The sequence below is a fragment of the Propithecus coquereli genome, unplaced genomic scaffold (genome assembly GCF_000956105.1).
Source record: "Propithecus coquereli isolate 6110/MARCELLA unplaced genomic scaffold, Pcoq_1.0 Scaffold882, whole genome shotgun sequence".
NCBI classification, from domain to species: Eukaryota; Metazoa; Chordata; class Mammalia; order Primates; family Indriidae; genus Propithecus; species Propithecus coquereli.
Window position 1 is genome coordinate 109,872 of NW_012155085.1, and position 72,089 is coordinate 181,960.

The following is a 72,089-nucleotide window of genomic DNA, read 5'->3' on the forward strand; positions in this document are numbered from 1 at the left end:
ACTTCAGCCTGGGGGACAGAGTGAGACCCTGTCTCTTAAAAAAAAAAAAAAGAAAGAAAGAAAGAAAAAATCACTATATAATCTCATTTCCTCCATTACACAGAAAGATGGTGTATTGTTTATACTCTGTACATCTTGTTTTCATGAAAGCATATAATCTTTAGAAATTTCCACATGATACAGAAAGAAATTCCTTATTCTTTATACAGATGAATAGTATTTCATTTGTTGGTGCTCCATTTATTTAACAAACTACTATAGATGAAAAATCACATTTTATAATGTTATACATTCTGTTTCATTCTTCTCCCCAGTTTAGTTGAAGTCAAGTCCTTTTCATTTAAAAGCTAACAGCTTTCACATGAGTTAGGAAACAAAGTATGGGCAACTAGAATTGCACATGATTCTTCTATAGAGAAATGGAGAAGTGATAAGTAGTGTTTTTCAGTGTAGTGTATTAGTTTCTATCATATATTCCTATAGCTAACATATTAAACTGTTTGTATAACTACTTGTGGCTAATTGTGTGTATTATCAAAAATCTGAAATTTCCTCAAGAGTATTTTTTATTGTGTCTTGAAGTTAAATTATTTCCAAGAGAAATACATATGGATTTTAGAGTGATGTTAAGGAAAATATAGTAGAATTAACTTTGAAGTAAAATTAACTTCCCAAGTAAATATATATTCCATAAAATGATGTAAGCATATACTATAATATTCTGAGTTCATAAGTATCTTAAATGCCTTTTCATATGTTGAAACAACATGTTTGGATAATTCCATTACATCAGGACTTAAAAAGATTTAAAATATGAACAGATCAGGCTTTTAAAGGATGTATTTCTAATGGAGTGAGTTTTTATATCTGAAACTTAACATTGGCTGTTTGGTTTGTTTTGTGCTTGTTTTTTTATAGCTTCTCAAAAATTCTCATTTTTCTCAACAACTGATAAAAATACTAAGAAACAGAAGTTATTACATATGCTGTAGAGAAAATGTACTACTTAGAATGCAATGATGCTTAACATGATTAAAATGACAGTTTACCAAACTAACTCCCCTTGTTTTCTGATACTGTGCTGATTCTCTTATCTAGGATGTACATTTCCTCATTAGTTGAGAAATAATATTTGACTTAACTAATAGATAATGGCATGTAAACCTTGGCTGCTTCTATAACTATTTCAGTCCTTCCTGGCTAGAAGTCCTTAGTTGTCTCCCTTTCACATTTTTAAATTTCCCTCATTCTCTCCTCTTTTTTTCTATCCTGGCTCGTTTTATGCAACCCACGAAGTTGCTCTCTCCTTTGCACTCCTTTCAGGTTCCCTGGACCAGCATCCTCCCCTTCTTATCAGTATCCACCCCTTCTTATCCTCTTAAAAATTCTAGTTTGAAAGAGCAAAAGTGGTCATAGTTCTACAGCTGAGCAACGTGTAAGAAATTTCAATTCAAATCCAATTAAATAACCATATTGGTTCTTGAGGATAGCCCAGAACTCATTTGAGCACTGTGCAGGACAGTGGATACTACATCAGGAATGGCTGAGAATCTTGCAACCAAATCTGCCTAGAGCTGTAGATAGAGCCCTGAAGACTCTGTATCACTATAATTTTGATTAAATCAGGATTCTAGGAGTATCAAGTCTCTTTCTATATTTTATATTTGGAAATAACTCCTATTTTCTATATCTGATGATACTTTTCCTTTAAAAAACATAATTATAATTTATAGTGGATGATTGTTTCATATTTTTTTACAAAAGACAAAAATTATCTCTGAGGAGATTTTAAAATAAAGGTCTATCTAAAGTCAAAGTTATTATAAAATATGAAATATTTTCTGTGGAGAAATTTTGAAATACAAAATATATACCAGTATACCTTTGTCATTGGTTAAATGTTGAGCTAGTAATTGAGGGTAAGAAGACTCTCTGTAGAGGGAGATGGAGGGTAGAAAAAAGTGTTCTAGGCAGAGGGAACAAGGTGACGCAAAGCCCATCCAAGATATGCTCAAAAACCAGTAGTTTTCCAGTTTTTCTGAATTACAGAGTTACTTCAAGGAGGTACAGGAGTGGGAGATGGTAGGTGGAAGCCAGATTGAGAGAGCCTTGAACACTTTTGGAATGACTTTGATCTTTGTTTGGTAGGAGAATATTAGCTTTAAAAGGAGATTTTTCTGGAGTTTAACCCATTTCATACATACACAAGGAAAGTGAAGCCCAAGGCGCTCAAGTACTCGTAGTGATTTTTCTATTTTTTAATCACATTGAAAATTTTAAAAATAAAACCAACTGTGAACAAAGATTGTTGTGGATTACATGTAGTTTTATAGACACTTAGACTTGGAGCCCTGAGACCCATTTTGGGCATCTGCAAACAACAGCAACAACAAAAATGTGATGGAAAGAGAAAAAGGAAAAACAAAATTTGAGAACATAAATACTCAGAAGGCAAAATTCGATGCTAAAACTCTGGATTGGGCCAAGAAATGGTGACCAAAGAGAAGGAAAAATAAAAATCTAGATGCAGATACAGAGTGTCCCAAGAAACATGCTTTATCTTCATAATAATTATCAGAAATCTCTTCATCTCAATGTGTCCACATTTTTAGGTACTGCTGTCTTAAGCAGTGTAAATAGTCTCACTGTCCTTGACTCCTCATCCTTTTTAGTACTTTCCATAAAAAGGAGAATAGGGAGAAGAGCATAGACTGTAAATCACTGTGATTTTTAGGTAACTTTGAGCCCACCTGCTGCCAACTGTGCAGTGATGAAAGCACTTTTTCTCGATGGATACCTGCATTGGAATCACCTGGGTTATTTAATTTAAAAAATTAAGCTCACTGTTAACATAGCTAGTTTGAAGTGCAATTTTCTGGGTCCCACTCCAGACCTACTGAATCAGTTTCTGAGGCAGGGCTTGGGAATTTGAATTTAATTTAACTAGCGTATCAGTGGTTCTCAGACATAAGGTAACTATATAATTTATTGTCCCATCTGGGACCTGTTTGAGAATGAAAGGGTGTGCTGTCAATAATTACACCTAGGCAACAGGCATCAACCAGGAGGTATGGTCCCCCTACTAATGACTTTTGCAATAGGTAGTATTTTAAAAATACTGAGGAGATAGAAGATGAGACAGAAAATAAAAAAGAATACAATGTTCTCTCATGAAAGCTAAGGCAGAACATATATGAAAAAGGCTGTTGGAAACTTAGGAGTAGCCACTTAGACCAGGGTAAATCCCAATAACAGATCTATTGCATTAGGTAAGAAAGGGTGGGACAGTATGTTTACAAAAACAAAACAAAGGGACCCCCCTCCCCCAAATTAAACCCATTGTTAACATAGCTAGTTACCTAAGATGAACCTATTAAGTGAATGGTTTACCAAACAAGATGGAGCACCGGAGTGGTATTGGGACTGATGGAGTAGGGTATTAGATCTTATATTATAGAGGAAAGTGGGAAGATAGGGTACTGGATCAGAAGCTTGCAGAGATAGGGCAGAGGGTGAGCCATTTTAAGCTGGTAGCTAGGATGAATGGAGGACCAGACATTGTGCCAAATAGTTTCATAAATTACTACATTTAATCCACATAATTTGTTGGCTGTGGAGTCAGAACCTTCTTACCATTGCATGGTGCCAAAGACAAACTGCTACAGGTGACCTTGCTGTCATATTCAGCAGTTGCCTCAAGATCATTGACTAAGGGTATAGGGATGGGGGTAGTGGTGGCCTCCCATCACCACCACTGCTTTCTGCGAATTCAGTATAGAAGGGTATGTAGTCAGGGATCTATAAGCCCAAAACTTGCCAGTGATTAAGTTATTCGGAGAGACTTGATTTATTTAAACATTTAAAACAATGAAGAGCAAGCCAACATCTGCGCCTGTTATTGCCGCTTTTCTCTGGTGGATGTTGATTATTGCTTCTGACCCTTGTGGTAGCGCTGCCAGGGCAGAGTAAAGATAACCGAACAATTTGTATCCTCCAGATATTATAATATCAGACCCAGGGTACCTTTTTTTGCTTTGAAAGCCTTCCATCTTCAGAGAGACATAACCAGGGCTCGGAGGAGGAGCAGCTCTGAATATGCCTGTGCCTAGATTCCCGGCCCCATATCATTCGTCCCAGGGGCCTGGTTGCGTTTGAAGGCATTAGTTAGGGATAAATTGATGAATCTCTCTGAAGGCTCCAGGGAAAGATCCTTACATCTGGAAGTTCTGAGGACCAAGGTCCTAGGGAACATAGTGCCGGGCACGATACGGTGAAAGCGGTAGGTGTCTTCATTGGGGGGTAGAGAAGTCAGCCCAGATTGAGTGGCTGCAGGACACGATGACCATTTCTGCCTAAGACTTTCTGGGAAGGCTTTTGAACTTGCGAACGTCAGCCATGCGTTGGGCACAAACTAACCACTGAGATGATGAGTCCTCCAAATTTCCTAGAGAGGCGACAGAGGAGCTGGCAGAAGTGCATTCGAGCATTGTGACATACTTCCGGTATCTGATGTGAGTTGTGGACCGAGTATTCCCTTTTTCCTGGACAGGTGTCGAGTTCTTGGAACGTCCCCGCCCCCCCTACCCCTCCCCGACTCTGAGTGGGTGTAGACGGGTTCCTGACTTCCTCTACCCGTGCAAGATGCTCTATACCTCCGGAGAGATCACGGTACTTGGAGGTGGGGCTCTTGCCTCCTTTTCCCAGGCCTGGTTCGGGATCCCTGCCTTTACGTAGATCTCTCAGGATCCGGATTTCCTTTTCGGTGTCTGCGTCTCCAGACATTTCGGAGATACAGAATACTGAGCACAAGCGCTGTGCAGAGCGTGGTCCGTGCGGACAACCCATTTCTCAGACAAGAACGCAAATGTGCCAGCGGGGAGGCCTCCCCGGAGTCCATTGGCTGACCAGTCCTAATGGCTAAAAGCTGGTTTCCTTACCTATACTTTTCCTGAATCCTACGGCCATTTTACCTGAACAGTTTTTCTGTTTTCATAAAAATCTCTTGTAGTAATTGTCTTCATTTGCCTATCTGTACTGTAAAGGCTTAGCACTTTCAAAAAGTACATGTTCCTCACAATTTTGCCAAACAACAGGAAGTGGCACATGACTTCCTATGGGTAAGAAAAGTGATTCAGAAGTTAGCACATTCAAGCAAATATTTATTGAGTGCCAAATATGTGCCAGGCTGTTCGTAAAACTAAGAATAAACCAGATAAAAGAGGCGTTCTATATAGTGTATTAGGGAAGACTGATTGCCTTGAGGAAAACAAACGTCGTATATAGGAACTTTGGAGGTAGGGAGTTAGAAATAGCTCCTTGCATAGACCATAGCAGAGCTGTCTCTGTAGACTATTAGGAGCTGTATAGCAAAAAGGAAATGGACCTTGGGGGATAGATACAGTATATGACAGTTCAGAAAACTATAAGTAAATGAAGGTAGGTGTGGTGGAGCTGAGGCAAAAAGGAAAAGTAGAGAATATCTGAAATAGGCCAAGGAATTTAGACTTTATAGGGCAGTGTACTTTTCTACCTTTTTAATGTCATGACACGTAAAGAAAATTTGTATTCATACTGCTAAGCAGAAGAGACTAGGCTAAGGGCTTCAGCCTTCTTGGCCACTCCAGTATCAAATGCCAGCACTCCTATAAACCATTTGAGGCACCAAGTAAACTGTGGCATTGCACAGTAGATGGGCAGGTATATGCTACAGACTGAGTATTCTCTGTCTGGATTTAAGCAGGGAAGTAACAATCTTACTAGCCTTCTAGAAATATTCTAGAAGCTGTGTGATAAATGAATTGGAAGGGGGCAAAACTGAAAGCAAGAGAGACAAGACTTGTTGTCAAAGAAAGAACAAAACCATGAGTTCTGGTGGATGTGAGTCTATGGCTATGGAAATGAACAGAGCCTGGAATGGAGCTATCTTAAAGATTAAAGATTTAACTAGACTTGATAACTAATTAGACGGATGAAAGTGAGGAAGAAAAAGTGCTGAGAGTACTGCCTGTCAAATAGTAAGTGCTACAAGAGTGTTTTTTAAGTAAAATAAATGTAGCCAGGGATAAGTAGGCAGTTTTGGGGGTTGGATGATTAGGTGAATGCAGTGCCATTTTTTAAAAGATGGATAATATTGGAAGAGAAATTAGTTATGAGAAGAAAATGATGAGTTAATTTTTGATGGTGATGAGTTGAAGATGCTCATGAGACATACAGTGGAATGATCTAATAAGCCATTGGATTATAAAGTTCTGGAGCTCCAAAGAAAGATTGGGATGAGAGAATCAGATTTAGGAGTTCTCAGGTGTTGGCTGATGCCGTAGAATGGATGAGATCGCCAAGGATGAATGTAGGATGAGAAGGCTGGATCTCAACTTAGGATAATTAGACATTTCTTGGCAGTCAAAAGAGCCATGAAGTAGACTTAAGAAACAGCCATTAGAAACATACATATTTAACAAGCACTTAACAGTCATGTGCTGTATAACAATGTTTTGGTCAATGCTGGACTGCTTCATATACAATGGTTGTCCCATAAGATTATCTTACCATATTTTTACTGTACCTTTTCTATGTTTAGATATGTTTAGATACACAAGTATTTACCATTTTGTTACAATCATCTGCAGTACTCAGTACAGTAACATACTATACAGGTTTGTAGCCTAGGAGCAATAGACTATACCATATAGCCTAAGTGTATAGTAGGCTATATCACCTAGGTTTGTGTAACTATACTCTGTGTTTGCACAACAATGACCCATTTCTAGTGACACATTTCTCATAATGTATCCCCATCATTAAGTGATGCGTGACTCTACTTTCTGAGTGCCAAGCATCGGTCTAAATACTTTATAAAACCCAATTCATGGAAAAACAACCAGAAGAGTGTAGTGTTTCTTAGAAGATTGGGAGTGGTTAGCAGTGTCAGGAGTTGTAGGGGCATCTGATAAGAAAGGGACTGAAAGATACCTACTGGATTTGTGTACCAAAGGGGTCTTAATTACTTGACTTGGGACCCTTAACTCAAATGTGGGACCCCCTGACTGACATGCATGCTATTTTCTAAAACCAAAAAGTATGTTTGAAAATATCTAGCACAATTCTTGGCACAGAGAAGTTGACTTATACAGACATGTCTCTAGTTTGCCCTTTCTTTTATTTTGCTTAACAGATAATGTATTTTTTTTAATTGAAGATTTGTGGCAACTCTTCATCGAGTAAGTCTATCAGTGAAATTTTCATAAACATGCTCACTGGGTGTCTCTGTGTCACATTTTGGTAATCCTTGCAATATTTCAAACTTTTTCATTATTATACATGTTATGGTGATCCATCATAAATGATCTTTGATGTTACTATTATAATTGTTTCAGGGCACCATGAACCACACCCATATAAGACAACAAAACTGATAAATGATGTATGTGTGTTCTGACTGCTCCACTGACTGGCTGTTGCCCCATCTCTCTCCTTCTCCTCGGGCCTCCCTCCTTCTCCTTGGGCCTCCCTATGCCCTGAGACACAGCAATATTGAAATGAGGTCAGTTAATAGCCCTACAGTGGCCTCTAAGCATTCAAGTAAAAGGAAGATGCTCATGACTCTCATTTTAAGTCAAAAGCTAGAAATTATTAAAATTAGTAAAGAAAGCAAGTCAAAAGCTGAGATAGCTGAAAGATAAGCCTCTTGCACCAGTTAGCCAAGTTGTGAATGCAAAGGGAAAGTTCTTGAAGGAAATTAAAAGTTCTACTGTAGTGAACACATAAATATTAATAATAAGAAAGCAAAACAGCCTTATTGCTGATATGGAGAAAGTTTGAGTGGTCTGGATAGGAGATCAAACAGGCCACAACATTGCCTTAAGAAAAAGCCTAATCCAGAGCAAGGCCCTAACTCTCTTTAATTCTATGAGGACTGAGAGGTGAGGAAGGTGCAGAAGAAAAGTTTGAAGTTAGCTCAGGTTGGTTCATGAAGTTTAAGGAAGATGTCTCCAAAATATAAAAATGGAAGGTGAAGCAGGAATTGCTGATGTAAAAGCTGCAGCTAGTTATCCAGAAGCTCTAGCTTTTAGTAAGCCTATAGATTCCATAGATCTTAATTCCTCTGATGGCTCTGGGCAAAGTCAACTGAAAACCTTCTGGAAAGGATTCACCATTCTAGGTACCATTAAGAACATTCATGATTCATGGGAGGAGACCAAAATATCAACATTATCAGGCGTTTGGAAGAAGTTGATTCCAGCCCTCATGGAAGACTTTGAGGGTTCAAGACTTTCATGGAGGAAATAACTGCAGATGTAGCAGAAATAGCAAGAGAACTAGAATTAGAAGTGGAGCCTGAAGTTGTGACTGAATTGCTTCAATCTCATGATAAGACTTCAGTGAATGAAGAGTTGCTTCTTATGGATAAGCAAAAACAAACAAACAAAAAAAACCAGTTTCTTGAGATGGAATCTGTTTCTGTTAAAGATGCTGTGAACATTGTTGAAATGACACCAGAGGACTTAGAATATTACACAAACTTACTTGATAAAACACCAGCAGAGTTTGAGAGATTTGACTCCAGTTTTGAAAGAAGTTCTACCATGAGTTAAAAGCTACCAAATACCATCATATGTTACAGAGAAATCTTTCATGAAATGAAGAGCCAATCAATGCAGCAAACTTCATTGTTGTCTCATTTTAAGAAATTGTCACAGCCACCCCAACCTTCAGCAACCACCATCCTGATCAATCAGCAGCCATCAACATCAAGGGAAGGCTCTCCACTAGCACAAAGATTATGACTCACTGAGGACTCCAGTGATTGTTAGAATTTTTCATCAAGAAAATATATTTAAATTAAGGTATATACATTTTTACACATAATGCAATTGCACACTTAATAGGCTACAGTATAGTGTAAATATAACTTTTATATTCACTGTGAGACCACAAAGTTTATGTGACTCACTTTAGTGTGATATTTGCTTTATTGTAATGGTCTCAAACCAAACCTGCAATATCTCTGAGGTTTTCCTGTAAGTGTTAATTGACTAAATTTCTGACATGCAATATAAGCAGGCAAAACTGCATTGCTTTTTGCCACTGTTGTTTTTTTTTCATCATCTGAATAATTCACCAAAGTTTCTAGGTCAAAAGGTAATAGAGTCTTATTTAATCCTGAAGTAGCTAAAATATCTTTCAGTTAATTTGTATGCCATTTTTCACTTGTTTGTTTTATCTTTTGCAGAGTTTCTCTACCTTCAAATCTTTGCCTTGATCACCCATAGTTTGGAGTTGATCTCTGTTAATAATGGATGTGTTATGTCTTAGCATCAGCCTAAAGCACACCTACTGCTGTAGTGAGCCAGTCTTTTGAGCTGTTTCACTCAGGAATGGATTAAGTCCAGCCCTTCTAGACTGCTGAAGAACCAAAGAAATGTCAAATAGTTAAAGAATCTAGTCTGCACAGAAAGGGAGCTTCTGGCCAGGAGTTCTTTAGACAAAACTTCAGGCAGTTCTGCTGTGGTTAGTCACTTGTGCCTCATGAGTCCAGCCCCAGGCTCTTTGCCATCAGTGGCTGAGACCAGAGATACACAGCATCCTTGCTTGGAACTACTGATACTGGAACAGTTCCTGATCATCCTATTCAAGAACTCAAAGCCTGGGTGCAGGAGTAGCTGAAGGTATAGGAAGGAGGCTCTCACTGTACTGAAGAACTTGGAGAGGAAGCTGGATGATCCAGGAGGAAAGGTAAGGTAAAGAAGAAATGGTCTATTATCAAACAGCAGATATTATCTCCAGAGAGAGATAAGAGAGCTGAGATCTACTCTCTAGTATAATCAGAGGAAGAAGGCTAACATGTATTGGCCTCACTTATTTATTTTTGTTTTTATTTTGTTTTGTTTTTTAACTTATTGGCCCTATGTATTTTCTTCTCTCTATCCTTTTATCCCCTGTGCTTGCAGACTAGGGAAATACTGCTTTCTGCCATCCCATCCTGTGTTCCACAGTAATATTGGGATCATAAGCTCTCAGCAAATATCACCCAGGCCAAATTGTATCAATCATCCCTGGGTCTCTGCCATCCTACAAGGACAGGAAATGCCCCAAGGACAAATAGTGTATCTGGCAGCAGCAGAGGACTCTCCTGGGATCCATCTCCAGCCAGTAAAGGTCAGCTCAGCTCTGAATCTTGAGAGCCACACTCTATTCAGGAGAAAGTTAAGGAGGAGATCACATTAGGAGAAAGTTAGGAAATATCAGTGTCTTTTGCATTTTTCCAAATGAGCCTCATCACTAAAATCTTTGCCTACCTTTCATTTGATCTCTGAGACCTATTCCACTTTAAACCTGTTCCTCTAAGCATATTGTTTTAACCTTGATTATGTTTCTTTTCCCTCTTCACTTCTTTGCATTAAAATTGTTGAAAAATTCTGCTAGTCTCTTATCTCACATTGCATGGTTAAGTTTCTCTGTTCTAACTTAATACTACCAACTCCCCTGACCTAGACTTCTTATCCCAAAGGCAGAACAGTTTTCTATTTTGAAGCCAATAGAAAACTATTGAAAGGCTACATGCAATAGAGAAATTTTAAAATGTACATTTTTAAAAAATGAGTTTAGGAAACATGAAAGATTTATTGGTAGGTGCATGCTTATTAGAAAAGCACATATATATACCAAAATGTAATTATATTGTACATTTTATTTACCACTTGTTTTAAAATTTACTACTATATTATGGATATCTTTTCAAGTCAGTTACATGTGGGTTTTTTTTTTTTTCCTTGTTTGTTATTGTTGAGACAGAGTCTCATTTGCCACCCTGGGTAGAGTATAGTGGAGCCATTGTCGCTGCAACCTCCAACTCTTGGGCTCTAAGAGATCTTTTGTCTCGGACTCCTGGGTAGCTGGGACTACAGGCACGTGCCACAATGCCAGGCTGGGCTTTTTTTTTTTTTCTTGTCTTTTTGGTAAAGACGGGGGTCTCTTGCTGACAGTAGTCTCAAACTCCTGAAATCAAGTGATCCTCCCGCCTCAGCCTCCGAGAATGCTAGAATTACAGGCATGAGCCACTGTGCCTGGCCCAAGTCGGTTACATGTAATATAATACATACATATAGCTGACATACATTTCATTGTATTGGTATCAAACTATTTTTAAATAGCCCTAGAGGGTTTAAAAAATTTTTTTTTAGAGACAGAGTTTCATTCTGTCACACAGGCTGGGACGCAGTGGCATGATCGTAGCTCACTATAACCGTGAACTCCTGGGCTCAAGCAGTCCTCTCACGTCAGCCTCTCAAGTAGCTGGGACTACAGGCACGTGCCACCATGCCCGGCTAATTTTTTAATTTTTTTGTAGAGATGGTATCTTGCTATGTTGCCCATATGTTGATGATATTTTGAAAGAAATTCTTTTTTATTTCCTCCGTCCTATTTCCTTTCTTCCCTATAGGTAACCTTTCCTTGCTTTTTACTTTTATGGAATATGCTCTCATTATTTGTTGTTTAAATACAAGCATATATATGCATACACGTAGACACACACAACTCTCCATTTTTTAAATGGTAGCACACTATAATTTAAATCATAAACTCAATACACATCTGTTTTATGTGAAACATTTTCTTCTGTCTCTTGCTTCCAGCATCTTGTCTCAATAAGTGCATATTTAATGAGCAAGTGATTAAGTAAAGTATGTGTGGATGAGTGAATTATGCTAAAATTGTCAGTCTTTTCTTTCAGATGATTTAATCAAAATGGAAAAGAAGAAAGTGTTTCCAGAGCAGAATAAATCTGAAGAAATAACAAGCCAACAGGAGAACTCTGTCAGATTTGAAGGCAGTATTCCTCAGAACTTTGATTGTGCAGAATTCCAAATGTATGAGGGAAGACTAGAAAAATATCCAGAAAATACCACAGTGCTGAATATGGAATGACTTTCAGTCAGAATTCTGTTCTTAGCATCAAAGATTCACCCTGGTGAGAAATTCTACGAATATAATAAGCGTGGAAGAGCCTTTACTTAAGCACAGGCTTCATGAAAATAAGAGAATTTGCACTGGAGTTAGACCCACAAATGTGAAGAATATATGGGAAAGCTTTAAGTGCAAACACTGGACTCATCCTCATAAGAGAATCCATACTGGACACAGACCATGTTTATATCTGACATGTGTGACAAAGCCTTTGATCAGCGGTCAGCCCTTAACCAACACCAGAGTCTTCACACCAGAGAGAAATGTTATAGTGTAACAAGTATGGTAAAGCTTATAGTCAAAACACAAAGCTTTTTCATCATATCCACATTGGAGAGAAACCCTTTCAGTGTAATCAGTGTAGCAAAATTTTCCTTCAACTTTTATTCTTTATTAAACACCAGAGAATTTACTCAAAAGAGAACTTAGGAAATTGATAAATATGGATGGAAAAGGCTTTGAACAACAGCACCTCATCTGACGTTGAAATCTCTTAAGTATCTAGCATCTGAAATTGGCAAGGCAGAATTTCTGTATACCAGACTGCACAGTAGGCTTTGATAAGAACTGGCCCTTCAAAATGTACCCCCAAAATTCTGTCAAATTTAACAGAACAAACATTCACTGTTTCCCTAACAGCTTGATCAAATAAAATATATTATTTTAGTGATTCAAGGGGTGGCCTGTGGACCACCAGTTTAGGTTTCCAGAGGTTTTACTAGTTGTTCCAAAATACAATTTTCACAAAAGTTTAGACTGTTGTTTAATAATATTTTTTAATGAAACCATAAATTGTACATAAAATACAAATAGGAATATTAGATGGTTAATGTATTTTAAATGTTGCTACAGTGATGATGATTTGTCAAGTCAAAAAAACTTGTTCAGCATCTTTTTAGTGACAGCACAGTGAATCCTTTGGCCTTCTATTTCTACTTAAGTTCTGATATATAACACATAGCTCCCAGCCAAGACTCCAAAAAGAAAGATGAATCTTTTTTTTTTTAATAGAGGTGTATTAATTTGCATTAGGAAAACATTAGAGATACCCAAGCAAGCTAGTCTTCAGAGGAAGGAAATAAGCAAACTCAGATTTTGCCTATCGGCAGGCAAGTAATATAAATGAGCAAAGCAGTTTTGGAGTCAAAAACAAGGGAAAACAACAAAAAACATTTTTTACATTTCATTAAGCGTTCAGGAAAATTGCCAAGATTATCTTTTTCGATCTTGAGTTGTACTGCATGAGAAAGATGATCAGGTTAATTATTCATTTTGACCCCCATAACATAATGACCTTTTCATACTTTTAAGTATAGTATATTTTAAGGAAAAACTTAATAAGCTTTATTGCTGAATTACTTAAATCATCAACTAATAGTTTTGGAACCATCATTAATTTTCATACCGGTCATTAAATTATGACTTATGTAATCATACAACCAGTGTTTCACAACTTAAAGCCAATTCTATCACAAGGGATCTTTAAAACAAATAGGTTTTATTATCAGTTTAAGAATAGGAATCATGATGTAAGTAAAAAAGTGCATTGGCTATGAGACTGATTTTCCCTTAGCAAATCTAGCCAAAAATCATATTCTTATCAAAAGCAGGCCTCCTTTGAAAGGAAACTCATATTTCTAATACTAGATATTCTTCCTAACAGGGCAAAAACTATCTAAAGGGACCGTTCCTTAGATCTGCTGGATTATATATTATGTGGGAGTACATGTCCAATGTTGCCATGTCTTCCAATTTTGCTTTTTTTTTTTTTTTTTTGAGACAGAGTCTGGCTCTTTCACCTCAAGTAGAGTGCAGTGACATCATCATAGCTCACTGCAGCCTCCAATTCCCAGGCTCAAGTGATCCTCCCGCCTCAGCCTCCCAAGTAGCTGGGACTACTGGCATGCATCATTATGCCCAGCAAATTTTTATTTTTTTTAAATATTTTGGAGAGATGGGGTCTCTCTATTGTGCAGGCTGGTCTCAAACTCCTGGGCTCATGCGATCCTCCTGCCTTGGCCTCCCAAAGTGCTAGTATTATAGGCATAAGCCACTGTGCCCGGCCAAAAACGACTTAAATGTCCATTCTGTCAAAGAAATCCTGTCATATGCTACACCATAGAAGAATCTTGAGGACATTATGCTAAGTGAAATAAGCCAGTCACAAAAAAGACAAATATTACATGATTCCACTTATTTGAGGTATCTAAAGTAGTCAAACTTTTAGAAAGAAAAAGTAGAATGGTGCTTGCCAGGGCTTGGGAGAAGGGGGAAAGGAAGGTTGTTGTTGAATGGGTATGGAGTTTCAGTTTTGCAAGACAAAAAAGTTCTAGATATTTGTTGCACAACAGTGTGCATATGTTTAATACTAAAATACTGTACACATAAACATGGTTAACTTGGTAAATTTTATGTTAGTGGTTTTTACCACAACAAATTTTTAAAAAATCAAAATAATAAGTTTTAAAAAAACACTCATGTCCATCCCTGACAATCCTAAACTATCACTGGACTCTCTCGCCAGATAGTTTGAGATTATGAGCACCTTACCTGGCTTCTTTGTACCTCTGTTTCTTCATCTTGAAAACGGAGATAATAATAGTACCATTTTTGTAGGTTTGTGATAACAGTTAAGTGCACATAAAACACTTAGAATAGTGCATGGCACATAGTAAGCACTATATAATCATTAGGCACAAATGAACAAATATATTTAAAGGCTTTTAATTTTTTTAGCAAAAAATGACTTTTAAACTAGATTAAAAACATACATTTTTTTTACTTCCTTAGGAGCTTTTTAAGGGGCAGCACTGTATGACAGGTGACCAGACCCTTGACCCAGAGAGCTTAAATTCAAATCCTGGCTCTATTGCCTTCTAGTCTTTTAACCTTGAGTAAGTTACCTAACCTTTCTGTACCTCATTTTCTTTTTTATTTTTCCTTTCTTCTATATTTTTTTGTTTGTTTGTTTTTTAAGAGCCTGGGATTCACCATGTTTCCCAGGCTGAACTCTCTTGGGCCCAAAGGAATCCTCCTGCCTTGACCTCCCAAGTATAATAGCTGGAATTACAGGCACCATGGCACCTGGTTTCATTTTTCTCATCTTTTAAATTGAGGAATGTAATAATACCTTTCTCAGGGGTTTGTAATGAAGAATGAGTAAGTAAATAATGAACTTAGAACAGTATACATGGCACATAACAAGCACTAAAAAAGTTTTTACTAAACAAGTAGTATACATATTCTATTTCATACTCTTAAAATTAATATTTCAGGACCATATTTTCATAACAAGACATAGAGCTATTTCCTTCTTTTAAATAACTGTATAAATGTTCATTTGGATAGATATACTCTAATTTATTTAAATGATTCTGTATGATGAACATAAAAGGTGTTTTCAAGCTTTTCTTTATTATAATCAATGATGTAATATACATCCTCATTCATATTATTTTGCAATTATGCGAGTATAATAATAGCTAATATTTATTAAGCCCTAAACATTTGACAGCAACTATGTTAAACGTGTTTTTTCTTTGAGACAGAGTCTCACTGTGTTGCCCGGGCTAGAGTGCCGTGGCGTCATCCTAGCTCACAGCAACCTCAAACTCCTGGGCTCAAGCGATCCTTCTGCCTCAGCCTCCCAAGTAGCTGGGACTACAGGCATGCACCACCATGCCCGGCTAATTTTTTCTATATATTTTTAGTTGTCCAATTAATTTCTTTCTATTTTTAGTAGAGACGGGGTCTCACTCTTGCTCAGGCTGGTTTCGAACTCCTGCGCTCAAACAATCCACCCGCCTCGGCCTCCCAGAGAACTAGGATTACAGGCGTGAGCCACCGCGCCCGGCCTTAAACGTGTTTTAATAACATTTTATTGAATCCTCACAACAACACTGTATAGTAGGTTCTGCTAATAGTCCCATTTTAAAGACAAGGCTCAAGAGGCATAGAGAGTTAATTAACTTGCCCATTATCATACCACCAGTAAATGGTGGAGGAAATGTTTGTGCCTCAGGATATGTCTGACTCCAGAGTCTATGATTTTAACCATTGCCATACTACCTATAAATTTTTAGAAGGCTTCTGGGTAAAAGAGTATATGATGTTTAAATTTTGAAAAATATTGTCAAACCTCTTCCCAAAAGGTTGCAGCATGAGCCTATTTCCTACACTCTCTCCAATCCTGGGTGAAAAAAAATTACTAGCCGACAGAGAGGGACATTATGTAATGATAAAAAGGTCAACCCATCAAGAAGACATGGCAATCCCATGCACTAAACAACAGAGCTGCAAAATATATGAAACAAAGACTAATAAAACCTAAAGGAGAAAGAGACAAATCCATTCTAATTATTGTTGGGTACTTCAACAACCCTCTATCAAAACTGATAGAGCAATTAGACAAAATCATCAAGGATATAAAGAACTCAATAACATCATTAACCAACAGTGTCTAGTCAACATTCATAAAACACTCCACCCAACAACAGCAGAATATACATTCTTTTTTTTTTTTTTTTTTGAGACAGGGTCTCACTCTGTTGCCAGGGCTAGAGTGCCGTGGCGTCAGCCTAGCTCACAGCAACCTCAAACTCCTGGGCTCAAGCGATCCTTCTGCCTCAGCCTCCCAAGTAGCTGGGACTACAGGCATGCACCACCATGCCCGGCTAATTTTTTCTATATATTTTTAGTTGTCCAATTAATTTCTTTCTATTTTTAGTAGAGACGGGGTCTCACTCTTGCTCAGGCTGATCTCGAACTCCTGAGCTCAAACAATCCACCCGCCTCGGCCTCCCAGAGTGCTCGGATTACAGGCGTGAGCCACCGCGCCCGGCCAGAATATACATTCTTTTCAAGTGCCAACAGAACATATACCAAGATGGACCACACCCAGATTTAGAAAGCAAACCTGAACAAATTTTAAAAGATTGAAATCATACAAAGTGTGTTCTCTAACAATAATAGAATCAAACTAGAAATTGATCACAGAGAGATAATAGAAACTAAATACACACTTCTAAGTAATGCATGCGTCAAGGAGAAGTCTCAAAGTTTTGTAAAAATTCATTGAACCAGAAATAAACCCACATAAAAATAGTCAACTGATCTTTAACAAAGGAGCGAAGTCAATACAATGTAGCAAAATAGTCTCTTAAACAGTGCTAGAGCAAGTGGACATCCACATGCAAAAAATTAAAAATAAAAATGAATCTAGACACAGACCTTACATCCTACACAAAAATTAACTCAAAATGGATCACAGACCTAAATGTAGAATACTATTATCAAACTCCTAGAAGATAGCATAGGAGAAAACCTATATGACCTTGGGTATAGTGATGACTTTTTTATTTTTTTAATTTTTTTCTTTCTTTCTATGCAACTACCATGTGGTGATGACTTTTTTAGATACAACACCAAAGGCACAATCCATTAAAGAGATAAATGATAAGCTTCATTAAAATTCATTAAAATTACAAATTTCTACTCCGCAAAAGACAATGTCAAGAGAATGAGAAGACAAGCCCATATAGATAGGAAGAAAATATTTGCAAAAGATACATCTGATAAAGGACTGATATCCAAACTATACAAAGAACTTTAAAAACTCAACAATAAGAAAACAAGGCCAGGTGCCGTGGTTCATGCCTGTAATCCTAGCACTCTGGGAGGCTGAGGTAGATGGATTGCTTTAGGCCAGGAGTTTGAGACCAGTCTGAGCAGCGCAAGACCCCATCTCTGTAGTCCCAGCTACTCAGGAGGCTGAGGCAGGAGGCTCGCTTGACCCTAGGAGTTTGAGGTTGCCATGAGCTATGATGATGCCACTGCACTCTAGCCCAAGTGACAGACTGAGACTCTCCTAAAAAAAGAAAAAGAGAGAGAAAGAAAGAAAGAAAGAGAAGAGAAGAGAAGAGAAAGAAAAACAAACAACCCACATTAGAAAATGAGCAAAAGACCTAAATAGACACATCACCAAAAATATATACAGATGGCAGGTAAGCATATGAAAAGATGTTCGACATCATGTGTCATTAGGAATTTGAAAATTAAAATAAGACACCACTACACATCTACTAGAATGGCCCAAATCCAAAACATTGATAACACCAAATGTTGGTGAAGATGTGGAGCAACAGGGATTCTCATTCATTGTTGGTAAGAACGCAAAATTGTACAGCCACTTTTGGAAGGCAGTTTGGAAGTTTCTTAGAAAGCTAAACACACTCTTGCCATATGATCCAATAATTGCGTTCCTTGGTATTTACCCAAATGAATTGAAAACTTATATCCACCCCAAAACTTGCACATGGATGTTTATAGCAGCTTTATTCATAATTGCCAAAATTTGGAAACAACCAAAATGTCCTTCAGTGGGTGAATGGATAAATAAACTGTTGTACATCCAAATAATGGAATATTGTTCAGTACTAAAAAGGAATGAGCTATCAAGCCATGAAAAACATGGAGGAAACTTAAATGCATATCATGAAGTGAAAGAAGCCAATGTGAAAAGGCTACCTATTGTATGATTCAAACTATGACATTTTGTAAAAGGCAAAACTGTGGAAATGGTAAAAAGATCAGTGGTTGCCAGGAGTTCAGAGTTGGGGAGGGATAAATAGGTGAAGCACAAAAGACTTTTAGGTAAGTGAAACTATTCTGTATAATAATACTACAATGGTGGATATAGGTCATTATACATTTGTCCAAACCCATAGAATGTACAACACAAGGAGTGAACCCTAATGTAAACTATGGACTTTGGTCCATAGTTTAAGAGTAACTATTATAACTACAGTAATCAGGAGACTGTGGTATTGATAAAGGATAGATGCATAGATCAATGAAAGAGACTACAGAACTGAGAAATAGATCCACACAAATATTCCCAACTGATTTTAGGCAACGATGCAAAAGCAGTTCAATAGGAGAGATACCCTTTTCAATAAATGGTGTTAGTTAGAGCAACTGGACATCCCTAGATCCTCCACCCACCCCCAATAAATGAACCTTGATCTAAGAGTCACTCATTAAAAAGAATTAACTCGAAATGGATCACAGACTAAAATGTAAAACATATAACTGTAAAACTTTTAGAATAGAACATAGGATTATATCCTTAGGATCTAAAGCCAAGGAATTCTTAAACTTGACACCAAAAGCATGATCCATAAGGGAAAAATTGGTAAACTGGACATCATCAAAATTAAATGCTTTTGCTCAGTGAAAAACCTTATTAAGAGGATGAAGACTCATGCTACAGAGGGGGAGAAAATATTTACAAACCACATATATGACAAAGGACTAGTATGTAGAATGTATAAAGAACTTTCAAACCTGAACAATACAAAAAGCAAATAATTCAATTAAAACTTGGGCAAAGGACACAAAGAGACATTTTGCTGAAAATATATTGATGGCAAGTGAACATACAAAAAAGATGTTTTTTCTGTGAAGCATGTTTCAGGAAAAAAAAGGTGTTTAACATCATTTGCTGTTAGGAAAATGCAAATTAAAACCATGATAAAATACCACTACACACCTATCAAAAAGTTAAAAAAAATTGTGACAACATTAAATGGTGGTGAAGATACAGAGAAATTGGATCATTTGTGCATTGCTGGTGGGAATGTAAAATGGTACAGCCATTATGGAAAATAGTTTGGTAGTTTATTAGAAAAAATAAGCATGCAACTATCATATAACTCAACAATTGCACTCCAAGGCATTTATCCCAGAGAAATGAAGAGTTGTGTTCACACAAAAACCTGAACACTAATGTTTATAGCAGCTTCATTTGTATTAGTCCCAAACTGAAAACAACTCAGACATCCTTCAATGGGTGAGTGGTTAAATAAACAATACAGTGGAACACAATGCACAATAAAAAGTAATGAACCACTGATACACAGAACAATATGAATGATTCTCCAGAAAATTATGCTGAGTGGAAAAAGCCAATCCAAAAAAGTTACATACTGTATGATTCCATTTATATAACATTCTTGAAATGACAAAATTATAGAAGTAGAGAACAGGAATAGTAGTTGCCAGGGGTTAATGAGAAGATGAGAGTAAGAGAGAAGTGGATATGTTTATAAAAGGGATTCTTGTAGTGATGGAAATGTTCTGTATCTTGACTGTATCAATGTAAATATTCTGGTTGTGATACTGTATTATAATTCTGCAAGATGTTACTAATTGTGGTAACTTGGTAAAGAGTAAATGGGATCTTTCTGCATTATTTCTTACAACCTCCTGTGAATCTATAATTATCTCAAATTAAATTTAATTAAAAATCAAAAGAAGCATAATATTTTGTGACATGAGAAATTATATTGAATTCAAATTTTAGTGTTCAAAAATCAAGTTTTTTGTTTAGAACAAAAAACGTTGGTTCTGAATTAAAGAAACTTAGCTTAAGGTCAGTTGATGAGCAACCTTAATTCCCCCTTGCCATGTAACATATGTTCACTGGTTCAGGGGATTAGGATGTGGACATCTTGGGAGGTAATTATTCTGCCTAGCACAGGTAGTATACTAAATTGATGTCAATGACTCCATTGCAGTATACTTAGATATTAATATTTCTCATTTATTTTTATAGCTGCCTAGTACTCTACAGGGTAGATATACCGTAGTTCATTCAGTCAGTCTCCCTGTGATGGACATTGGTTTGTTTCCAATCTTTAGCTTGAATGCCTAAATGAATAACCTTGTCTGTAAGTCACTTCATATTTTTGTCAATGTATCTTTGAGATAGATTTCTAGAAGTGGCACTGCAGGAACAAAGGGTAAATTTACATATGTAATTTTGCTATATATTATTTTTCCTACATACGGGTTGTGACATTTTGCATTTTCATTAGGAATGTTTGAGAGTTTCTCTTTCCTGGTGAAATGAATATGCTGTCAAACTTCTGGATCATTGACATGTGTAGATGCATTTTTTACATTTAGATCTCAGGTCCATTTGGAATTTGTCTCCACTGTGATGAGTGGTGGGACATACAAACCCAATTTTACCCAGTCATCCCAGTACAACTTCTTTGTAAGTCTTTCATTTCCCTATTGATAATGTGCTGCCACCTTCATCATTTATTAAATATCCTAATATACCTGGGTCTATTTCCAGTCTATTCTGTCTGTTCACACACCAGTATCATAGTATGTTCTAGTATCTGATAAGGCTGTCCCTCACCATTGTTCTTTTTCAGACGTTTCCTGGATATTCTTATTTCCCCTTTTGAACTTTATAATTGGTTTGTCTACCTGAAACAGTATTTGTTGGTATTTTTTTATTGGGATATTACAGTTGCATTTATACTTAGGGAGGCTTGACCTCTTTGAGTCAAAGAACAGGATATTGCTTTCTATTTGTTTAAGTTCACACTTAACCTTTGAGGAGTGTTTTAAAGTTTTCTCCATATACACGTGACTCATTTCTTGTGTATTCCTAAGTAGTTTCTCTTTTTTGTTGCTATTGTAAATATGGTCTTCTCTTCCATTATATCTTGTAACTGGTTCTCACTGGTTATTCGTATATATGAAGGCTATTGACTTTAGTATGTTAATTTTATATCCTGCTTATTTCCTAAATTATCTTTTTTATATAGTTTTTCCATGAACTCTGTGGGTTTTCAGATGTATAATCATATCTCAATGCATAAAAGAGAACATCAAGAGAATCGTTGACGGTTAAAAAGCCTGCAGAAAACAGCAGGTTGGCCCGTGAGATGCCTGCATAGCAGAGGTCCCTTCACCGTCGTGAAGCGTTGCTGAGTCGGAAGGTAGGCGAGAGAACATCCGTTTGAGGAACCGCGAACCTCAGAGATACAGAAACCCGAAATGAGAGTGGAGAAGCACGGGATTTCCCAATCTTCAGAGCAGCTCTACAAGCCTCGACCACCCGTTGGGTCAGGGAAAGTGGGGACAGCGGCCCAGTAAGGAGGAGAAAGATAAACAATTCTGTTTACCCTTAGGCTGCGAATCCTCACCCTTCTCTCGCGTGGGCGCGCGGAAAAACTACCGAGTTGAAAGCTCCTCCCTCCCTCTTCCTAGAGTAGCCGCGGAAGCGAGCCCCGCGCGGGCCCGGATAGCCGGTCCTTTGCCCAGTGCGGCCACTTCCGGCTTTTGTGGGTTGCCCTCGGTGGGTTCCGGGTCTCGAAGGGGTTCGAGGCCTCAGCCTTTCGCACCTGAGGTGGAAGTCTTCTGCTGTCCTTCGGGGGCTGCGGGTGAGCAAGCCTGTGCCCCGGACGCGGCGGGCGGGCTGGCGGCCTGGGCCCTTGGGGCCCGGGCTGGTGTGGGACCGGTCCCGGTCCTCCCCTGCCCAGGCGGATCCGCGGAAAGTTCTGCTCTCCCAGAGGCCATTTCCTGGCCCCCTTGCTGAGTGCGTCGGAGCCCTGGGGTGAGGGGCCCGCTCCCAGTCTCTGCAGAGGGTTCGGGCTGCTAGCCCAATAACTCCTGGGTTTGTCTTCGGCCTCGGGCGGTGGTTGTATCTTTCTCCCATTCAGCGCCTCCGGACATTTCTGGACATTCCTGGATCACGGACGCTGGCGGCGTCCCTTTCCTGGGCCTGCCTTGCTCTAGATTTATAATCACAGAACTCGAGGCTAGAAGAAAGCCTTAAAGAGTAACCTCTTCAGCCTTTTCATGTTATAAATGAAGAATGAGGAGCAGAGACATTAAATCCCAAAGAAATAAATTAATGTGACTTTGCTGCTTTTATGATTTCACGGTTTCTACCAGACATCTGAGCATTAAAAAAAAAAAAAAGGCAACTAATCAAGGATATCCCAACCTTTTATTGTTATTATCCTCTTGTTCTAAATGTTAGTTTTATTCCATTTACTTGTTCTTTATTTTAGGACTAAATAGAAATATTTCCTACCACATCTTACTCTTCCTTCTTAAAAGTTCTGAAGTAACTTGGCATCTTTTCTCTTTAAATTAGTTTATTCTTAAATCTTTTCTAGCAAAGCATTTCTCTTAGTATACTAAATTAACCTGGGGGCAGACTTTCAAAAGTCACACTTAAGTTCTTAGAATTTGCAATTTTTATTTATGGTGTAATTTGTATTAATAATGATGGCTTATTCCTCAGGTACGCCCAGGAAGAAACTTTCCAGGGAGATCTTACTTGAAGCACTGATAAAGGTTTTGCACAGCTATGATGGCATCTACTTGGGATATACAGGCCCACGAGGACCAGGATGAACTTTTGGAAATAAAGATAGAGGAGGAAGAGGAAGAGAAGTATACCACCAGACAGGATCAGAACCTGCAAAAGAACAACACCCATAGCAGAGAGATCTTCCGACGGTACTTCAGACAATTCTGCTACCAGGAAACATCTGGACCCCGTGAGGCTTTAAGCCGACTTCGGGAACTTTGCCACCAGTGGCTTAGGCCAGAGACCCACACCAAAGAACAGATTCTGGAGCTGCTGGTGCTGGAGCAGTTCCTTACCATCCTACCGGAGGAGCTCCAGTCCTGGGTGCAGGAGCAGCATCCAGAGAGTGGGGAGGAGGTGGTAACTGTGCTGGAGGATTTAGAGAGAGAGCTGGATGAGCCAGGAGATCAGGTGAGAAAAAAGATGTGATTTCTGTTTGAGAAAAGATAAATTATAGATTTCTAGGCCAGAGGGAAGTACAGCATTATTTCACTAAGCATAGTCTTGACAGTTTGGTGCATCAGAAAGGGGCCTGAGTTTCATGGAAAATTGGTTAATATGGTGTTAACTTTTGTGCAGAGGGATAGTGTATTTCTGTACTACACTACAAAATTCTGTTTGATGAACATGCTGCCTAGCTTAGAAACAGAAGACTTCTAGGACAGAGAGAAGATGTTAAAGACAAAGGTAGCAGGATGGGAAGCAGCTCTTTGAAAGGGGCATCACTTCTGTTGCACAATATAAATAAGAAATAAGTTTCCCTGACTCTCCATTAATATACTTAAAGATGGAGAAATGAAAGTCACCTTCTCAGGGGAATGAGAGGTAGGAACATAATGGAAAGATAGTGGGGAGAAGCAGAGCAGGATTCCATGTTTCTTTGAGAAGTAGAAAGCCTAGTTAGGTGGAAAGGTGAGTTTTGAGAAGAAAAGTTGAGATAGAGAGTCCAGGACCTTGAATCCCAACCTCTGGAGTTTAGATTTTATTCTGTAGGACAGAGGCTCTGAACCTTTTCTGCTTGAGTCTAAATGAGGTTTCCTAATCCTAAAACGTAAAAGAGAATCAAATTATGTAGAACTGTTTTGTTTTAATAGTGATGTAGGACAGTGGTTCTCAACCAGTGGCAGTTTTATGCCCCAGAAGGCATTTGGCAATGTCTTGGGACATTTTTGTTTGTTGTAAGTGAGGGATATACTCCTAGCATCTGGTGGGCAGAGAGGGCGAGGATGGTGCTAAACACCTTGGAACACACAGAACAGTCTCAGAGGACAAAGAATTATCTGACTCAACATATCAATAAAGTCTAGGAAATGTTGGTATAAAGAGTATGAAACCTAGTGAAATAATAAAACAGGAAGTGTAATTTAACGTTGGGATACAAAATAGAGTGGAGAGAGAAGGAGCATGTGTCAAAAAGATATAAGTTTGAAATAGGATTGTGAAAGTGTGATTGCAAGGGATGAGGCATGTCTTAGGTGAGAATTAATTGGAAATGATGACAGATTAGATTTATAAAGGAAGAATCAATGGAGGAGAACTCTACAGAGCAGTCTGTTCTAGGCTAAGCACTAGGGATGTGGAGCTTGAAAGACTAGTGTAGTGGAAACTCTCCTAACAGTTAAGGAGTGTAGGAAATCAGTAAGCAGATAGGTACTCTTTTAGGCACTTGAATGCAACAGTGAACAAAGCATAGAAAGTTGCTGGTCTTGTGTATTAATAGATTCTAGTCTACTGAGAGGAGACAGACAGTAAATTATAAAAAAAATCAACAAACATATAAAATGTCAGTGATGATAAATCCTGTTAAAAAAACAGTAGCAACAATAAAAGCAGAGAAAAGGAATAGTGAAGGAAATGGCGATTTTGCTATCTTTGGTAGACTTGTCAGAGAAGGCTTTTCAAATAGGGTGATATTTAGAGCAGAAATCTGAAGAGCAGGCCATACAGCTATCAAGGATAAGAGCATTCAGGCAGAGGGAATAGTAAATAGATAGGTCTTAGAGGGAGAATGTGCTTCTCATGGTAGAGATGTGTTTGTCAAGGAGGAGATAAAATAGTTATAAGGAGACCATATTATGTAGGGACTTGTGAGTCATTATAAAAATTTTGCATTTGGTTCTGAGATGGAAAGTCATGGGAGAGTTTGGGCAGAAAAGAGATATAATCTGACCTAAATTTTAAAATAATCACTATGACTACTGTGTTAAGAAAGTTCTACAGTGGGCCTGGCATGAGGGTTGGGGAGGCATAGGGGTCAAAGGTTGCAGAAAGGAAACCATTTTAGGAGGCCATAGATGTAAGCAATAATCTAGGTAAGCAATACTGGTGACTTCAACTAGGATAATAGCAGTGAAAGTGGTAAAATGTGATTGGATTCTGGATATATTTTGAAGGTAGAGCTTGATAGGTTTTTTTTTATATAGAATTACAGAATGTGGGATGTGAGAGAAAGTAAGTTAAGGATTATGCCAGAGTTTTTAGTGTGAACATCAGGTAGAATGGATTCATCATTCACAGAGATGGTGAAGACTGGGAAAGAAGTATGTTTGGGGTGGAGGGACAGGAATCCAAAGTTAGGTGTTAGACATGTTAATTTTGAGATTCCTGTTAGAATCCAAGTAGAAAAGTTGAGCAAGCAACTGGATATAAATAGTTGGAATTAAATGGAAGGCTTCTGTGCTAGAAATATAAAATTGGGATTTTCAGAGTGTGCATGATATTTAAAGCCACGAGACTGAATGAGATTGTCAAGGGAGTAACCAGCAGTGGAAACGGAAGGAGTGGCCAGGGAGGTAGGAAAAGAACCAGAAGAAAGAATAGGACTTTTAGGTGCAGGCAAAAGTAATTTGGTTTTAAACATGTTGAGTTTGTATTGCCAACTAGTCCTTTCTCTGAAAGCATGCTGGGGGCAGCTAATGGAGCTTTACAGCTTGATTTTTCAGACCTAAGAGATCCAGGGATAGAAGGCACAGCTCAATGTACTGGCTTTTTGTTTTTTCTTTCTTTTCTCAGATTTGAGGTATGAAAAAAATCTTTTTCTGTACTTTTGATATTCTGTACATTCTGCTGATTCTGGCTCTTATTCTGGAGACAGAGGCTACAAAATGAAACTGTATCAGAGAAATAGAGGCAGTGTATAGTGATTTCTTATTTACAAAATTTAGCCTTTGAAGGGAATGGGGGAGTAATCTGAGGGCCTGTTGTAGATGCTTAGGTCCTGTGCTAGATGCTTTATATACATGATATGTGTAATCTCAGGGAGAGTAACTAAGTAAAGGTCACAGAACTACTAAACTAAGAGATGAGTAAGTAATTGATGTGATTCTAAATCCTTGCTTTTAAATGCAAGAGGAAATGGGCCTATAGAGGAATGGGAGCCATAGAGTGGCTGAAATTGCTGAATAATGAGTTAGTTTATTGAGGAAGCAAGGGTCAGAGGGAAGCAGAAAGGGATGGGATTGAAGGCAAAAGTAGAGAGACATGTGAGCCTTGAAAAAGAGAAGACATCTTCCTCTAAGATAGAAGGGCAGGAAAAGAGTATGAGGATGGAGATAAAGTGAAGGGTAGATGATTTTTGAGATGATTGTGATCTTAGTTAAGTAGAAAATAAGATCATCTTCTTAGAAAGAAGTGGGATGGGCACCTCAGAAGGGCAGAGACTATTGGAAATAGCTTTTGTAATAAATATGAGGAGTTTCTGTCCTTTCCCTTTTTTCCATTTCTTTCTCCTTCCTTCTCCCACCCTCTTTCTTTTCTTCCTCTTTTTCCTTTGTTTCCTTTTCCCTTTCTTTGCTATCATTTCTCTGCATTATTTCCCTTTACTTATCCCCTTTCCTTTTCCTCTTTCTCTCATGTTTTATTTTCCCCTAAGTTCTATCTTTTTTATTCTTCTGCCTCTTTTACCGTCTTTTTCTTTTCTCCTGCATTTTGTCTTTCTCACTTTCCCTTCTCCACTTCTTTGAACATGAGACAAAGTATTAATAGTAACCAACATACTTTAGCTGTTAACAACAGGGGAAATTACTTTTGGCTAGGGAAGGGAAGGTTCCCCGTAGGAGGCAACATTTACATGGGCCTTGAAGATTGGGTAGGGTTATGGCAGGCTGATATCTGGGAAGAAGGTTATTTTGGCAAGCTGGGTGCCACTGCTATGAATAGTATACTTTTTTGTTTTCTGTTATCAGAGTGAGTCTGTCAGCTATATCTCATTTTCTTCAGGTCTCAGTCCATATTGGGGAACAGGAAGTATTCTTGCAGGAGATGGTACTTATAGGAACAGAACGAGAACACAGTATGTCCCTCCAGTCCATAAAAGCCCAGCTAAAGTGTGAATCTCCGGAACTTGGAGTCGAGCAGGAACAAGGTAAAGAAGAAAGTACCATCTTGGAAGGAAGAGGAATACAGGGCAAACTAACACAGAACATTGGTGCTCTTTTGTACTTAGTACTGTTTCTGCTCATTAAATTCAGAAAGGCCTCTCTAGGAATCTGATGGCTCATGCATAGACTATTGGACAGCCTGGTTTGTCACTCTTCAATTCTTTCCTTTTTTTTAATATTCATGTTTTTCTAAATTCTAAATTCTAAATTTTATTTTAGATCACTTAATTTAGTACTTCTGATACTGACCTCTGTGTTGTTTCTAACCTTTGTTCTACCAGGCAATACCACTATCTTCCACTTGGACTATATCCTTTCTCCTTCAGTAAATAAGCCTTTGCCCCATAATGTCTGCAACTAACTCTCAGATGGTCAAGACAAAAAAAAAAAAAAAAAAGTTTACACTAATAAAGAGAAGGAATAATAATGCAAATGTGGCCAAATGTTAAAAGTTGGGGAATGCGTGAAAGACCCTCTACCTTCCTTATCTCTACTTTCTCTATATTTTTTTCTGTTTTGCTTAATTTTTTTAAATAGGTAAAAATTAGCATGGTTCAAAAACAGAAATTTTAAAAGTTATTCAATGAAAAGTTTCCATTCTACTTAATTCCCCCAGTGCTCTAATCTCTTCTCCCTACTCTGAAATAAGTTGTCACTGTTATTAATTTACTGTGTGTCCTTCCAGAGATTTTTTTGATGAATAGACATTTTTCATATTGAAACAAATATATTTTTCTCCCCTTATCACTAAGATACTAGAATCTTGCATTTTTTATTTCTTTTTTTTTTTTTTTTGACTCAGTGTGGATTTGTCTCACATCTGGACATTTTTTATTTCTTAACAGCTGCTTAATATTAAAATGGTTGGGTGTACTATACAATCAACTTAGCCAGTCCCCTGCTGATGATATTTGTCTTTAGTATTTTACTGTAACAAATAGTGCTGCAATAAATAACCATGTGTATGAGTATGTCTGTAGCATAAATTCCTATATGTGGAACCACTAGGTCAAAGGTTTGATAGATATTGTGGAATTGCCCTCTATAAAGGATTGGATCAATTCATACTCCCACCAGAAATGTATGTTATCCATTTTGTGAACACAGTGTTGTAGCAAACTGATTAGGCAAATTGGATGGGTAAAAAATTATATCTCAATTTGTTTAAATTTGCATTTCCTTGATTGTGAGGTGGAGCATCTTTTCCTATGCTTAAGGGCATTTCCTTTCCTGGAAACCATCAATTTTAACTTTGCCCAGTTTTTTTTTTTTTTTGAGACAGAGTCTCGCCCTGTCACCCTGGGTAGAGTGCTGTGGCATCATCATAGCTCACTGCAGCCTCAAACTCCTGGACTCAAGTGATCCTCCTGCCTCAGCCACCTGAGTAGCTGGGACTACAGGCTCATGCCACCATGCCCAGCTAATTTTTCTATTTTTAATAGAGACAGGGGTCTCACTCTTGCTCAGGCTGGTCTCAAACTCCTAAACTCAAGTAATCCTCCTGCCTCAGCCTCCCAGAGTGCTAGGATTACAGCTTTGAGCTACTGCACTCGGCCTCTTTGCCCAGGTTTATATTGGGTTATTGCTTTCTTCCTTAACAATTTTTGAAGTACTTTATATGTTAGGTCCATCTTATATTCTAATGCCATTTTACAGTCATGAAGAAACTCTAGGTTCTTATGTGTGTTTCATTTGAATAATTTTATATTGCCTAATGAAGTTACTGTTTGCTATTGTTGGATGCTAGGTAACATTTGTGATCCCTTTTTAGTTTCAGATGTTGAGACTGGAAATGAGTACAGTAATTTAACTCTAAAGCAAGAAGTTTCTGAAGAAATGGAACCATATGGGAATACATCTAGCAGATTTGAAAATGACATACCTCGGTCTACTAGGTGTGGAGAGACTCATGAACCTGAAGAAAAAACGGAAGAGCCTTCTGGATACTCCAGGGAAGATAAACAACCTACATGTGATGAAAATGGAGCAAGTCTGACTGAGAACTCAGACCATACTGAACACCAGGGAATCTGTCCAGGAGAAAAATCTTATGAATGTGATGACTGTGGAAAAGCATTCAGTCAAAAATCAAGCCTCTTAGAACATCAGAGGATCCATACCGGAGACAGGCCCTACAAATGCGAAGAATGTGGAAAAGCTTTCCGAGGAAGAACTGTGCTTATTCGACACAAAATAGTACACACTGGAGAGAAACCATACAAATGTAATGAGTGTGGCAAAGCCTTTGGCCGGTGGTCAGCTCTTAATCAACATCAGAGACTCCACACAGGAGAGAAACACTACCACTGTAATGAATGTGGCAAAGCCTTTAGTCAGAAAGCAGGCCTCTTTCACCATCTCAAGATCCACACAAGAGATAAACCTTACCAGTGTACTCAGTGTAATAGAAGTTTCAGTCGGCGTTCCGTACTTACTCAGCATCAAGGAGTTCACACTGGTGCAAAGCCCTATGAGTGCAATGAGTGTGGAAAAGCCTTTGTTTATAATTCATCCCTTGTTTCCCATCAGGAAATCCACCACAAAGAAAAGTGCTACCAGTGTAAGGATTGTGGGAAATCCTTCAGTCAGAGTGGCCTTATTCAGCATCAAAGAATTCACACTGGAGAAAAACCCTACAAATGTGATGTATGTGAAAAATCCTTTATTCAAAAGGCAAGTCTTACAGAACATCAGCGAATTCACACTGGAGAGAGACCCTATAAATGTAATAAGTGCGGGAAGGCTTTTACCCAAAGATCAGTCCTCACGGAACATCAGAGAATCCACACTGGAGAGAGGCCCTACAAGTGCGATGAGTGTGGGAATGCCTTCCGAGGAATCACCAGCCTCATTCAGCATCACAGAATCCACACTGGGGAGAAACCTTACCAATGTGATGATTGTGGAAAAGCCTTCAGACAGAGGTCAGATCTTAGTAAACACCAGAGAATCCATAATAGAATTAGTCCCTATATATGTAAAGAATGTGGGAAATCATTCAGGCAGAATTCAGCTCTTACTCAACATCAGTCTATCCACAAAGGAGAAAAATCTGTTTCTGTGTGATGACTACAGGGAAGCTATCTTACAGACTTCTGGTGAGAAATACTAGCTTTCTAATGATTTGGGGCAAAACTTCAGTCACTATTTCTATAAGTAAACCTCATATATTTAATAAGAACCCACTGTGTGCTGCCCATTGTATTAGGTGTTGCAGAGAACAAGAAAATCTAGGGTTTTAAGATGGCCTTTCCATCCCTTCAAATTTAAGTGTTTCAAAAAAGAGACCTACATTCCAAGGTTTACTAAGGTCTTCTGAGTGTCAGGCCTTATGTGTTTGTTTATTTAGGGGAGGGGTGCTGGTATTTCTTTGTGTTTTACCTTCAACCTTCCTTTGTTTCCCGGCTCTATCATTATTGTATTCTGAGTTTTCTAATAATTGCTCTTGATAACGGATTTATAATTTTTTGGTTTGTATACCTTCTTGAGCTCATAAAAGGCCCAAAGATTACAGATACTGTCCCTTGGGCTTCTGAAAAATAACCAACAACTGGTTGATTTTACCCTTGTATTGCTGAGTTAAAAATTCTGTTTTGGATAAGAGCTTATGATGATTATTTTAATGGACAACAGACAAGCCACATAGAAGTATACATGGTTCCTTATCTGTTTGTCTTTTTATATGGGAATCAATCTCTACTGAGATGTCCTATTATTTCTTTCCTTTTTTACCTTGCCATAACAAATTCCACACCACAATTTCTGGGTCTATCTTCCCACTCCACCCCAAGATAACTGCAGTCCCTCTTCTTCCCTCACTTATAGCAGTCAATGGGTTTGAAGTGGTGACACAGTGACAATAGGAGAAGGGAAGCAAGAAAAAAGTAATTTCCATTCTTCTTTAGTAAGTCCCACTCCTGATTACATTTCTACACAGCTCTGTATCTTCGTCCCATCTTCTTCCCATTCCTATGATATATTCTACCCCTATTTCCCTAATGTCCCTGTCTCTTGCCCCACTATTCATAACCTCTATACAGAATATCATCACAGGGTTGGAACTAGGGGAGTCCTTAGTCCTATAGTGTGTTTCTAGCTTTCTAAGTTGTAAATGTGAACACATTTTCCCATAGAAATGATAATGGTATAAATAGTATAATTTAGGCATATTACATGTCAAATTGGCTTTTGGGATTGGGACTTAATATGACTTTCTGTATGGAAAAACATTCTTGAGTTCACAATAGAGAAAAACAAATGAACAGGTGAAAAACAACCACTGCTTATTTAGGCTTTTTCATAACACCAGCATTGGAGTTGCACACATAAAGCACTGAGGCAACTGGGATTAGAAACCTAGTTTTTTACCTGAAGGAAACAAACAAGGATGCCAAATCTATACCTGAGAGCTCTATAGCTGTAAGTATATGAGGACTGTTCCCTAGCTAAGCTTACTCTGCTTGCCATTTCTCACTCACATGCAAACTCTTCTCATTGGAGGGGACTTTACTTAGTAATGTGAACCTCTATGACAATGCCCTCCTTACCAGACCAATGCTATCCATATTCCTTATCTAGTCTGATTTTATAGACTTTGTTATCCAAACTGAAATTGCTCTGCATACTAATTTCAGAGCCTCTGTCTTCAATCTGACTGCTCACTGGAATGCAATCCGTTTTTTAAACTTACTTTGTACTTCTTTCAGTGTCTTTTTTTGGGGTCTTTCCAGTTCATTTTCTGCTTAACATGTTTCTGTCAATGCACACATGTTCCTCCACTTGCCTTTCTGCACACTACTTAATCTAAGTTTCTTATGTACCAAATATTATAGAGGGACTGTAAACAAAGACCAAGAACAATGGAATATGCCTATCATATAATAGGAAACAGTTCATACTTGTTTAAAAATAAATGCGGGTATTTTGTTCTGCTTGTTTGTTATGCTTAAATACAGTTGTAGTACCAAAAAAAGGAGTGGCATGGAATTTCCAGGTACACATCATAGATCAAACCTAGTTATCCAGGATAAGGAGAAAATATAGTAGAATAAAGTTACTACTTGAAGCTAAATTGACAATACAGAAAAATCGAGGCTTTGAGTGGCAAATAGAGGATGTGACAGATATTAGATATGGAACAGGAGTGCTGCATTGGGGAGTGCAGTGAACAGAGAATGCCTGTGATGAGGTCAAGAACACATCTTTATGGATAAAAGATAGATGTGGTGTGACAGGATCTAGGAAATCAGGGAACTTTGAGGCATCTATGTAGATTTTGAAATAATCAACAATAACAGGAGGCAGAATGGAAAGGACAAATGTGAAAGTGAAGCGGGTCCAAGGTAGAAGGAATGGTAGTAACAACCACAACAGCCAGGTAAAAGTACCTGGTATAAACTCAAATGAATTAATCATAAAACAGCAGCTTACAGATTACATTAAGGATGAGAATAAGATTGCCTGGCTTCTCTTTTCTAATTGATTCAAGCTAAACAAGACATTGATTATTTAAGGCAAAAAGCACAGAGAGATTGGGGGAGAGTCATGTTTGTAAAGCAATGAAAAGTGAAGTGAGTGTAAACATAGCTGTGGATGAAAAAGTAACCTGACAAATCAAATGGATTCTAAAGAGTACAGTGGGAAGGGACTCCAAAGGGAAAAAAGATGGATCTCTCCCCCCCAAAATAAATTGTATGTAGTGGTTGCTGGAATTTGAGGTATGAGATAAAGCTCGTGAGAAAGGAGAATGGGATTGAGCAGGGCTCTGAATTGAGAAATCTCAACTATATGGTGAGGTTGGAGATGGAGAGCACTAAGATACAAGAACTTAGACAAGCTCTGTACTCCTATACTCCATACAGAAGTAGCATCTTTTGTTAATATACAAAAAATAGATTATTATAGAGTTGTTATAGTCAAAACAAAGCTATTATTGACCAACTTTTGGAATTGAGAAAACTATTAATAATAATACTGTACACTTACTAATTTCTTACTAAGGGACAGGCATTACTAAATGCTTTACTTACATTATTTCATTTTTAGCTGGGGAAACTGAAAGTTTCCCCAAACTAACAAAGTTATTATATAGTGGGGCCAGGATTTAAACCCAAGCAGCCCAATTCCAGAGCCCATATGTTTAAACTCTGTGATACTCTTCCTCTGTTTTATTTCAGTTGAATGAACCTTATTTTACAATAATAATTTAGTGTCTCGAATAATTATCTGTAGAAACTTTTCAACTCCCGTTACTATTCTGGAAAAAACTTAGTCCTGGGGTCCAGACACCTCAGGTAATAACATCACCACCCTCTCTGCATACCAAATAGTGGGTGAGGTTTGGCCAGCATAAACATAACCCTGATTCTCATAGCCCTTCTGCACAGTAAGGATGTCGCAGGAGACATTCCACTTTAAAAATGGGTTCTTTATATGAAAGGATCACCCTGCTAGCTTAGAACCATAATTCACATTCTGCTTTTTTCTTTAAGGTAGATCATAAAGATTTAAAGAGACGCCCTCAAGTGTTAGTAACCCATTATGGATTTATCTTTGATGAGAGTTTTTAAAAGTGGTTTTATATTTGGAGCCAGTACCACTTCTTGGATTAAAAAACATAACTATATATTTTATGAAATATTGATTTTGTTTGCTTAAAATTGACCTCTCACTCTTTTGCCGGGACTAGAGTGCCATGGTGTCAGCCTAGCTCACAGCAACCTCAAACTCCTGGGTTCAAGCAATCCTTCTGCCTCAGCCTCCCAAGTAGCTGGGACTACAGGCATGCGCCACCATGCCCAGCTAATTTTTTCTATATATATTTTTAGTTGTACAGCTAATTTCTTTCTTTCTCCTTTTTTTTTTTTTAGTAGAGACGGTGTCTCGCTCAGGCTGGTCTCAAACTCCTGAGCTCAAACAATCCACCGCCTCGGCCTACCAGAGTGTTAGGATTACAGGTGTGAGCCACCGCGCCCGGCCTACAATTGACCTCTTATGGTTCAAATGGTACCCCCGTTGACTCCACAAGGCCAGAGTTTGAGCAACAAGTGCTTGTTCAACCTGGGGATAATCATGTGGATAGCCTTTAATTGAATCTCTTCCCAGCTTTTATTCTTTCACACCAAAAAGTTCTTATACCACAGCCCCTCCAGCAGCTCATTTTATTAGAATGTCTTTGGATTCTTGTTCCTTTCAAATGTTACTGGGTGTACTTGGTAAGGAGTCCTAGCACATTTTTTGTACATATACAGTATTTCTACATATATAAATATATAAAAAGTATATGTGTATGAATATATTTTTATATATTGTATATAATTTTTATTATATATATAAGTTAATTTGATGTACATAAATGGATTTCTACAAAGCCAACCAGGATTAGTGTTTTAAATTCCTCAGTTGATTAGCTCCCCAGCTTACATTGTAAGACTGTCATTGAGAGCCAGCAGTTTTTCCCTTGTTGTTACGGAAACAGTTTATTTTCTTCACACACATTAAAAAAAAAAAAATTTTAGCATCTGAAACCCATGAATCAAGGCTCCCAGAGCTTTCACCTATCATAATTCAAGATGATCTTTGGGGTATATGTTTGCTCCTACCAGTCATCTTCTTAAGCCCAAATGGCCTGCTGCTAGTTGTCCCAAGAAGGCCTCCTAAGTGGAGGCTATTTGTAATCTCAGGTTTATGGTTAGATCTTCATTATCCCTCTTCAAGCGTGGTCCTGCGTATCTTACTTTTTAAATCTAGTGCCTTAGTTCTGCCTACTTCAGTGAGGAATTTAGGAGTGTCTTTCCATTTCATCCGTGTTAAAGTATGAGGCAGTTTAGAGATTCTACAGCTTCCTGTAGCCAATTTCCTTACTCCTGAGGCAGGATTTAAGAACATGGTTTCTAGAGACAGATTACCAGGATTCAAGTTTCAGCTTACTAGCTGAGTGACTTTGGGCAAGTGATTTAACGTCTCTTGTGACTCAGTTTCCTCATATGTAAAATTGTGATAATAATAGTATTACCTAATTGGGCAATTATTTGGATTAACAGAGTTACATATTATATAAAGCACTTAGAGTAGTGCTTGGCATATATTTAGTGCTTTAGAACTGTTTGCTATAGTTTTGATTAACTGTGAGCTCTGAAATGCGTTGGCTCTAGATGCCCTAGCCCAGGTCAGAATTTACCTTTAACCATTCTGCAAGTTTCCCAGGACTGCTTCACAGTCCTCCTAGCCCTGAGATTAAAGCTCCCACCCAGGTCGGCTTTCACTTTCTTGCCTTGGGAACTGATGAACAGTAGCCAGTAGAGGACACATACCATCCAACCTGGAGAGATTTCCCTGTCTTTTATCTCTGCCCCTGTTAGTTATCAGAGAGAACTAGCAGCCCATAGTTTCCGCTGTTTGCCTTGGGGGCTGATATTCTGAAGTTCTGCATCCGGAAGGCCAGCCCCTGGCGGGGCCAGACGCCCCCCGCTTGGCAGCCTGAGCCCTTGGGGTTACCTGACCGCACAGCCGGAACCGGCCCTGCTAAGCGGGGGCGGGGTGCCGCCAGGCAACCACAGAGAGGAAAAAGCCTCCAGAATCCTAGAGAAGCTGAATGTTGAGGCAGCTGGTGATGGCGGCCATACCTAGAGCTGCGGTCCTTCCTGGCCTTTGTGACGTGCCTTTGGCAGCAGCGGTGGTCTCAGGGTCTTGGGCTTCGGGTTCAGAATTCGGTGACTCTGATGAGGTTGGGCCTGGTGGTAAGGGCTGCCGGAGAAAGTTAAGGATGACTTCCAAGTTGTGAGGTATCAGGATAACTGGGGCTGTTGAGAAAAAGAGGAAGGTCTGTGTTCTTGGTTTGGTAAAAGGGAAAGTTGCGTTCGTTGGGGGACATGATGTGATTCATGACTCTCCCAAGAGTAGATAGGTCTATGCTTGAGTACAAGGAAAGAGAAACCATTTACCGGTTGTGTGAGTTTGAACAAATTAATCTCTTTGCCGCAGTGTCATTCATCTGCCAGTGGACTTATTATCTACTTAAGTTACTACATTCATAGTACATTTTAAATAAATGTTAGCTGTTATTTCTCATTCCTGATGCTCTTTTCTCTGCCATTTGTGTGGGATGCACTGAGGGGGAAAACCATTGGGAAGGGGGTCATATCTTTCTCTCAAGCTTTATTAACATAAACATGTAGGAAGTAAAAGATGAGTAGATGGAGTTGGTGAATAATTTGCAAAGTAACTCTCGCTCTCCTGATTTATGTAGCTTCCTGACACAGGGTTCCATTTTCTTTCAGTGCATCGTCCAGGTAAGTGAGTTCTTGTATTAAAGAGCTAAACAAAATTTAGTTTCTGTTAACATTGTTATTTTATGCCTCAGGAAGAAGACTAGCTACAAGGAAATACTTCTGAAAAATCAGTGTGAACCCCAAGCTGGAGTGAATCTTCTCTTGAGCTCTCTCATTCCTGAATGGCAGTCTTGTTGCAGCAAAGATCTCTAAAATTGACTGATGGTAGAGGAAGCGTTCTGTGTCTGGGACCAAGAATCAAGCTGGCAAAGAAATCACAGATCTTTCCTCAAACTTTAAGTTGTTACTACCAGGAGATAGATACCTGTACCTCACAGGACTGTCAGGAGACTCAGGGAGCACTGTCCACAGTTCCTGAGGCCAGAAATACATATTAAGGAGTAGGTGCTGGAACAGGTCCTTGACCCCTGCCTGGGAAGCTACAGACATAGGTAGGATAATATCATCCAAAATGTGGAGAAGAGGCATTGATCATGCTGGAAAAGTTGAAGAGACACCAGGAATGAAGGACAAGCCACAGGTGGGAAGGGTCAAGAGGATTACTTATAGCTTGACTAGTAAAAGGCTTTGGGAATAGCACAGAAAGCAACAAAACTCAACTTCAGAATCCACCAGATGTCTCTGGAGACATAACCCAGCATTTCCCTCTTGGACTTTAGTTCTCCCTGCTATTTATGTGCACCTTTGGAACCTTTTTTTTTTTTTCCTATATTGGGGGTTTTTGTTTGTTTAGGCATTTTTGCTGAGGACTGAGCTTCAAATTCAATTTTCCAAGACCAACTTCATCCTATTGCCTTTAGGTCTGAGGCTAAAGGATAGAACAGGATATGCTTATGGCAAAGATAGCACCTTGAAATCAAAGGTTTCAGAGATAACCTAAGACCCTATCTTAGTCTAGCTCTCAGCATTGTTGCCTTTTGCTATGGAAAGCTGATGATAAAGGATCTCTGGAGAGAAAGATAGGAGAGCCTTGCAGGGGAAGCTCTTTACAACTTTTAGTAATGTCTTCCCCCTTGAAACCTTGCCTTTACTCATCTCCTTGTTATCTACCTGATCTTTAAGTAGAAACTCTCAACCATATTTGTGGGGGTTTTGGTCTATTTAACTCCTTTGGCTACAAAGTGTTGCTTTATTATGTTTTAGATCTGAACATTACCTGGAAAAGTTATTTCCCCACTGTAAATTTTCCACTTTACTGATTTCCCACATCAAATTAGTATGGTGTATTTTGAAACTGGTTTAGCTATTGTTTCAAGTTAACTTTTATTATATCACATGTTTATTGATCCACTCAACAAATATTTATTGAGCATTTCATAGGTCTTTAGTAGTGGCCTAGGCACATATCAGTAGATAGAAATAGTCCTTTTAACTATCCTTAGCAAATTAAACTTTCTCTTGATTTCATGATATTCCTTACTTCTCAGCTCTGGATTCAAATTGATCTCTTGACTTTTTTGATAATACCTTCCTGATTCTTTGATTGTCGCATTTTGAAGGAACAGTCTTCCATGCTCTTCCAGTCCCTTTCTGCCTAGCTCAATCTTCTCACTCAAACAGCACCCTCTTCCCCAACCACCACCCCTGCCATGCTCCATGTGCCTCTTGGGCACTTCTCAAAATTGAGATGCCAGTTTAGAGATTTAAAAAGGCATGCACTTTAGGTAAAACTGAGTTTTACTTTTATCACTGTTCCTTATCATAAGTCTCATCTCAGAAGAGACAACTGACATTTGAATTGTCTGTGTATTTTTTTTAGATGGTGTTACTGAAAATGAAAATAAGAACTTGGCTTCAAAACAAAAAAATTCTGGAAATGCTGAATTATGTGGGGGGAATCTGTAGAAGTGCAACATCAATGCAGTAAGTGTAGTAAAAGCTTTAGTTACTGGTGAATTATTACTCAGCATCAAGAAGTCTGTGCTGAAGAGACTGTCTTTGCAATCAACAAGTTTTGAGAGGCTTTTGCTTATGGTGGATCCCTCCTTTCCCACCAAGAGATCCACCACAAGGAAAAATGCTATAGTATGAGGAATGTGGGAAAGCCTTTAGCCATAGTGGCCTAAAGAATCCACATAAGAGAGAGAACATAAATGTGATGACTGTGAGAAGGCTCTTGTTCAGCAAGGAAACCTTATATTAATAGAACCTGTGCGAAGAATGTAGGAAGTAAGACCTCTACCCAGAAGTCAGGACTGACTATGGACCAGAGAATCTACACAAGAGAGAGATCTTAGAAACATGACTGCTGGAAATGTTTTCCATGGAATCACCAGCTTTTTTCAGCGTTGGAGAATTCACACTAAAGAGAAAACCTGACAGTGTGATGAGTATGGAAAAGTCTTCAGAGATTAGACCTTGGGAAATATTAATATCAGCAAATTCGTATTAGAGAGGCTCTTACAAATGAGAGAATTGTGGGAAGTTGTATGGACAGAGATGAAGCCTCAATAGCAGAATCTCTACAGTACAGAAAAGTTAATATAATTAATGTAAATGGGCAAGTTGTATGGGGAATGAGTATTTTAGACTGCCCACTTTAGCCAGTAAGAACATTAAATGAATGCCTCATGTCAAGAAAAGCAAAAGTCAGAAGGGTTTTTTTCCTTTTCTGTAGAGGTCTATATATGTAAGCAACCAGGACTTTTGAAATAAGTTGTTTACCTGCATCTCTGGACGTGTGATCTGTCTCCTGGATGATTATCTGTGGGTTGGGTAACATGTTATTTCCTTTATGCCTGCTCTAGTCGCATATCTTTAATTTATTCAACAAGTATAGATAGTAGTATTATTGTCCACTGTCTGTTGTAAATATATATTTTATTTTTCTTTATGGGCTAAATAGGTGTGTATGGATACCCAAGGACACAAAAAGCATATGTATAATGTTTCAGTAAATTGTGAAAGGAACCCACATCATTGAATTGCTGGGCACTTTCATAAATTTGGGACTGCCTCTATGTTCTCCAAAACAAGGCCATGTAGGTGTCTTTCAGAGAGTATATTTTTTCCAGCTTTGGCTTGATTATTTTTTTAAGATAGAAAAAGAAACTTCATATATACTCTATTGACAGATTGACCAGTATTTTTTTCTCATAGATAACATATAATATAACATTGTGAAGGCTAATACTTCAAGTAACTTATTATCATTTTCAGTTCTAAAACTTACAGGCTAAAAGAGGAAAGAGTCTTTACTAGCTGTCAGCAAATTGGTAATGTAGCCCAATCTCTGCCCATGATACGAGTGAGATTTGTATATTTTATAGTAGGTCACTAAATATAGGCACCATGTATTAATATTTCAAAAGTTTGCAGTGATTATTTCAGAGTCCTAGGTTTGTATCTGCTGTACATCCCTACATTTTTTGTGTAGGTATTACATCACTATTTTAAAAGTTAGACTGCATTCTGTAATAGGCTTTTCCAGCATCTATGGAAATCACATTTTTTCTTAACTCTATTATTATATTATATAAAAGGATTTGTTAATGTTGAAACAACCTTGCATTCCTGGAATAAACCTCACTTAGTCATGATGTATTCTTTTCTCATTGTGTTAACTTCATTAGGTTTGCTTCCTAATATTTAGTAACATTTTCTTCAACATTTACATGAAATTGGTTCATAGTTTTCTTTTTTATACTGTATTTTTCAGGTTTAGTTTTCACTCCTTTACTTGTATCATAGGATGAAGTTTGTGTTCATTTTTAATGATCTAGAACAATTTACAAAGCATTAGAACTAGCTGGTCTTTGAAGGATAGATTCTGATGTGAAACCCTCTGGGCCAGGTTCTTCTTTGTGGGATAGTTCCTTGGTAGCTTTCTTTATTCTATGAAAATGGCCTATATAGGCTTTCTATTTATAATGGGGGTCCATTTTGTTAATCTTTATTTACCTAGGAAATTACTCATTTCATCAAGATTTTAAAGTTTATTTGCTGAGAATATACAGTTATCTTATGACTTTTTAAGCAGCTTTATTAAGGGAAATTGATATATAGTGAGCTGCACAAGAGTGTACAACTTGATAGAAGTTTTAACATGTACACCTGTGAAACAGTCACCACAATCAATATAGTGTCACCCAAAAAAGTTTTGTTATGTTACTTGATAATTCCTCCCACCCTTACCTGTAAGGGTGAAGCATTAGAGAGCCTTCTTTCCTTAAAGTAACTGAGGTTGGGATATAGAACAGGGTGAAATTAGGGGGCACATAAAGATCAGTTCTACAGCAGTAGCACATATTTGCACTTTCATTTTTAAGTGGTCATCCACTCAGTCTCAACAAACAAACTTTTAATAACAACTAAGGCAACTGGGTTCAATCCTACCTTAAGTAACTTAACTGCCAAAACATTCATCAGCAGGTAACAAATGCTGTTGGATCCTGGGGAATCTATTCATATCCTATAACCTAGTCAATGCTGTATAGCTACAACAGTGGGAAGATCCTAACTCCTCCCCTCTTGCCTACCACATAGGCATAACATGTGTTTCCAGACCCTGGAAAGTCTTATCACATATCCTACCTGGTCCTGTGTAGCCACATCTTCTGAAAGAGCATTGGAACATTACCAGCCCCATGTTTGGCACTAAATTTGCCAAGGAAAGGCCAGCATACAGTCATGCATCACTTAATGACAGGGATACTCTCTGAGAAATGTGTCATTAGGTGATCTCATCATTGTGCATACATCATAGTGTACTTACACAAACCTAGATAGTATAGCCTACTACACACCTAGGCAATATGGTATAGCCTATTGCTCCTAGGCTACAAACCTGTGCATCATGATACTGTACTGAATACTATTAACGGTTGTAACACAATGATGAATATTTGTAAATCTAAACACAGAAAATGTATGGTAAAAATATGATATTATAATCCTATGAGACCACTGCTGTATATGCCATCTGTCATTGACTGAAATATCATTATGCTACACATGACTATTTGATAAGAAAAGAAACAAGCCCTTTCTGGATTGAAACAGTTTAAAAAAAAAAAAAGTTTTTAAATTTACATAGACAGCAAAACTAGGAGTACAAAATGTGCCAGGTTTTTTCCACAGGATGGCACCAAAAGAGGCCGTGTGACTGCAACACGTATGGTAGAATATCCCATTGCTGAGGACCTGATGTCATGCTGCAGATGAACAATTTTATAGCTTGTAGCTTATACCTTAAATGAGGAGAGGTAGAAAGTCTGATTCCTCATCAGAGGAAACTACCTTGTAACAGCCTCCATGGTAGGTAGAGAAGTGAGTAGGAAAAGGCCTTGGAGTACCTCCTGATGAAACCCTCCTTGCACTCATATTCTAGGTGGATTACAGGACTTAGATCAGCTGGTGTTAAATCCTGGTCTATGTGGCACATATGAAGACATGCAAGTTGCCAGGGAGCCATGATGCAGTCATTTGCCTAAAGAAAGAACTATTAAGTTGACAACAAAATGAGGACAAAAATGGATAAAATACTTTGGAAGACAGGAGAGAGTTTAGTTCTTAAGTACTTCAGGAGCAGAGATATTATTTAGTTCATTTTTTATTCCTTAGCACCTGACCTAACACAGGTTTGCTGAATGAATAAATGGTTATAAATGCATAATTTGTTTAGAAATAAGGGAAGACTTATTTCTGGAAATAGGAGTGTGAACACTTTGTTCTCTAGCAGTAAGTGCCAGGGAACTTTATTTTATGTTAAAAATACAAAAGAACAAGTAGAACCAGCCAATTCTCAGAATCACTTATTCAACAAGAACTCTGCTAGATGCTGAGGATACAGTGGTGATCTAGTCATTTATCTCTTGTCCCTCCGCCTCATACCAGCCCTTCCGTATCCTGGTCTGTAAGCAGGGTAGGGAGGCTACAAACATCCCTTCCTAGGGTCCTACTGCCAATTCGAAGAACTGATCCAAAGGTGGGAGAAGCTCAGTTAAAGGTTTTAATGCTTTAGTTAATACTTGAAACTACAGTATTGTGATGATTAATTTTATGTATCAACATTACTCGGCCATGAGGTGCCCAGATATTTGGTCAAATGTTATTCTGAGTGTGTTTGTGAGGGTGCTTTTGGATGAGATTAAAAATTGAATCATAGACTAGGTAAGGCAGATTGCCCTCCCTAATGTGAGTGGCCTTCATCTGATCAGTTGAAGGCATGACGAGAACAAAAAGGCTGACACTCCCTTAAGAGGTGCTCCGCCTAACTATCTTAAGCTAGGACATTGGTCTTTTCTGGCCTTCAGACTCAAGCTGAAACAATGGCTCTTCTTGGGTCTTGAGCCTACCAGCTTTTGGACTGGAGTTCACGCTATTGTCTTTCCTAGGTCTCTACCTTGCAGAAAGCAGAACTTGGGACTTAGTCTCCATAATCACATGAGCCAATTCCTTTCAATAAATACACATATATTAATATATACATACACATACACACATACATACATACACATATACATTCTATTGGTTCTGTGTCTCTGGAGAGTCCTAATACAGGTTCAGAAAGTTTGAAAATCATGCAATGCATTTTTATTAAGAATTCATTCAGAGTAACCATATGGTTCATTACTGTAATACAAATGACCTACATTAGGATTTGTTAGATTCGTATCCCCTAGATCCCTGAAGTATCAAGTATCAAACTTTGAAGTATCAAGCCTTGCAGAGTGGCATAAAAACAGGGACTCCGATAGATCTGTAAAAGATTTTCAATGACAACTCAATTCTTGATAAACAAAATACATGGAGCAAGGGAGAATATATCACAATGGTGAAATTATTAATTGTGAAAGGTGACCAGAAAATCTTGCTATATCCGAATTCCAGAGTCTTACACTGATATTATAAATATGGAAGAGACTGTTGGTGCCAGAAACCAAGTGAGAAATCTGAGTAAATGCAATAATGAAAGCATATTTCTACAATAAGGAGAAGGGATAGACTAACAAAAGTTTGCAGGAGAGTAGTAATTCTGAAATAACTTTTGTAGAAACAATTCCACTTGATATATACGCAATAAATACTAACGTATTGCTGACCAAGAAAAGTTTTCTCACTTGAATTCACAAACATGAAATTTTAACTATCATGATGGATGGAAAAACTAAAAAAGATGGTCTACAAAGTGTGTTTAATGAAAAGTAGATAGCCTGAAGAGGTAAATTAATGGTTAAAGTTCTCATCATGAATACTTAAGGAGCTGGTACCACTCAGGTGATTTGGGAATCAATATATAAGAGCAAGACTGTTACACTGGTAATAGAGTTCTGAAACCGTAAGTAATATTATTTTTAGATATTTAGTGCAAATCCACTGACCTGGAGAAAGTGTGAACTTAGCAGGCTAAGTTTTGATGCAATTTACTCTACAGTGTGCATTGGGGTAGTAGGTAAGGGAAGATAGTGTCTATAGCTTTAGGGGGCACTTGGTTAGGCCCAAGAGAAGTAAAAGGCAAGAAGTGAGATGCTGAGCATTAGAAAATTTATCATTTTATTCTGACTTGATAACTGACTTTTACACTGACTGAATAGGAAGGTTTTGTCCTTTCTAAAAAGTAGCAAAATTAACAACAGGGAAACAGTAACTAAAGAAAAGAATTCCATGGATAGCACACATTCACAATGATTTAATGATAGAAAAGATATTTAAGGCATTTGCACTAGAATTCGTAGTCTGGTAAAGAAATGTAGATTCTTTCTATCACAACCCCATCCTCACCTCTGCTCTGCCAATCCTGTGTACTTGGCAAAAAAAAAAAAAAAATGCGCTAGACTGATGCACAATCTAGTGCCTCAGAGAATGACACAGCACAGATGGCCTAGGTGAGAAGTTCCTCAGAAATCTAGAAGATACTGGATTTTCAGAGCTATGACGGTAATCTCTCTGGTACATTTGATAAATGTTTATTAGCATCTGTGTACAAGGCACAGAGGAGGATGTAAGGCTTTGTGACTCTGATCAACTGTGGAGGATTCATTATAGTCACAAAGAATAGAGCAGCAGCCCCCGAACCACAACCATCCACCCAGTAGACATCATAAAGTGCTGATTCAGGGCCAATCTGGATGCCCACTGAATTCCAATGGATGAGAACGAACTGTTTCAGGTATACTTCTTCTAGACAACTCTCCCACAGCCTCCTATCAAATAAGGTTTTTTTCCCATATTCTACAATGTAGAAGATAAATCGTCTCAGCCAGCCTTTATATTTTCTAACATCTGATGATGTATAGTGATAAATAAAGCCTCAGCCTATAATTTCTATAGTCAGGGCTCCAAGGTAGCTTCAGTTCAATGACGCATGAGCACCAATTTTGGCATGTACAGCACGGGTCACTGTGATAGGATTTTTTTTCTCAACATGGTTTCTCTGATGTTGAACAAGATATGAAATTCAGATGAAGCCTTTTCCACATGTGTCACACTGATAGGGTTTCTCACCAGTGTGGATTTTTTGATGTTCAATAAGGCCTGTATTCTGAGTGAAACTTCTCTCACACTCATTACATTTATAAGACACAGGCATTTGAATGTGGTCCCACTGGCTTTCCATCCTACCCTGACTTTCCCAGGCCTCTCCACGCTCAGGATTCTCAACATTTTTATTGCCGTGGATCCTCTGATGTCTCAGGAGATGTGAATTCCGCCTAAAGGTTTTGCCGCACCTGTTGCACTGGTATGGCTTCTCCCCAGTGTGAATTTTTTGATGTTCAAGGAGGCTGGAGCGCTGGCTGAAAGTCTTCCCACAGTCATAACACTCAGGGCTTCTCCCCAGTGTGGATTCTCTGGTGTTTGATGAGGTCTGAGCTGTTACTAAAGGCCTTGCCACATTCTTCACACTCATATGGCTTCTCACCAGTGTGGACTCTGATGAATGACAAAGGCAGAGCTCTCAATAAAGGCTTTGCCGCAGTCCTCACATTTGCAGGGTTTCTTACCAGTGTGGATTCTCCTGTGCTTACTCAGGCCTGAACTCTGAGCAAAACTCTTTCCACATTCATGGCAAATGTGCCACCTGCCTCCTGTGGCATTTTTCTGCTTTCTTTGTAACCTGCCCTCCTGTTCACCAGCTTCTGCACATGTAGGAATCTGGGCAGTGTCTTCACCCAGGTGGCACGGTATCTGCCCAGGCTCTTTTTCTGGAAGCTCCTCAGCTGGAGGCAAGTCCCTGATCTTAGTCTGTATTTCACCATCTGAAACAACAAATAGCCGTCAACTGTCAGTTCTGCCCTGCCACAGGGGGAGAACACTGTGATGAGGACCATGGAGGCAAGAATCAGAGTCTACAGATGCCAAGGATGAGGATTTGAATACAAGAAAGAGGATGGGAATAAAGGGGGAGAATAGGAGTTCTGGGAAGAGGGAGCCCTGAGAATGGGAATGGGGCCATTGGAAGGGTACGAACTGGGAATGGAGGGAGTGGAAAGAAGGTGGTGAGGGCCCAGGAGATTGCTGGGGACTCATGTGGCAGCTCTAAGCTCTAAGAACAGTGAGGCAGGGCCGTACACCTGGGATGAGATGCTGAAAGGGCTGAGCAGCAGGTGACAGTAAACAGGGCAAGTAGAGGATTTCTGAAACATTCCACAAGAAACAGTGAAAGTGGAGACTCAGAAATTGGTCCCTGATCAATGATAAGGGCAGTTATCGCTAACTGTGCCCCAGGCAGAGCCAGGGTCCCCAAAGAGAACTGGCTTCAGTGCTGGGTTCTGAGCTAGAGCCCCCACCATGCTGCCAATGTGCCCTCAGAAAAGCCAGGCAGTCTTCTGCGCCTCTGCACCCTAATCTCTGAGGGCAGAGTCTGTAGTTGACGTCTAAGGTCACTTCTAGCTCCATGGCCCATTTCCCTCAGCTTTCCTCCTCTGTCGGAGCCAGGAACAGGAGGGGACAGGAAGAAATCAAAATTTACTGAGCATCTATTATGACCCAGACCTGTACTAGGGCTGTATCTGCTTCATCGCACTTAACCTGACCAGCACACTGGCAGGGCAGAGAAGCAAGCAAGGCCAGAAGGGGTAAGGAGCCAGTCACGAACAGGCTTTCAGAAATGGTGATTCTGAATCCAAACATAATGGGGTTCAATAGCTCCTAACATCCCAATAGGTTCTAATACACAAAGAATGCCAAGAAACCTTAAGAGAAATTAGTGCCTGTCAGTCTTACCCAGGGAGACCAAGCTGCCACAGTTCTCCTGCTTTTCCTCTCTGTAGAGGTTCACTTGAGATGAATCCCGCTGTATCCACTCAGGGGTAAGGGTCAAGGCCACATCTTCCATTTTCAGCAGCCCCTAAAATAATAGATAATCCCATTGAAGAAGGGGCTGAGCAAAGAGATGGAGAAGAGAAAATCTGAGAATCAGAGACAGCCCCCCAAGTTAGTAATAAAACAGGAAAAACCTCTTAAGTGTGTACCTAAATGAAGTTAGGGATAAACAACTTTGGGATAGATGAGACAATTAAAATTCCATCTGGGATTGTGTGGAGGATCTAGGATGGGGATAGAGGGGAGTCGGGGTTGGGGGAAAAAGTCTTCACAGAATTGCAGCAGTAGTGAATGGCACTGGGGGAGAGAGAGGGCCTCAAGCTCACCTGGGACTCTGGAGTGAGCCTAGCAGCTACCACTGTGTCTTCCCTGCAGCAACCTCCCTGAGCAAGCCCAGGAACCTGGAGAACTAAGAAGGAAAGAAGCTATGGATGAGATCTACCCTAGTATGCAGCCCCCCTGCCTTGTGGAATCTCAGTTCAAAAACTGGATTAATAAATTTCTGCCGAACAAGTTGAAACAAGAGTGTGTTCCCTTCCAAAACACCTGATTCCTAATGTGCCAATCCTAGGGCCTAAAGACATCTAGTGTGCTCTATACATATACAAAAAACACAATGAAAAGGCAGGATGCTCATTAGCAGTGGTGAAATGAAAGAGACATAAAAAGAAAACAAAAAAGCTTTTCATTTGAAGATCCCTTGAATTTTGCTGGGGAGGGGGAAAAACAGAATTTTTGTTAATATGCCCTTAGTAGCTATTAGGGTGCTTTCTGCTTTGGTTTTGAAAAGCTAAGAGGAGTCAGACTAGGGTAGGCCTAACAAGACAGAACTAGGAGTCTGGTTGTATAGAACTTGTTCAGATTCAAGAGAGAAAAGTAAAGAACTTCGGGTTTCCTTATAGGAAGCAAACTTAAAAAAGGGCACAAAACAGGTGGTTTGGGCCAGGATCTCTGTTGAGAAATAAAGATTGCATGTTGGCTGGAGTACCCAGTGTTGTGTGTCTTGAGAACTTGCATGCATGTTCAGGGCACATGAGAGAACACCTCAGAACATAGAGCCCATTTCCTGTGGAGTGAATCTCATGTTATTTAAATAATGAATCTAGGATTTAGAAGATTTACACCCTTTAATTTGCAATAGTCCTACAATCTATGAGGATAGTCTGGCTGGCTTTACAAATTCTGTTTATTTTCTTCATAGGACTTAAAACTATCTGAAATTATATTATAATATTAATGTGTTTATTTGCCATCTTCCCCTCTGGAACATAAACTCCATTGGAGCAAGGACTGTCTCACTGATAGCTCTCTCCTCAGTGCCAACACCACTGGCTACTACATCGGAGGCCTCCATAATTGTGTTAAATGAATGGAGAATCAATTCTTCCCAAACCCAAATTTTAGTAAAATTTTATTTACTATGTCCAGTCTTGGTTGGTACAGCTTTCTACCATTGTGTTTGCAATTTCCCCTTTAGTCTCAGTCTTAAATTAGAGTCAGTCTCTGATGGGCATATAAAGCAACTGTCAATTAATCTTTTAGAGGGTCCTTAAATGAAGTTGGATGATGTCTGAAGAATTTATACTGCTAAGAAGATAATCCTCACCTCTGTCTTGTAAGGGCTGGGACCCCACAGAGATTCATGCTTGAGCAGAGCCTTCATTGGCTGAAATTGGCTACTTTGTGACCCCTGAGCTGGTGTCAACACTGTCATCTTGCAACAGAGCAGTTCTTGGCCCTCATCACCAGCTGGGACCTAGAAGTCATTTATTTTTATTTTCATTTATTCATCAAACACTCCCATAGCACTATGTGTCTGGCACTATTTCCAAGAGCATTATAAATATTAACTCATTTAGCACAAACAACTACCTTATAAGGGAGATGCTATTATTATCTTCATTTTACTGATGGGAGAAATAAGACACAGCCAGTTTAAGCAGCTGATAAGTGGCAACACTAGGATGAGAGCTCAGGCACAATGACTTCAGAGACCATGTTCTTAACCATTACCCTATGTTCCCTCATATATACATTTCTGCTTTTATGACAACCCTTTGGAAAATAGTGTTAAGTACTCAGAGAACACTAATACCTTTCCTTATCTGAAAACCGAGGATAATAATTTCTAGTTTATGGGGTTTGGGAGACCAGTAAATAAGATCACAGTATATGAAATCACCTAACACAGGACCTGGCAGATGGTATATCCCCATTAAATGCAAGTTTCCTTCTAGACATTTACAGTTAAATTACAGTTTTCAAGTTACTTTCTCATATGCAGCTCAAAATTTCCCACATCCTTTATCAATGACTTTCCGTTGTTAACATGGCTTGGGTTCAATAGGTCCAAGTTAAGAACCTTGGTTTCCTGCTCACCAGATAGAAGGCCCTGGCCACATGTTCTCTGAGGGTATGTGGACAAGAACACAGGATGATGCATGGAGGAAACAGTCTCATAAAACAGGGAAGAAGATGGAGGTAAAAATCAGCCCATTTTCTTCCAGAGGTTCATAACCAGTGGTCCATGGACTCCCTCCCAAATGGTCCATGAACTTGGTAGGAAAAAACTACTCTTATTTTGATTAGCCTCTAAGAGAAATTTAGCATTTCCTTCAGTTATGCATGGAAGCAACAAACCAATGTGGCATAAGCAGCATCCAGGACTCTGTCACCAATAGAAACTGCACGTGCTCATCACATTACAACTGGGCAAATATAGTCAAAGTCATTCATACTTATCACCACTTTGAAATTGTCACTTATTAGCCCTGTCCCTAGGTCTTATTATTTAGTACACTAATAACAAAGCACATATATAACTTTATAACAAGTTTGCTTAATACTTTGCTAACTGTATTCCAATAATTGAGTTCTTTTGTAATCCTTTATATTTTTCTTTTATGTATTTAAAAATATTATTCTGCGAAGGAGTCCAGAGACTTCATCTTGCTGCCAAAGAGGTTCACAGTACAAAAAAAAGATCAGGAACTCCTGGATCTTAAAGGAATGCCCTCACTTCGATCTTGAGATTTCAGGAAGAAAGAGACCACAGCTCTCAGATACTAAACCTGTTCTTTCTGCCTGCAGCATCAGCTCATCCAGCTGCCTCTCCAAATACTCCAACAACACCACCTTCTCCCCGCTCTCTGGATGCTGCTCCCGCACCCAACTCTGCAGGTCCCCGGGCAGAATGGTCAGGAACTGCTCCAGCACCAGCAGCTTCCAGGATCTGCTCCTTGCTGTGCATCTCAGGCCGCAGCCACTGTCGGCAGAGCTCTCCGAGTCGGCTCAGCGCCTTGCGGGGCCCCGGAGCCACCTGGTATTGGAAGCCTCGGAAGCGCTGGCGGGAACACTCCAAGCCCAGAGCGGGGCTGCCAGGTGAACTAGCTTCTTCCTTCCCCACCTTTATGACCAGAAGCCCCATCTGGTCCTCTGCAGATTGGGTGTCCAGGGCTGTGCTTTCTCTTGATTCCCTAGCCATACCAGGCCAAGGCAGCACACAGGCCTCCCTCTAACAGTGAGCTGTATTTCTGCAGAAGATCCTGAAAGGTGGAAAATCATTATTAACCAGTAAACTTGCAAGTGGTCCCCTCCTCTCATTCCCAGGAACCTGGGGACATCTCCAGGGAGCAGTTGCAGAGATTTCTTCCCCACGTTCAAGTACCTCTGCAGCTTCATCCTCTACAACACCCCAAACCTGAATCCCACTGTAAGCTTACCAAAGGATGTTCTGGGGTGAGCCTGGATACCCCCAGACCATTCAAGTAATGGGGAGAGAAATTGACACTGGTGAGGACCCAGGCCACTTCTTGGACCCTGCAGGAAGCCCCTCTCAGTGACTGGTCAGAGTTATACCTTTAATAAACAGGTCTGTGCTTGTCTGAATTCTAAGAAGACCCCAACGATTTACTGCCCTAATCCCCAGGACTTTGAATATAATTAGATAGCATGCCCAGACTGACCTTAAGGAAACGAATTCTACAAACAACCTCAATGAGCTTGTAAGTAGACTCCTCCCCAGAGCCTCCAGATAAGAGCCCAGCACTACCAGCACCTTAGCTTTGGCCTGGGAAGACCCTAAATAGTGAACTCAGCTGAGCCTGCCTTGCCTTCTGACCTACAGAACTGGAAATAATAAACAGTTTTTGTTTTAAGCTGATAAATTTGAGGTAAATTGTTATACAGCAATAGGAAACTGACAGAGTTGGCCCTCCATATCTGTGGGTTCCTTATCCAGGGATTCAACCAACCAGGGATTGAAAATATTTGAAAACAAAAAACAAAAAATAACAATACAATAAAAAATAATACAAATAAAAAATATAGTATAACAACTATTTTTGAAAACATAGAATTTACATTGTATTAGGTTTTATAAGTAATCTGAAGATGATTTAAAGTATACAGGAGGATGTGCATAGGTTATATGCAAATACTATACCATTTTATGTAAGGGACTTGAGCATCCACAGATTTTGGTATCCTCAGGGGTCTTAGAACCAATCCCCCACAGAAACCAAGGGATAACTGCACCAGGTCTTATCTGCGGTCAAGGCACTACAGTAAGGAAAATAAAGAAAAGAAGGCAGGCCTTTGCATCAAAAGAAATAGTACTGAAGTTTTAAACTCTGGATACCTGCTAATGAGACTTTGATTCTCTCTGATGTGAGGCTTGCCCAAACAACTGGCATAACATTAACACTAAAATTTGGCTGAAAGTAGCGTTCCTCCAGACTCCTCTGAATTTTGGCCTGGAGGACCTTCAGTTTTTTTCAGATACATCAAAGAAGCAGAAAACATTGCCAAGCCCTTACCCTGGAGATAGTAGTGGCTTCCCCTGTTCCTTGCTACCTTCTCAAGCTCCTTCAAGGCCAAACTTCTTGAAAGAAAGCCCTCCACACCCCAACTGTAGTCCTCACCTCCTACTAAGTTTTCAACACACTGTAGGCAGCAAACTGACAATGCCACTAAGATTGTGCTTGCAGAAGCAACCAGAGATGCTTCCTTCAGTTACCATTTTCTGTGGCTTCTTCTCAGGCAACTAGGCTGATACTGCTGTCTACTTCCAGAAACTCACTTGTCCCTGATTCAGGGACCCCACTCTCCTTCCTGTTTCTTCCCTCCTTCCTGTTTCTTCCCAGCACCCACCACAATCTGGTTAAATGCACAGATTCTCAAGCCAGATTTCCTGGGCTCATAATCCTGACTTTACTATCTGCTAGTTGGGTGATTTTGGTAAATTATACATGTCTGCGCCTCACTTTCCTCACCTGTAATAGGGATAGCAATAGCAGAAAGGGATGTTGTGAGCACTAAGGAAGTGTATATATAAAGTTCTTAGAACAGTGCCCGGTATGTAGTAAGTACTATATAAATGTCAGCTAATAGTATAATTCACTGGTCTTTCTCCTTTTTAGTAAGAATAGGTACTGGTGTTCTGTTTTCTACCCTTTCTTTTCTCTCTTCACATTCTTCCCCAGAACTATCTCTAATCACTTGCGAGATGTTAATTCCTATTTCTAGGCTGAAGGCTCCTGATCCCTATCCTGAGCTGCCTCCTAGGCAGTTCTACATGGAAATCTTGCAAACAAATCCAATCCAATATGCCCCAAACCAAGCTGATTTTCTTGCCTCCTAATCTACTCCTTCCCCAGTATGGCATCCTCTAAAAACAGCAGCAGCACCCACCAGGTTTCCTCAGGGTTATCTTTGACTTGCTCTCTCACTCAGGTACCACACTGGACCACCTGATCCAATCTATTCTACCCCTGGAATGTCTCTCAAATTTGTTCCCTGTTCTCTACTCTCCCTGCTTTCACCATGGTCCTGGCCCTCATGACTATCCCTAGCCTATTAAGTGCTTTCAACCCTACCTGCTTCCTACCCCATCTTCCAGGCTGCCTCTGGAGAGCTCTTTCTAAAATACCTAGTCAAGTCATCCCCCTGCCTAAAACCACCAATGCTTCCATTCTGGCTAAAACACCTGTTTCTACTCATGCCCACTGCTGATCCTCTGTTCCCATGAATTGGCACCTAAACTATGGGACTGTCACATATGGTCATACAGGTTGTGTACTGCTCAAAGTGCCCAGCCAAAGGGGCCAGTGGGAGCTCAGGTAAGGGCTCACAAACTTGTGTGCTCCAGACTGTCCACTCAACAAAGGCATCTGTTTTATAATGGGCACAATGTTTCTCTGAATTTGCAAAAGAGGTCAGAGCTGCCCTGCCAAGCTGTTTAGTATACTGTTAATACAGTATTTATATTCATGCTTCCACATCTCTGCAGTGTAAAAAGCACTTAGGCTCTGAAGCCCAACCTATTAACTATCCCCTCCTCTCTAGAGCCTTCTTCAACCCCTTTAGGCAGAATGAACTCTCTCCTCCCACTTTTTTTCTTCATTGCAAAATAAATAAGATAGCTTATGGAAGAGCACAATGAAAGAGCTCAATAAACTCCATATTAGAAAAAAACAGTATTTGTACACCTGTGTTCTTTATTAAAAATTTGTCTATCCTGCTGGACTGAGTTTCTTGAAAACAGCTCTGTCCTTAGCTTACACATTTTTGTATTCTCCAGGTCCTAGCACATAGTAAACACAAAATAAGTTCATTGTTACTGTTTTTTTAAATGAAAAGATGAATGAATGCAGAAGCATTAGGTAAATAGTTATTTCTGTAAAGCCTTGTTTCTCAACTTCAGCACTATTGACATTTGGGTGGGATTAATTCTATGTTATGAGAAGCAGGGGAAGTTGTCCTGTAAATATTAGGATGTTTAGCAGTACCCCTGGCCTCTATCCACTAGATGCCAGTAGCACTACCCACCCCTAGTCATGATAATCAAAAAACATCTCCAGACATTGCTAAATTTTTACTCTGAGGACTTAAAACCACTGCCTTAAAGAGCAACAAACGTGAAGTTCTGAATTACAAAACCTGCTGATAAGTCTCAGTGCCATAAGCTTACAGGGAACCAGGAGCCAGAGGAAGGAGTCACCTGGCAAATGGTAGTGGCAAAGGTTGCTTCAGGGAATAAAGGCAGGGATCACAGGGACTTCTAAGTTAACCATAGTTGGACACTGGACAGCAGACAGTTGGGCAGACAGGCGCTGGGAGTCTATATCCCCTGCAGATATGCCTGGGGAGGCCTACACACTGTGCCATGAGTAGTAAAGAAGGGATGTCCGGCCCCTTCCTGACTGTGGAGTCTCAGAAGTTAGAAGGCTGCAGAAATAAGTTACAAATGGGCATTCAGAGGCTGCCAAATGTGTCTTGCAGAAGAGCTGGCAATATGGGTAATCGATGCCAGAACGAGGCTCATAAATTACTACATGTCTTAGTTAGAAAATGGGCACTAGACGGCCTGGATTCAAATCCCACCTCTGCCACTATTAGCTGTGTGACCTTGGACTGAGTTACTTATTAGTTACTCAGTGCCTCAGTTTCCCACAGGTTATTCCTTTTCTTGGAAGGTATTACCAGAAGCCATGAAACCTGGGCTTTTCCTAAGATGAAAGGGAGACCTGAGGTTTCTTTGAACAAGATGAGACTAGATTTTAAACCAGAAGTGACTGCAAAGTTATTTGACTGGGCTGAGATATCAGTAAGTCCCTCTTTACTCAGTGGAATGGAGAGGCTAGAAAATGTAAGGTTGGTAGAGGTTACAAAGGGAAAAACAATTCCAAACCTTTCTGAGTTTTTATTCCTCAACCCAACTCTCTACAGTTTAAAGGATTCTAGGTAACAGATAGAATTTAGGAAACTGAGAAACGCCATCAATTATTACAAATGAAAAGTACTAGAAAATACTTCCTTCTAATGAGCTACCACAAGAGATCTGGGGCACTGCTACGTGAGCTAATATTACCAAAATAAGTGTGCCTAAATCTAATCAAGTCTTTAGATCCAAATACCGTTGTACAGGTGAAATACAGGAGAAAATTACATTAAAGGTTTTCAAACTTTGCTATACATTAGAATCACTGGGGAGCTTTTAAAACATCCCGGTATCTTGGCTACAGCCAAAGTCAATTAAATCAATCTCTTTGGGGTGGGACTCAGGCATCAATAACTTTTAATACTTCCTTGGTGATTCCAATCTGCAATTGAGTTTGAGAACTAATAAGTTAAAGACACTGAAAAGAAGCATTTGGCCAAATCCAGAATGTGAGACATTTCAGAAGATGGAAGACCCAAGTTCCTCAACAAATAAATGGCATTTTTACAAGAAGGAGGGGGAGGGAAGGGAACTACCATAGATTAAAACAGACTGAATAGACTTATCAACCAAATGCAAATGGTAAACTACATTTAGACCCTATTGAAAAAAATAACTGTGAAAAGACATATGTGAGAAAATTAGGAGAACTTCAACATAGATATTAAGGAATTACTGTCAATATTGTTGAATGTGATAATGGTCAAGTTAGGGTCAAGGGAGGTGAGAGAAAGGACTACAGCCCAACCCAGAGTGGATTTGGAGCCTAAGTGGAGTAAAGAGGGTGTCCACAGGGTGCGGAGAAGGAGACAATGGCAGGAAAACTAAACTGATGTATTACTATCATCTATTCCGCGGACCCCATTCAGGCTGCATCAACTGTCCTATTTGGGGTCTGAGCCCAATTGAACAGAGTAAGAAGGCATGGGACTGGGAAATTGGCTGCAAACAGAAAGCCTGAAAATTAGTAAACAAATATGTCAAATATATAAATAGATATATTGAAGATAATAAAAGCAAGTTTTCAAATTATCAGAAAAAAATTACAAATAAGGAAAAGAGAAAGCTAGAATGAACCCTGTAATATTGGCTTGGGATGAAGGGGGTTAGTATGAACTCAGTTTCTAGTATTTATAGTTTTATATACACACACACACAATATACGAGTATATAAATGTGTAACTCAAGCTAGGATTCTCCTGGAGGTTCAAAGAACTGGCAGAAGGCAGGGCGCGGTGGCTCACGCCTGTAATCCTAGCACTCTGGGAGGCCGAGGTGGGTGGATCGCTCAAGGTCAGGAATTCGAGACCAGCCTGAGCAAGAGCGAGACCCCGTCTCTACTAAAAATAGAAAGAAATTATCTGGACAACTAAAAATATATATATATAGAAAAAATTAGCCAGGCATGGTGGTGCATGCCTGTAGTCCCAGCTACTCGGGAGGCTGAGGCAAGAGAATCGCTTGAGCCCAGGAGTTTGAGCTTGCTGTGAGCTAGGCTGATGCCATGGCACTCTAGCCTGGGCAACAGAGCCAGACTCTGTTTCAAAAAAGAAAAGAAAAGAAAAGAAAAAAACTGGCAGATCTCCAGCACTAAGAAAGACCCAAGATTTCTACTAACACTAGGAGTCCTAGTCTTTCTTCCTTGTTAAAAACCCCTCTCACTCCTTCTAATCTCCAGTCAAGGAAAAGGTATCCCTGAATTTTGAAGTCTTTGGGAGTTTGAGCATTACAACACAAACCAGTGCATGTCTTTGTTTTGCCATAGGCTCTTCTTCAGAATCATATTTTTCCCTCCTAAAATATAGAAATCATCCATTACAAAGAAAACTGATGAATGGCACTAAAATTCAAAGGAACAGTAATAAAAGTCAGTCACCATGACTATTCACTAAAGATAATTTGCCACCATAGTTAGAAATAAGAGTAAAAATAATAATAGCAAGTATTTATGTTTACCCTGCACCTAGTACTATTTTAAGTACCTTACACATAATTCATTTAATCCTCACAGCAACCCAGCAAGTTAGGTGATATCATTATCCCCATTTTACATAGCAGTAAAATGAGGCACAGAGAGGGTAAGGGACTGGCTAAAAGTCACACAGCCAATAAATGGCAGAGGCAGGATTCGAACAAGGCAATCTGACTCCAAAGTTCTGGCTCTTGACCAGTGCGGCAGAGTAATTTAAAGACCTTGGAACGGACCTTGTCTCCAGGCAGAATAGAAATGTTAACGGATCCCATTTTCAAGGCTTGTCTATGTGACCCATGAATCCCGTCTCCAAACGACCTAAGGGACCGACCCAGACACCCGGAAACGGCCCTAGAACAGGGACACCCGTAGTGGGCCTTACGCGGGCACACCCAGTACCACTGCGTTCGGCCACCGAGCGCCCTTCCGTCCCCCACGGCCTCTCCCAGGGGTCTCCCTCCCCAGGAGACGAGGCTGCAGGGGACTGGTGAGGGAAGGGCTTCTCTTCCCCGCCCCCCTCACATCTGCAAACACACCCCTACCCGGGGACAAAAGAAGAGCAGGATCTGCCGAAGGTAAGCCAAGGAAAGAGACCTAAACCCACACCTGGAAGTGGGAGCCGGATGGGCGTCTCCCACTCACCCCACACTCACCAAGTTTCCGAAACTAGCAAACCACCCGCAAGGGGGTGGGGGGCACAGAAGCCACTTCCGGGCCTCTCTAGCCGCCTCCCTGACAGACACTCTGTCGTTTGCTCGCTACCCACCGCGTCTTTCCCTCCCGTGTTGCTATTAAAGACACTTCTAATCTCGCAGTATAAGGGTTCCTTGAGAGAGAGGGAGAGACTTTTAAAAAATGATTTTTCCAACTATAACAGAGGGAGAAAAAGCAAGGTACAGAACTCTGTCTATAGTTTGCTACATTTGCTAATAGAAGGGAGTCAAAAGAATTGAAATTATATGAGTTTATGTAGTCACAAAGAAACTCTGGAAAAATACGTAAGAAAATTAATACCTGTGAGAGAAAAACGATTACAAACTGGGTGAAAAGGGGTACAAGGGTGAGAGGAAGAGTGTTATTGTAGGCATTTTAAATATTTTCAATTTTAGAGCTAATTGCACCACGTAATTAAAACATTAATTATAAGTACATAACTGGTTTACGGAGCCTACTGAATAGTTTACATAGAAAAGCCAAGATAATCTAACACTCAGATTATGATGACTAATAAGAGAGTTTAGTAAGGTTGCTGAATTTTAAAAAAATTATACTCACTATTGCATTTCCCATCAGCACAAGTGGGAAAATGTAATTTTTAAAATACAGCAATCACAGGAGCAAATAAATACAAAAGATGCCTTAATGGGAACATTATAAAACTTTATTTCTCAAGGATAAATAATGGAGATATATACCATGTCTCTGTATATAAGAACTCAGTATCATAAAGATGTCATTTTTTTCCTAAATTAATACACAAATTCAATGCAAAGCCAATCAAAATCCCAATAGTGTGCTCTGTGGAATTTGACTAGTTGATTCTAACTTATATGGAATAATGAAAGCATAAAGAAGATCCAAGGAAGTTTTTGAGCAATGAAGGAAGTTCAGAAACTTGCCCTTCCTGATAGAAAGATTTATTATAAATGTATAGTAGTTTAGACAGTGTTGTATTGGCACAACTACAGACAAATAGACTAATGAAGCAGAATTGAGGACTAAAAAACAAACATGTATGTGTGGAGGCTTGATATATGACAGAAGTTACATGACAAATCAGTGGGGAAAGAAGGAGCTACTTCACAAATAGTACTGTGATATTCGGATATGTAAATGGAAAAATAAAATAAAATTCGGTTTCTACTTCCGATGTTGCACAACAATCAATTCTAGAAAGGTTAAAAACTTAAAAATCAAAAAACAAACTTTCACGCTTTTAAAAGAAAATTTGGAATCATTTCTTCATAAACTCAAGTAAAGCAAAATTTTTTTAAACTGTGCAAACATGCAAACTAGGAAGAAAAAATAAATAAATTTGACTTCACTGAAAATTAAAACTACATAAAAAGACACCAGAAACTAGTGGAAAAGATAGTCAAAAGACTGGGAGAAGATATTTGCAACACATGTAGTCAACAAAGGATCAGTGCACTGAATGTATAATGAACATCTACAAATTTTAAAAAAGCCAACAAGCAAACAGAAAAAAAATGGCAAATAAACAATTCCCAGAGGAGGAATCTTGAATGACCAACAAACATAAGTAAATATATTTAATCATTAATAATTAAAGAAAGACAAATTTTAAACCATTTCATATCCACACATTAGTAATAACACTTGCTGTTAAGGTGATAATTTTGAAACTCTCATACACAGTTGCTGATAGTATAAATTGGTACACTCAGAAAGCAATTTTGAAATACATAGTAAAATTGAAAATGATACACACATTGGCCCAGCAGTTTCAAAGTGTTTACTATGTAGGAGCTCTTATACATAAATAAGAATGTTAAATGAGCAACTAGTCTAGGCCAGACATAGTTTTAGGTGTTTAGGACACAACAGCAACAAAAAATGCAAAGATTACTGCTAATGTTCCAGAGGAGAGCTAATGTTCCAGAGGAGACTTACAAAATAAGTAAATAAATGAATGAATGAATAAACTAGAATAAATGCATAAACTAGAATGGAAGTTGATGAGCACAGTGATTAAAAGAAGGAGAGGAAGAAAAAGAAGAAAAAAACAGAGAAACCAGAAGCCCTGGCATGGGAGGGGGCTAACATCAGCATAAAATAGGAAAGAAAGACAGTGTAAATCTGGTGACATTTTGGCCAACATCTGAAGGAGATAGTTAGCCCTTTGCATATCTAAGAGTGTTCCTGGTAGAGGAAACCGCAAGGAAGCCAAGGTGGCTGAGGTGGAGTGAGCAACAGGGAAGGTACAAAAGATAAGGTTAGGGAGGCAACAGGGGTCATTGTGAAGTGGAAAATTGGAAAATTCCACTAAAATGGAATTCTTAGAAATTCCACTACTGGACTTTTTTTTTGCTTGCGATCCTTGCCTGGGCCCCCTCCTCACCTGTGACCTTGCCCTCATAAATCACCTGTAGCCTGTAGCAATTAGTATACCAGGCTGTAAAAATAGCTTAGGACCCTGCCTCACTAAAGTTAACCCTGTTATAGCCGTGCCCCTCCTCCTCTCCTGCCCTGTGACCTTTCCCCTCATAAATCACCTGTAGCAATTAGTGTACCAAGCTGTAAAAATAGCTTAGGACCCTGCCTCACTAAAGTTAACCCTGTTATAGCCGTGCCCCTCCTCCTTAAGCAGAGTGTATAAAAGACTGCAATGCTCTTTGTCTGGTGCTCAGAATTTGGGGAGAGCAAATTCCCCTCTGAGCCTTGCCGGCCAGCATATAAAACCCATATTGCCAAAATCTCTGTGTGTGTCTCTTGGTCTATTCTCGGTCAGCCCTGCCATAACAATTTCATATAAGCCCCAGTGGGCCATTGCAAGGATTGTAGGTTCTACATGAAATAGGGAGACTTTGAAAGGTTTTAAGGAAGAGAATAACATTCTGACTCAAATGATTACTCTAGCTGTTGTGTTGAAGATGTCCTATAGGGTAGCAAGGATGAAAGCAGGGAGACCAGTTAGAAATCTGTTGCAGGCCTCAGTGGGGAGAGAGGATGATGTCTTGGTCCTGAGGTTACACTTACCTGCCTTCCACAGGAACGGTTTAGTTCTCCGGGTCCTGGCGACGTAATGTGGAGAGTCGCTTCACTCCAGTGAAGCCTTCTGTCTTCAAGTCCCACATTCGGGCGCCACTTGCCAGGAGTTTCTCAGCCGACAGGGTCGAAGACAGGGCGTCGTGTAGGCATAAGAAAAGAGACAGTAGAAGAGAAAGAGTGAAGTCAGGGGACTCAAGGCTTTCCAGACCAAGAACAAAAGATCATCGTAAATCATGCAAACAAACATGTTCTAAAAACGTCCCACAGGCAAATAATGTTCTATAGATTTCCATAAAGATTACATACCCTAAAGATATCCCACAGGCAAACTTTAAAGATTATTTATAAAGATTAAGATATTCAGGTGCACGATAATCTCAGCAAAGCTATTTCTAGCCTAAAGCTAAATAAGAACATAAATTTGGGATTGCGGCCAGGCCAGTTTTACAGCAGGTTGGACGTTCCTGATTGCAGTCCTGGAGCAGTTTTCCGCCCCAGGAGAGAAACTGTTTTCAGTTCCTCCTGCCCTTGGAATGTCCTTACCATTTGGAAAACAGCCACACCTATGCAGACTGTCACATCTGGAGAGGTTCTTATGCCAGCAATATCCCTAGATCACCCTAACATTTCTAAACTACCCCAACATTTCCCCCTTTTTGTTTAGCAGATAATTGATGAAGGAGAACCGCCATGGTTGCTATAGGTTGGGCTCTTGTTCTTTGCTTTCGGCGAGCTTGTCTTCAGACTAAAGAAAAGCATAAAAATACAATTGATACAATGCTTAGCAAAGCTATGGCTGAACCGCCAAAAGCAGTTATTTGCTGCAATGAATTTAATCCATCTGTCACATTATCCAATAAATCTGAACCTGCAAGCAACTCTAATTTATGATTAAATGTATCTAAGATTAGTTGATGTGAATTTCCAATTTCTAATGAAAGAGTACCTTGATTTAATAAATGTTTCTTAATATTTTCCCATGTGTTGAGGTAGCTTAGAAATGTTAGGGTGACCTAGGGATATTGCTGGCATAAGAACCTCTGCAGATATGACAGTCTGCATAGGTGTGGCTGTTTTCCAAATGGTAAGGACATTCCAAGGGCAGGAGGAATTGAAAACAGTTTCTCTCCTGGGGCGGAAAACTGCTCCAGGACTGCAATCAGGAACGTCCAACCTGCTGTAAAACTGGCCTGGCCGCAATCCCAAATTTATGTTCTTATTTAGCTTTAGGCTAGAAATAGCTTTGCTGAGATTATCATGCACCTCAATATCTTAATCTTTATCGGTGATCTTTAAAGCTTACCTGAATGATGTGTACCTGGTTATTGTAATCTTTTTGGAAATCTTTAGAACTTGTTTGCCTGCGGGATATCTATAGAGCACTGTTTGCTTGTATGATTTAGGATGATCTTTTGTTCTTAGAATGAATAAATATGAGTGAGGAATTACTCTTGGGGTCTTGGTCTGAAAAGCCTTGAGTTCCCTGACCCCACTCTTTCTCCTCTATTGTCTGATTTCTTATTCCTGCGCAACACCACACCCTGTTTTTCAGCCATGTAGGCTGGTGAATTCCTGGCAGAGGTGAAATAGAAACCAGTCCCTTGGGCTACACTCCAAAGACTTGGATTGCAGGACTCATGCTCCATTTTTTTCTTTCCCCCAGTGCATAAGTCATAAGCCAGTGCATTCTGTCCTAGCTCTGAGCTAGGCCCACTTGAGGGAGGGGCTAACCTGGGTGCTATGGTCTGAATGTTTGTATCCCCCAAAAATTCATAGGATGAAACCTAACCCCCAAGGTGATGATATTAAGAGGTGAGGCCTTTGGAAGGTGATTAGATGGTGAAGGTTCTCCCCTCATGAATTGTATCAGTATCCGTATAAAATAAAAGGGCTAAGGGACCCTGTTTGCCTCTTCCACCATGTGAGGATGCATAGAAGTCACTATATCTATAAAGTAGAGAAAAGCATTCACCAGACACCAAATATGCTGCTTTCTGAATCTTGGACTTCTCATCCTCCAGAACTGTCAGCAATTAATGTCTGTTGTTTATAACTACTCAGGCTGAGATATTTTGTTATAGCAGCCTGAACAGACTAAGACATGGGGTAACATGAAATTGTTCTTCATACCCATTTCAAAGTAGCCATTTTTGGCTTTGTTCTCATCTAAGGTACTGCAACTTCTTCTTCTTTTTTTTTTTTTTTTGAGACAGTCTCACTTTGTTACCTGGGCTAGAGTGCCGTGGCATCAGCCTAGCTCACAGCAACCTCAAACTCCCGGGCTCAAGTGATCCTCCTGCCTCAGCCTCCCAAGTAGCTGGGACTACAGGCATGCACCACCATGCCCGGCTAATTTTTTCTATATATTTTTAGTTGTTCAGCTAATTTCTTTCTATTTTTAGTAGATACGGGGTCTCACTCTTGCTCAGGCTAGTCTGGAACTCCTGACCTCAAGTAATCCTTCTGCCTCGGCCTCCCAGAGTGCTAGGATTACAGGTGTGAGCCACCATGCATGGTCAAAAAGCTTGCTTTTTAAAAAATTTTTGTAAAAAAGCAAATGACCATTTAAAGCAAAAATAATTTCATTTTAAATCTGAGAATTATAATGTACCTAAAAGTAAAATATATGGCAATAGCATTACAAAAGATGCAGACCAAAGGAATTACAGTGTTGTTAAGTTTCTATTATATGTGAAATGTAAAGTGTGAAATGTGAAATGAAGACTAAAATGTGAAGTGATGCAATATTATTTCCAAGTGGACTGTGATAAATTAAACATGGATATTGTAATTCCTACAACAATCATTAGATTCCTATCTAGTCCCACTGTAGCACTTACTTATTCGGAATTAGATTCGTTGTTAAGTTTACAAAGTGTGATTCCACACTTGCATGTTTCTTCAAGTGCCCTGGCCTGGGATGGTGCCTAGCAATGTATTCACATAGTTCATATGCTTGTAAAATTTGGGGAAAAGAAGGCCAGGCACGGTGACTCACGCCTGTAATCCCAGCACTCTGGGAGCCCGAGGCAGGAGGATTGCTTGAGGTCAGGAGTTCGAGACCAGTTTGAGCAAGAGCGAGACCCCGTCTCTACTAAAAATAGAAAAAAATTAGCTAGGCAACTAAAAATAGAATCAAAAAATTAGCTGGGTGTGGTGGCACATGCACCTGTAGTCCCCCAGCTACTCAGGTGGCTGACGCAGGAGGATAGCTTGAGCCCAGGAATTTGAGGTTACTGTGAGCTGGGCTGATGCCACAGCACTCTAGCCCAGGCAATAGAGCAAGATTCTGTCTCAAAAAAAAAAAAAAAAAAAAAAAAAAATTGGGGGAAAAGAATGGATATTTTAGCAACAAATTCTTAAAACCACTGGGATTTTCCCCCCAATTCTGTCTCCCCTTCTCATATTTTCCTCTTGTTGAGTGGCTCCAAAATAGTTACCAGCAATTTTGGCATCTGGTAAGGGGCTATTGTGTTAGAAATAAGTCATTTTAACTTCAATTTGGAAAGAATCTGGTATGATTTAAGAAACAAATGATAAATTACAAAATAAAAGTAATTTATTAAAGAACTGAGAGCAAATTTAAATTAAATTAATGGAATGAAAAGCAATAAAGGTAATCAATAAAATCAACGAACTGGCTGGGCTCAGTGACTCACGCCTGTAATCCTAGCACTCTGGGAGACCAAGGCAGAAGGCTAGCTTGAGGTCAGGAGTTTCAGAGCAGCCTGAGCAAGAGCAAGACCCCCTCTCTACTAAAAATGGAAAAAATTAGCTAGGCATGGTGGTGCGCACCTGTAGTCCCAGCTACATGGAAGGCTGAGGCAGGCGGACTGCCCGAACCCAGGAGTTTGCAGTTGCTGTAAGCTAGGTGACAGAGTGAGATTCTGTCTCAGAAAAAAATCAAAATATATCAACGAATTATTCTGTCATCAGGAAGCAAAGTATAACAAAACAAAACAACAAATTATAACAAAGCAAAAATTTCAGATTATATGAAAACAGTAATTCATTAAGAGAAAAAGCTAAATTTTGAATACAATAGTAAATAGGCTCTTGGATTGTTTAATAATCTAGTTAATGAAGAAGAGTGAATCACTGAATATATTGAAAAGAGATTTAAAGTTCTTGCATATTTGACGTAAAATACTGACACTGACAAAAAAACATAATATACCATTGACAATAAGGACATCTAAGACCAACTAGTTAATAAGTGTCATTAGTACAAAGAGATTCTCAGGTTAGTCTCCACACAAAAAACTTAAAATGTCCTGAAATCTCATAGCTCATAATTGAAAGAAACTTGATAGAGGTTTACTCAAATGTCAACAATTTAAAAATACTTTTGCTCAACCATGCTAGAGGAAAGACTATGCTATCTTTTTATTTTTTCTAGAAAAATTTAAATTATAAAATTAACACACAAAGAAGCAGTCCAAGAATATAAAGCCAACAAATTAGAGAAAAATTACTGTAGAGGTGTGTCAGGCAGTTAAATAATAAAATATTGTATTGTTTTTCTGATTTTTGTTTGTGGTTTGGAAGACTTTAAAATTTGTAATGTAATGTGATTTTCCATTCTAAATCTCCATTTTCATATCTATATCTGTATTTGTAATTTTCAATTTTTCCCTAGAGAGAGTCTCTTGAATTGTACCAGCTAGATCTCCCTCTGTCTGTATTTCTCTTTGTATTATAAATTTCATGAGGGTGGGCATCTTGTGTTCTTCATTATTATTATATCCAGTCTCCAGAGCAAACCCTGGGCACAAAGATTGCAGTCAGTGGGAATTTGTTTGATGAATTAACTGTTTTTTTTGAGATAGGGTCTTGCTCTGTGGCCCTGGCTAGAGTTCAGTGGCATCATCATAGCTCTCTGCAACCTCAAACTCAAACTTCTGGGCTCCAGCCATCCTCCTGCCTCAGCCTCCCAAGTAGCTGGGACTACAAGCACCCACCACCACATTCGGCCAATTTTTCTATTTTTAGTAGAGATGGGTGTTAGGTCCAGACCCAAGAGGGAAACACACAAAGCCCCAGGTGCGGTAAAATGCTGTTTATTTGAGCATCTGGGTGAAAATGGGTAAAGGCTGAAAAAAGCATCTACCCCAGGAAGGGGAGAGCGGTGGGTTTTATAGGAGGTTTGGATGGAAGTTTGGGGAGGGTGAATTTTTTTTCTGAACAGTAACGACTTCTGCAACTGTCTGGTCAGAGTTAGATTTACAACCTCTGCGCTCTCTCCAGACTCCTGGGGCTATTGTTTCACAAGCCTTATGATCACTATCTAAGTTTGCCATTAACCACATTCTGTCCTATACATACTTTTCGGGTTCCCACCAGGAGCAAGCTTAACAACAGGATCTCACTCTTGCTCAGGCTGGTCTCGAACTCCTGAGCTCAAGCAATCCTCCCGCCTTGGCCTCTCGAATGCTAGGATTAGAGGCGTGAGCCACTGCGCCTCATCAATGAACTTTTAAAAACCAGTTCAACCTCTTAACGTGTATTACCTGTCTCCTCCATTTCTATGGCTACTACCTTTATTCAGGCCCTCACTATCTCTACTCTGGATTCTTACAGCAGTCTTCTCATTGTTCCTTCTGCGTGTAATCTCATTTCCTTACAGTCTATCCCCACATGGCTGCCAAGATAAAATTTCTAGATGCAAATTTGATCATATTGCTCAAATTCCTTGATTAGGGACTCTGAAAAAGTAAGAGCTGTGCCTCCTGCCATATACTCATCATTCTGATCTACCCAATTTTTTGGATGCGCCAAAGTATTTCACCCCAGTCCTGCTTTTGTATATTCTATTCCCTCTCCCAGAAATTACCTTCCTTTACCACTTTTCCTGTGCACATTGGCAAATTTCTACTGCTGCTTGTTCTGCTCCACTAGTTTTCCTTTCTCTTCCGTGCCTCTAATTGGACCTAGTATTTACACTTATTTCCTACATACTACTGACGGAAAAGAAGCCAGACTCTGTAAAATAATTTAAAGAGGTTTATTTATAAGCCGAATTTGAGGACCATGACCCACAGCCACACCCAAGAAGCCTTGAGCAAGTGGACACCTGTGGCTGAGTTACAGTTTGGTTTTATACATTTTAGGGAGACAGGAATCAATACATGGAAGGTATACCTTGCTTTGGCCCAAAAAGGTGGGGCATCTCCAACTGGGGGCTTACAGGTTATAGGTGGATTTAAAGAATCTTTGACTAGTAATTGGTTAAAGACCTGAAGCTTTGTCTAAAGGCTTAGAATGTTTTAAGATAAGGAGGTCTGTTAATCAGAGATAAGCCACTGGTCATATTTGTGGTATAAATTGAGGACCTGCAGGTTCCTTTGTCTTGCTAGCCTTAGGCCTGTCAGTTACACAGGATATTTACAAGAAGGGTGGGGGGCATGATGAGGCATGTCTGACCTCATCATGGCAGGCAATTCAGTTTTAGGGTATTCGTTGGCCAGAAGGGGGAGTCCATTCAGTCAGCCGGTGAGGAGGGGAAGCCTTAATATTTTATTTTAGTTCACAATACGCACTTATACAGCATTTACTATGCTCCAGGGACTATTCTAATCGATTTACAAACATTTATTTTATTTTACTTCATTTCATATGAAAGTCAGTTTTATGTAGTTACTTGTTTACATGACCTTCTCCTATAGGCTCTGAGATTCCAGAAGACAGAGATGACAGTAAAAAAACTAACAAAACCACACAAAAACAACTTTGTATTCTCGTCCCCACCACTACTCTCTCTCCTTTGTGGTATCAAAGAAACCAGAGGAAGGGAACCGACGTGGGAAACAATGCATAAGTATTAGAAGCAGAGAAACTATGAAGACCCTCACGCCCTAACTGTAAGGCTGGTGGCGGGCACCCCTCCCCTCCCTAAAGAAAAAAAGAGAAGTCCGTGAGTCCCGCCCTAAAACTGTAACAAAGACCTCTCCACTTTGGGCGCCAAAACTTCGCGCCGCGCGCAACAAAAACCCTCCAGCCCCCAACTCTAAAACCTTTATAAGCCCGCTCAACACTTCCGGGCCGCGACTTCTCGGGCCCTCGGGACCGTGAACCTCACCCAGGAGCACTCTTTTTCCCCTTCCTCCAATAAAGCCTCGTTGCTTGCCCTTTTCACTCTGCTCCTCTTTCTTTCTCTGGCGCCAACCATCCAAAAACCTTACATTTGGTGCCGAAACCCGGGAAGGTGTTTTGGCTGTTGCGTGTCTATGACTGTCTGACTTCCAGAGGCTGAAATGTCTCTGCCTCGCACCCAGTGGGGCTGGGATTTCGCCCGGGCTTTGCAATAAAGTAGTCACCAAGACGCAATAACCTCCCAATTCCTAGAAAGGAAAAAGCTCTGCTGGGCTCCGGAGCCGGGCTCAGAACGGCTGACGCACTTCCGGCCTTTGTGGTTGATCAGTTGTCTGGGGGCTGCAACCCCGCCAAGGGAACTGGAGTTTCGTGGTCCCCCGCAGGTGAGTCTCAGCCCCTCGTTGGGACTCAGTCCGCTCCCTGGAGATTTAAGGTTTGGCGCCTAGGATTGGGCGGGGGCGAGGGGGGCCGTCCGCGCAGGCGTGGTCCCGACTGCCCTCGCGCCCTGGCCGGGACCCGTCCTGGGCCTGAAGCCCCAGCGCCCTAGGAGCAGGTCCCGCCCCTGCCCCAGGGGGGCCGTGAGAGCGACCCCTAGATGGGCGGAGCTTTGCGGCGGGACTAAGGTCCCGAGGTAGAGGAGGAGCGTCCGACTGCGGATCCCGCTACCAGTCAAAGGCTGTACTCGCCATGTACGCATCACTTTTATTTAACAGCTGTTAACATTAGGCAGTATCTTTCGCATATATTTTTTCTTTAAATACTGTAAAATAAATTACAAGAGTCATGACTTGTCAGCCCTAAATAGTTTCTAATGCATCTCTAAAAAATTAAAGACATTTCCCTACATAACTACAGTATTATTAGCACACCCAACTAAGTGTAGGAACATTCTCCAATATCATGTAACAACCAGTTCATGTTCAACTCCCTCTTTCCTTCCCCAGTTGTCCCACAGATGTCTTGCAATTGGTCTGTGCCAACTAGGATCCAACTATGTAGTATAACTATTAAGACTAATAAGACTATTAAAACTATTAAGACTCTTTTAATCTATAACAATCCTATCCCATTGCCTTGTTGAAGGGGCTGACTCCTCCAGTCCTGCCTATGGAGTCTGGGGAGACTCCTCCAGCCCTCCTGTAGAGAATCCCCACTTTGGGATTTGACTGTTTCCTCATGGGATTTAAGTTGGTCCTCTGTTTCCTTGTCCTTGTAATCAGTTATCCTTTGGATTTATTTTACAATACAGGTGGTTTACGATTTACATTATCTCTTTGTTTTTCTTGCTAAATATGCTGAAGCTAATAAGAAAATGCTCTTTTATGTTCTTTCTGCCATGTTTTTGAATGAGTGAAGGAAAATGGGGACACATCAAACTCTGCAATTGTTTCGCTCTTTGCTGCCTGACACATAATAGGCACTTAGTAAATATTTATGAAATGGATTCCTTTGTGGATTACAGGTAATGCATAGAAAGTGAATATTGGATTTAGGATGAGCTCACCTACTTCCTCCAGGAGAATACCTTGTACACACCATGAAAATTATGGCTTTTTTTTTTGTCATTGTACTGTAATTGTATCCCCATGAGCTATAAACTCCTGTGTATTCCCGGCTCTTAGCAGAGCTCCATACATGTCTGAACCACTTTTACAAAGGTTGAGCTGTTTCTCCTTTCATTTGTATGTATTTTTCAAAGTTAAATTAGTTTGAAGAACACAGTAACATCTTACCTAAGTGAAAGTCTTTTCTAGATTCCATGCAATAGCCTTCACCCCACCTTCTTTCAGCTTTTGCCTTTTGCCACTCTTGCTTCTACCCTCATTCCCTCAGCTCTTTCTCCATCCAGTAGAAGAGCTTCTTAATACATAAATCCATTATTGTCACTTCATTTCTATATAGCCTTCGATGGTTCCCATTGCACTTATGAAATCCGAACTCCTGTGCACTGCACTATCTGCTGCAGCTTGTCTTGCCGGCCTTATATATCGCTACTCTCCTCTTCTCTCATATGATTGTAGACACTTTAGCCTCCTCTCATTTCTTTGACCACAGCATGCCCTCTCTCAGAGCCTTTGAATAGTGCCAAGTGTTCTCCCTGCCACCCCAACCCATAATCTATGTGGCTCATTCCTTTTGCTCTCAAGGGCTCAGCTTAAATGTTACCTCACCTCCCACCTACCACATCTAAATAGGTTCTCCGTTTATTTGATAACTCAGTGCCTGGTTTATTTTTATCATTGTACCCATCACAAGTTGTAATCATTTTATTTGCTTCCTTATTTATTTTTGTTGTTGCTGTTATTTTTCGGTTTGTCTTCCCCATTAAAATATAAGCTCCAACAAAACAGAGACTGGTCCTGTCTTTTACAACATTGTAGCCCTAGTACCTAACGAAATTCCCAGTATGTTATCTCCCAGTATGTTGTCGGTGCTCATTCAATGTTTATTGACTAAAGTAAGTGAATAAATGGGTCAGTTACTGGTAATGAGGCTGACCCTGTCCCTTGCTTCCTGGGCCTTAGCTTCTGATAAAGCCATAACCTGTGTCAGCAGTCTACAGCCTTTTATTTTTCTATCTCACTTCTATGAGTGTGGCAGTCCACTGCAGCCCTGTTGGGAGATTCTCCAGCTGACAGGGCCAAAAACAGGGTGTTGCGCAGGAATAAGAAATGAGACAATAGAGGAGAAAGAGTGGGGTAAGGGGACTTAAGCCTTTCTAGACCAAGAGCCCCCAGAGTAATTACTCACTCATATTTATTCATTCTAAGAACAAAAGATTATCCTAAATCATACAAGTAAACAATGTTCTATAGATATTTCACAGGCAAACAAGTTCTAAAGATTTCCCAAAAGGTTACAAAATAACCAGGTACACATCATTCAGGCAAGATTTAAAGATCACTGATAAAGATTAAGATATCCAGGTGCACATCAACCTCAGCAAAACTATTTCTAGCCTAAAACAAAATAAGAACATAAATCTTGGGATTGTGGCCAGGCCAGTTTTACAGCAGGTTGGACGTTCCTGATTGCAGTCCTGGAGCAGTTTTCCGCCCCAGGAGAGAAACTGTTTTCAGTTCCTCCTGCCCTTGAAATGTCCTTACCATTTGGAAAACAGCCACTCTCATGCAAACTGTCACATCTGCAGATGTTTCAACACCAGCAATATCCCTAGGTCACCCTAACATTTCTAAGCTACCCCAACACAGCCCCTGGCATGGAAAAGTGAGCTCGATTCCCTGCAATCTGAGACACACCACCTTGAGTCTCTTTGATCTCCCAGGAGGTGAATTCTAGGTTGTCCCTGACCGCTTCTAGACCTGTTATCCCACAATTTAACTTTCACTAACTGCTCTGTGTTTCTATTTCTGGTCCACTAAGATTTTTATCTTGTATTTGTAGCTGGTCATGTCTTTCTCTTTATCTCTGTTTATGTCATTTCCCAATGCTGAATGTTTGTGGAGTCAATTGGTAATTAAACACAAACTGGCTGTCCCGTGTTGCCCTGGAAATCTGAATCTAATCTTCAAAGTGTTGCTTTTGATTTGCTGTTTGGATTTTCAAGCGGTTGCCCCTGGTGGGAGCACACACCTGGCAGGTAACCACTGGTCACACTTTGTCCTTGCCTTTCTTAAATATTTCTTCTAGTATTTTCAACTGTCTACTGACTATTGACCTATGAATTCTGTTTTATTTATTTTGTTAGATCTATTTCCCCTATTAAAGATATCCAATTTATTAATATTACTACTACTTTGCTAATAATACTTGATAATTAACATTTATTTAATAATTGCTATGGGCCAGGTCCTGTACTAAGCTCTTATGTATAATCATCATAACAGCCCTGTGAGGGGAGTGCTGTGGTCATATCCACTGTAAAAAAGACAAATGATTTAAACATTATTTACTATGCTGCAGTACTTGTCTAAAGATGATTTCAAAGAACTCATTCCTTTCAGTTCATCAGATATCTATCAAGTACTTGCTCCCTGCTAGGAAATCAGATGATACCAACTTGTATGTAATTGGATACATCAGCTAAACAAAACATTGAAGAAAGATTCATCCATAATTTTGTGGCAAGTCCAGACTTGGAAATCTTCTAGGCTTTTTGTTATAAAAAGTGTCTAGGATCTGTAGCAGTTTGGGTGAGGACATAGGAAGGCAAGGGAGGACTGGCTGGGAACATAAGGTAATACATATAGATCCTGGGAGTAGGGATGGTGTGTGGGACACAAAGAAAGAAGGTATTTTCCCCCTGTCTTCCCTTTCTTGTCCTTGCCATGGCTTGATGAAATGGAAAGGGAGGAGCTGGGTGTGGTGGTGGTGGCACACACCTGTAGTCCCAGTTACTCTGGAGGCTGAGGCTGGAAGATCGCTTTGTTACGGCAAGTGTTACAGTGACCGGTCCCAGGGGAATAACCGAGCGGCACGCAGAGAGTTGGAGAGTCAGCAAGTTTATCGCCGGCGGCCCAGAGGAGACAAGCCTCCA

General features: G+C 39.7%; 1 protein-coding gene and 1 pseudogene across 1 annotated transcript; one reads left to right on the plus strand and one right to left on the minus strand.

The window, feature by feature from the left end:
* The first annotated feature begins 23,049 nt into the window (after positions 1-23,049).
* ZSCAN12 (zinc finger and SCAN domain containing 12) lies at positions 23,050-30,595 on the plus strand. The gene is made up of 3 exons (XM_012664346.1): positions 23,050-23,554; positions 27,362-27,506; positions 29,294-30,595. The coding sequence occupies exons 1-3, from the start codon at positions 23,141-23,143 to the stop codon at positions 30,586-30,588; spliced, it is 1,854 nt and encodes a 617-aa protein (XP_012519800.1). The 5' UTR covers positions 23,050-23,140; the 3' UTR covers positions 30,589-30,595.
* Positions 30,596-45,102: 14,507 nt separating this feature from the next.
* On the minus strand, positions 45,103-50,617 carry LOC105826366 (annotated as a pseudogene).
* Positions 50,618-72,089: the final 21,472 nt, after the last annotated feature.

Coding starts and splice junctions, on each gene's coding strand:
- ZSCAN12 (XM_012664346.1), top strand. CDS start 23,141: ATGATGGCATCTACTTGGGATATACAGGCCCACGAGGACCAGGATGAA. Junction 23,555..27,361: donor TGGATGAGCCAGGAGATCAG/GTGAGAAAAAAG, acceptor CATTTTCTTCAG/GTCTCAGTCCATATTGGGGA. Junction 27,507..29,293: donor TGGAGTCGAGCAGGAACAAG/GTAAAGAAGAAA, acceptor ATCCCTTTTTAG/TTTCAGATGTTGAGACTGGA.